Raw genomic sequence first — 70,673 nt, 5'->3', positions numbered from 1 at the left:
TATGCACGCCTACTTTTTATTGATTTTAGTTCAGCTTTTAATACTTTGCAACCGTATTTATTATTGGAGAAACTAAAACAGATGGATGTAAATCCTTGTATTATTAAATGGTATTTTTCTTTTTTAACGAATAGAACCCAACAGGTCAAGGTTAATGGGAAGATCTCCAACTCTCATGACATTAGTACAGGAGCCCCGCAAGGGTGTGTAAGCTCCCCAGTTCTCTTCACATTGTATACAAACAGTTGTGTGAGGAATAATAGTAACAACTATATTGTGAAATTTAGTGATGATACTGCGATTCTGAGCTTATTATATAAAGATCAAGACATTTTGTCTTACGGCTCTGAGATTGATCAGTTTATAGAGTGGTGTGATGCCAACCACCTGATTGTAAATGTGGCGAAAACTGAGGAGATGATATTTGATCCTAAGTCAATCGGAAACCATAGCCCTATACATATTCATGATGTTCCTATTGTACAAGTGTCCTCATATAAATATCTTGGTGTTTACGTTGACTGTTCTCTTACATGGCAGGTTCATATAGATACTTTGTGCACTCGGCTACAACAAAGACTGTATTTTTTGAGAAGGCTTAGACTTTATGGTGTTAGTAGTAAGATTATGATGTTATTTTATCAGGCTGTATTGGAGAATGTGATCAGTTACGGAATACATCTTTGGTACAGTAATTTAACAGTACATCTGAAATCTAGGCTTGGTCGTTTTGTTCACACGGCCATGAGGATCATGGGCAGAACAGAACCTCTTTATCTCCAGACCCTATATGAAAAATCTACATTGAGGGAGGCAAATAAGATTCTGCATGATACAACACATGCCCTGCACTCTGAGTTTGTAATGTTGCCATCGGGGAGAAGATTAAGAATGCCTAGCTGTAGACTAAACCGGTTCAAGAACTCATTCATCCCTTCAGCTGTTAAGTTATTAAATAATATAAAGTAGAATTAATTATTCTAAGGGTTTTTTTTTTTTCTCTCTCTCTCAAGTGTACAGTGTGGCGTGATGCCAATTACTTTCCAGTGTATAGAGTGGATTTTTTTTTTTTTGTGCCTCTCGAGTGTACAGAGTGGCGTGATGCCTATTACTTTACAGTGTGCAGTGTATAGAGTGGGGTGATGCTATTCACTTTCCAGTGTATAGAGCGACGTGATGCCAATTATTTTCCAGTGTATAGAGCGGCGTGACGCCGATTATTTTCCAGTGTATAGAGCGGCGTGATGCCAATTATTTTCCAGTGTATAGAGTGGGGTGATGCAATCACTTTCCAGTGTTTTCAGTGGGTGATGCCAATTACTTTCCAGTGTATAGAGTGGCATGATGCAAATCACTTTCAGTGTATAGAGTGGGGTGATGTCAATCACTTTCCTGTGTATAGAGCGGCGTGATGCCAATTACTTTCCGGTGTAGAGTGGAGTGATTCCTATTATTTTATAGTGTATAGAGTGGGGTGATGCCAACCACTTTCCAGTGTATTGAGTGGCAGGATGTAAATCACTTCAGTGTATACAGTAGCGTGAGGTCAATTACTTGTGTGTAAATGTGTATCTCTCTTCTCTGTTTATGTATTGTGTGTGTTTTATATGTGTGGCGATAAAGTGGTTGTATTTGTGAGCCTAAAACAAATTTCCCATTGGGACAATAAAGTATACCATACCATACCATACCATACCATATTGTAAGAGGTTAGCGACCTCTAACGGCGAACAAAAATTACATATTGTAGCTTTAATGTAGGTTTTTGGTTACTTGAGCCTGCTTCAATGCAGTGGAGAAAATTCCTGTGAGGAGAGATGAGTTGATGTCCAACACATCTCCAATAAAAAACATTGTAAATACATTTGGTAAGTATAAGATTGACCTTTGGTTAGGTGTTAGTGGTATTTTTGGGAGAAACAGTGCATATCAGGCTTTGTGAAGAGTAGCGTTGAGCAGCTGAGGCTCTTATCTGGCTTCAGTAAGGGACAAACACACCATAATGAGAATGAACCCTCTGGAAGCAATCACAGAAAAAAAAAAGAAAGACACTGGGAGAAATTATAGAAAATAAGCAAAACAGTTTAGCAATGAGAGACTTCTCTTCCTCTGCGTCTTCCCTTGAGTCATTTTATCATGTGGGCCATTTCGGCAGTGCCACTGTTTAAAGCACTGACGCGAGCCCATACTTCACCCCCCTCAGGGGCAAACGCATGCATCTCAATCATAACAATCCCCTCCTGGAGGCTTTGTGTGTTTCTTCCTTCCCATGGACACAGGACTAGACTCCTTACGAAAGCCAGACTTCCACTCTTTCCCCAACTACAAAGATTTCATTTTTGGATCAGTTGATTCAAAGATGTCTGATCCTTATAGTGCACAAGAAAACAAAGTGCAGGAAAATAGGAGGGTCTGCCAATTCAGACCATAGGGCTTCCTCTTTCTTTAATGGTCCAAAACAGTGGCTACCAATAGTATTGCACAATTGGCTGAGAAATAATCCTTTTCAAAATAATAATGGTAATTTCCACATGCACACACCCAACCAAAGAAACATTTCCAGTCACTTCACCTTGGTGTACTTCACAATTATACAAAGCATGTTTCATATCATCATAGCTTTGATAGATAAATAAATACACTGTAAAAAAAAAAATTGTTGGGTAACAATGTGTTAATTTCTAAATTAAAGGGTTAATTAATTCACCTCAAAATGAATATTCTAACATTATTTACTCATCCTCATGCTATTTTGAATGCATATGACTGATCTTCTGTGGATCATTAAATGTGAATTTTCAAAGAAAACGATGGTTACTCTTTCAATCTAATGAAAGTGAATGATGATAAAGCATTTTGGAGTATTGTCTTCAATGCCGGTATCTTTAAACTTTAAATCTTCAATTTCTTAAAATGAATAATGTTTACAAAACTCCAAAATAACAGCAAATTTAAGTTTTAAAGCTTGCTCTTATTGTTTAAACATCCAGACACATTAGCTCAACCAATGGCACTGAATGAGTTTAGTGGTGGGACTGTCTATTTGTCTTTACAAGCATTTGCGAGGAAACCTGTAAACTTTTTTTTTTTTTTTTCGTTCTGAGAAGGTTAAAATACCCACCTCAGAATACCCAGAAATGTCAAATGACTCAAAAAATAATTCACTAGATTTGTTGGACTGAAAAGACTTCATATGTGAACTCAAAAACCTCTCCACTATGAAAGAGCTTTTAGTAAGCTCTCTATCTAGTGTAATTGGACCATTACAAATAGTGCAGTCATCTGGAGTGATGTTAGCGGTGTTTGCCAGCATGTTAGGACACTGATAATTATCTTAAGCAAGATGCTGAATTCCCTGAGCTCATTTGTAATGCATCATAATGGGTTTGGATTTATATAGACCGCTGTACCTACTGCACTTGTCCTTAACTTCTGCCCTGTTCTATCAAATGTGGCAGTGAAAGAATTGCTAAAATCACGTATATAATTGTGCAAATAGTTCCTGCACTAAACTCAGCACTCTAAGTAGCTTGGACAAAATGTTTTGTATAGATTTAAACAATCTAAATTGGGCATTTTCTCTGTTGTTGAACCCACGTGTTACATACTGCTCAGAGACTTGGATTGAAGATCCAAATGTAGGTTTATTAGGGCAATCCAGAACAGTCAATAAGTCAAAACACTCAGGCAAACAATTCAAATGAGAAAAAAAATGGCAGAAACAAGAGGGGCGAAAAAAAGGGCAAGACACAGGAAACCAGGATAATGCTCAGAAACGCAGTGTAATAACATAGGCTACAAGACTTCGCAATGAGTGAGTGAAAACACAGAACTTAGGTTATTTACAAGACAACGATATGCTTAAAGGAACACTCCACCGTTTTTTGAAATAGGGCTTATTCACCTTCTTTCCTACATTTAGATAGGTGGGCAAATGCATTTTTGTCTCAGTGCATGCATTGTTTTAGTTTGACAGGGTCGGCGCTAGCTTAGCTTAGCTTAATGAATGGAATCCTTTGTTGCCAGCTAGCATGTCCTGAGTAAAAGAGATAAACAAATAAAAAAAACACCTAATTACTTCTTGTGGCCTGCGTATTCACAATGAGTACAAATAGCGATGCAGATTAACACTAGGCGATTTCCTAGGCAGATATTGACTTGGGACTATATTAGGGAGAAGCACTGCTACTTGGGTGTGGAGTGTTCCTTTAAAACTGAGAAGTTTTTCCTTTGAGAGACTGTATTCTGTATTCTGCTGCCAGGCCATTAGATGGCGATGAAACACTATAGATTGAACACATGTATGTGCATGACGTCATCGTTTTCAGAGATTCACGTTTTTGTTGTTTACACGGAGACCGTTTTCAAAAGTTTGCATTTTCAGGCACCCAAAACGCTGTTGTCGTGTAAATGAACGGCCAAAACGCATAGAAAGTTTTACGTTTTTAGTTGAAAACAGTGTCGTGTAAACAGCCCCTTGTCAGGCAAACACAAACGAGTTAAATCACACTCAGGTGGAATGAAAGAGACCATAATGAGTCATGGCAATGTGTTATGGGAAGTGTAGTGGGAAAATTATGGGAAAGCAGTACAGGAGACGGAAGGAGTACACAATAGTTTCTCTATGATGTCGTGATGGCAAAAATAAACACTAGATTAAACTGGCACTATCTGCTTTGGGGACACTTAAACACCAAAGTGTTATTTTAGCATCATTTATATACTATTATAGTGGGGTACTTTTAATCATTTGAATTTACTTTTATTTTATGTTTTCAGATTTCATTTTATTTTTGTTAAATTTTTGTAATAATTTTGATATATGTTTTTGTCATTTTTGTTAGTATTAGGTTATTTTTAAATATAGGCCTACTTGTTTAGGTTTAACAATTCAACATTTCATCAAGTTTTTCATCAAGAAGTTACGTTTTATTTTATATCAGCTTTGCTTCAATTAATAATTTTAGCTTTAGTAAATGATAATAACCCTGCATGATTTATGCAGAGAACTGATGGTCTATTAGAGCGTTTCCCAACCGGGGTGCTGTGTAAAAACTCCATCAAACATTTTAAAATTGCTAAAATGTATATATATATATATATATATATATATATATATATATATATATATATACTGTGCAAAAGTCTTAGGCATGTTAATATCTTGATTAATATATCCATCTTGTGCAAATATAACAAAATTATCCCAATATAAAACGTACTCGGTTACCTAATGTAACCTCGGTTCTCTCTAGAAGAGGGAACGAGTATTGCGTAAGTAGCTTACGCTTCGGGAAAGTTCTCTTTCTTCGAGATCTGAAGCCAAAAAATTATCCTTAATTTTGCATTTATTGTCAACGCAGTGCAGCAGCAGGCAGACCAAAGCAAGCTGTATAAGCGTGCTCATTGGCTGCCAGGCGGCAACTGCTTAAGCCTATCAGTGAGCCCGGTGTGACGTCACACCCAATGAGGGCGCTTCGCGCCCTCCACACCCTTCTAACCGTCAAGAAGGGTGTGGCCAGTGTGTATATATTGCGGGCTCACAGGCTGAACTCTGGTTTTCATAGTCTGAAGCGCAAAAGCTCGTGGCGCGTCACGGCAGGTTACGCAATACTCTTTCCCTCTTCTAGAGAGAACCGAGGTTACATTAGGTAACCGAGTACGTTCTCTTACGAGAGGTTCTCTCGTATTGCGTAAGTAGCTTACGCTTCGGGAACCCATTGTCAACGCCGTGCGCGCCGAGCATCCAACACATGAATCCCAGGGAGACCGGGGAAAAACATAGCGTTGAAACAGGTGGCCGGTGGCCAACGCCTGTACCAAGCACTTCACTTCACATAAATGACAGAGCAGCATAGCCGGTCTGTATACATCAGTGTAAATGGTGTGGCCGGCAGCGCGGGCCCACACAGTGCATAAACACGCATAGGGAAAGAAAATAGAGCAGAAACACTGGTCTATTTATGGAAAGAATCCTTCCCCTGGTGCCAACCAGAAAATTAACCAGTAAGTGGACATAGTCTGCACTTATACTGATAACAGTGTCGCCTGCAGGGCGGGAACTTCCAGGTTATAAAACCTCATGAATGTAGATGGGGAGGCCCAGCCCGCCGCCATACAAATATCGTGAATCGAAATTCCGCTGGACCAGGCCCACGAAGAGGCCATGCCTCTAGTGGAGTGGGCTCTGACACCCAAAGGACACTGCAGGTGTTTGGAGGCGTAAGCTGTTGCAATCGCGTCCACTATCCACCTGGACAGGCTCTGTTTCGAGGCGGCGAGACCCTTGGTGCGTCCGCCAAAAGAAACAAAGAGCTGCCCGGACCGCCTGAAAGCGGCGGAGCGCGTGATGTAAACTCTCAGCGCCCTAACAGGGCATAGGAGGTTATCACTGTCCCCGTTATCGGATAATGGCAGAGCCGAGAGGGAGATGATTTGTGCCCTAAAAGGGGTACCAATCGCTTTGGGAACATAACCGTGTCTCGGTCTGAGAATGACTTTAGAGTCATTCGGTCCGAACTCGAGACATGCAGGGCTAGTAGATAGCGCGTACAGGTCCCCCACGCGTTTTACTGAAGACAGAGCTATCAGAAAAACGGTTTTGAGCGAAAGGTACTTAAGATCCACAGATTCAAGCGGTTCAAAAGGAAAAGCCTTCAGGGCCTCCAGGACCAAGGACAGATCCCAAATAGGAACCGAGGGGGGCCGCGGGGGATTCATCCGCCTGGCTCCTCTGAGGAAACGGATAATAAGCTCATTCCTACCGATTGCCCGGCTGCGCGTCGTCTCAGCGAACGCTGCAATAGCCGCCACATACACTTTGAGCGTGGAAGGGGACCTACCCTTTTCCAACAGCTCCTGTAGGAAGGAGAGCACTTGCGAAACCCCACATGTGCGTGGATCAAAGCTCTTAGCAGCGCACCATTTAGAGAACACAGACCACTTAGACGCATAGAGCCGCCTCGTGGAGGGAGCTCTAGACTGCGTGATCGTGTTCACAACCCCTTCTGGCAGGTCAACGGATATCCGTTGATTACCCATGCATGCAGAGACCACCGCTCCGGGTGGGGATGCCAAATTGACCCGCCGGCTTGAGAGAGGAGATCCTTCCTCACCGGGATCGGCCATGGGGGTGAGTGCGACAGCCTCACCAGCTCTGGGTACCAAATCTGGTTCTCCCAGCGCGGGGCTATAAGGAGCACTGGGTGCTGTGTTTCCCTGATCCTTGTTAAAACCTGAGGTAACAGGGAGATCGGGGGAAAAGCGTACAGCGGGAGGCTGGGCCAAGTCTGGGACAGCGCGTCCTCGCTTTTCGAGAAAAATATCGGGCAGTGAGCGTTGTCTTTCGACGCAAAGAGGTCGACCTCCGCCCTGCCGAATAGGCGCCAGAGGAGCTGGACTGTCTGAGGATGCAGGGACCAATCTCCCGGGGGAATGATGTCCCTGGACAGTCTGTCTGGTCCCACATTCAAGTGGCCCGGCACGTGCGCGGCTCTCAGCGAGCGCAACGAGCGGTGAGCCCACACGAGAAGGCGTTCTGTCAGTTTGCACAGGCTCTTGGATCTGACACCGCCCTGTCGGTTCACATAGGATACCACTGACATGTTGTCTGAGCGGACTAACACATGGTGATCCCGTATGAATGGGAGGAAGCGCTTGAGAGCGTTCTCGACCGCTATCATCTCCAAACAATTTATGTGGAGGCATTTCTCCTGGTCCGACCACAGGCCAAATGCCGGTTTGCCCTCGAAAAGAGCGCCCCAGCCTGAGGTGGAAGCGTCCGTCGAGATAACTTTGCGGTGCGAGACGGCTCCCATTGTCACTCCCCGCTGGTACCAGTCGGCCACTAACCAGGGCTTCAGTGCTGAAACGCAGCTCTGAGTCACTCTGATTCGAATGCCGCCAGAAGCCCAGGCTCTGTGAGGCACTCGGGCGTTCAACCAGCGTTGAAGCGGGCGCATACGCAGTAGACCCAGCTGAAGCACTGCTGCAGCTGAGGCCATGCAACCCAGCATCCTCTGAAATGTCTTTAGAGGAGCGGTGCTGCCCGACCGAAAGGAAGCGGCCAGGCGTCGAATGCAGCGCGCACGCTGTGTCGACAGACGGGCCGTCATTGCCACAGAGTCCAGTTCCAAACCCAGAAAGGAGGTTGAACGACTGGGCACCAATGAGCTCTTGGTCCAGTTGACCGTAAGCCCCAAGCTTTCCAGGTGGCTGAGGAGCACTGTTCTGTGAGCGATGAGCTCGGCCTCTGACTGTGCTAGAATCAGCCAATCGTCCAAATAATTCAAAATCCGCATTCCCTGACCTCTCAGGTGAGCGAGAGCCGTGTCCATGCACTTCGTGAATGTACGGGGTGCTAGAGACAGGCCGAATGGTAGGACGGTTTATTGATATACCTGACCGTCAAAGGCGAATCTCAAGAATGGCCTGTGACGGGGTATTATCTGGATCTGAAAGTATGCGTCTTTCAGATCGAGAGAGATAAACCAGTCCCTCGGGCGAATTTGCGCGAGGATCTGCCTGGTTGTGAGCATCTTGAACGGTCTTCGCATGAGAGCTTTGTTCAAATATCTCAGATCCAAAATCGGTCTGAGAGCTCCGTCCTTCTTGGGAACGAGGAAATAACGGCTGTAAAAGCCCGACTCGCTCATAGAAGGGGGAACCGGTTCTATAGCCCCTTTGCACAGAAGTGTCGCTATTTCTGCTTGAAGCAGATGTGCTACTTCCCCATTCACTCTCGTCTCGGTACGCGCCTGAAAGCGCGGGGGGCGGCGAGCGAACTGCAGAGTATGGCCCTGTTTTATTGTGTTTAGCACCCATTCTGATGCACCTGGGATAGCCTCCCACGCTTCTGCGTGTGCAGCCAGGGGCAGGATGGCCTCCTGGCTCTGGTCGCCGCATATCGCGGGCTCGAGAGCTCGAAACGGAGGGGCGGGTGTAGCGCGCGCGCTCTCTGTGCTTAGACACGGCGGATCGCACGCAGCGATAACTGGCCGTTTTACACGTGGTGTCCCGGTGGCTTTGGACGGGGAACACACAGCGTGAGGCGCGACGCGCGAGGGCGGCGTCGGGGGCGAAATGTTCGTTAGTATGTGTGAGCGCAGGGGAGCGGGCACAGCATCGAGCGGATTCTACTCGCTTTATGAGAGTGGGCTCTGTGAGAGACACGGGATTTATAGTGCTTGTGTGCAGGGTTGAACACAGAAACGTGGCCACATTCACTGCATTTGAAACACATGCGGCGTGAGCCGTGCAACCAGACATAATGCTCTCTTTGAGATTTCTCTGGGTCGCCGTGAAAACAGCAGTTGGGTGAGATTACCGGCTCGTTGGCTGCGAAATGAGTGTCCGCAGTAACCGTGGCAACGGGGACTGGCAGGACATGAAGCTTTGACGGTGGTCCGGCCGCAGCGGGACACAGCCGTCGCTTCTTTCCTCGGGCTAGGAGGTCTTAGCGGGCTCCGGTTTCACCATAATCCTCTGCCGGGGTCCCCGGGGAGGAGGCGGTCTGTTACGGCTGGAAGAGCGTGATCTAGGGCGGCCGCCCTGTCGTCGCTGCGATGACGGAGGTCGAGCTGGACGCTGAGTGGAACTTTGCGCAGGCTGGTCGCGAGGACGGTGTGCAGCAGAGCTAGAGCGTCGAGGCAGGAAGAGATTCATCGCCTGTGTAGTCTTCTGTACCTCCGAGAAACGGTCAACGATCCCGCTAACCGCTGGGCCGAACAGGCCGGTGGGAGAGAGGGGGGCGTTGAGAAACACCGCGCGCTCAGACTCTCTCATGTCGGCGAGCGTCAACCAGAGATGCCTCTCTGTAACGGTCAGAGAAGCCATGCACCGTCCGATGGCCTGGGCAGCGGATTTCGTAGCGCGAAGGGAAAGGTCCGTCGCGCTTCTTAGATCCGTAATGGAAGCAGATTCCAGACCTTTCTCGTCCATATCACGGAGGAGATTAGCCTGGAGAATCTGCAGCACGGCCATGGAGTGAAGAACAGAAGCAGCTTGACCGGCGGCGGAGAAAGCGCGGCCGACAAGGGCTGATGTGGTCCTGCAGGCCTTAGACGGGAGGGCAGCCTTTGAGCGCCAACGAGAAGGCGGGCAAAGGTGCGCTGCTACCGCCTCTTCCACAGGGGGAATGGCATTATACCCCTTCTCAGCGGCGCCGTCAACCTGTGAGAGCGTCGATGAAGCGTGTGAAGAGACCCTCGCGGAAACCGGTGCATTCCACGACTTAGAGAGCTCACTGTGGAGCTCAGGCAGGAAAGGCGTGGTTCTGGAAGCTGGCGATCGGCGGCGGCGATGGAGAAAGCAGCCGTCGAGCCTGTTTGGTGCTGGCTCCTTAGGAGGAGACCACTCGAGGCCTAACTGCTCAACAGCCCGGGTAAGGAGGCGCAAAAGCTCCGCGTCCTCGCCCGCTCGAGAACGGCCAGAATCCTGGACTGTAGAGGAGGCGGTGGACCAGTCCTCACAGTCAGACGCCAGGATAGAGCAGCTGTCAGCGGCGCGTCCATCAGACTCATCCGCCTCGTCCCCTGAAACAGCGGCGGCGCGGGCGAGAGCCGGCGGTTGAGCGGCCGGGAGGGGGGGCGGAGAGGGCGAGAGAGAAGCTCGAGGGAGAGGTTCCGGCAAGCTTCTGAACGCCGCATCTGTCTCCGGTGGTCGCTGCGAGCGGCGCTTTTTCTTTTTTTTTTCTTTTTTTTTCCCACCTCCACCCCCCCTCTTCGGAGGACAACTTTATTTTATTTTTATTTTATATAGAAGTGATATATTTTTTAAGTACATACACTATTTTACATTCAAATCATAATCAGTGCATTTAACTGTTGTCCTACCATAACCTTTCACCATGTTTTAGTAAGATTTAGTAAGATTTTCCACAGACTGGTAACGGGATTGTGCTGACTGCAGGCCACTGGGCTGGTCCACAGACTGGTAACGGGCTTGTGCTGACTGCAGACTGCTAGGCTGGTCCACAGACTGGTAACGAGCTTGTGCTGACTGCAGGCCGCTGGGCCGGGACACAGACTGGTAACGGGATTGTGCTGACTACGGGCCAATGATCTGGTCCACAAACTGGTAATGGGCTCGTGCTGACTACAGACTGACGGGCCGGGACACAGGCTGGAAATGAGACTGTGCTAACTGCAGAATGCTGGGCTAGTCCACAGACTGGTAACGGGCTTGTGCTTACTGCAAACTACTGGGCTGAAACACAGACTGGTAACGGGCTTGTGTTGACTGTAGACCATTGGGCTGGTCCACAGACTGGTAACGGGCTTGTGCTGACTGCAGACTGCTGGGCTGGGACACAGACTGGTAACGGGATTAAGCTGACTGCAGGCCGCTGAGCTGGGACACAGACTGAAAGCTGGTTTGTGCTGACTGCAGACCATTGGGCTGGTCCACAGACTGGTAACGGGCTTGTGCTGACTGCTGGGCTGGAACACAGACTGGTAACGAGATTAGGCTGACTGCAAGCCACTGAACTGGAACACAGACTGGTAACGAGATTGTACTGACTGCAGGCCGCTGATCTGGCACAAAGAATGAGAACTGGTTTGCGCTGACTGCAGGCCGCTGATCTGGGACACAGACTGAGAGCTGGTTTGTGCTGACTGCAGGCCACTGGGCTGGTCTACAGACTGGTAACAGGCTTGTGCTGACTACAGACTGCGGTGCTGGAACACAGACTGGTAACAGGCTTGTGCTGACTACAGACTGCGGTGCTGGAACACAGACTGGTAACGGACTTGTGCTGACTACAGACTGCGGTGCTGGAACACAGACTGGTAACGGGCTTGTGCTGACTGCAGACTGGTAACAGGCTTGTGCTGACTGCAGGCCACTGATCTGAAACACAGACTGAGAGCTGGTTTATGCTGACTGCAGACCACTGGGCTGGGACACAGACTGGTAACGGGCTTGTGCTGGTTGCAGACTGCTGGGCTGGGACACAGACTGGTAACGAGATTGTGCTGACTGCAGACCACTGGGCTGGTCCAGAAACTAATAACAGGCTTGTGCTGACTGCAGACTGCTGATCTGGGACACCGACTGAGAGCTGGTTTGTGCTGACTACAGACTGCGGTGTTGGAACACAGACTGGTAACGGGCTTGTGCTGACTGCAGACTGCTGGGCTGGGACACAGACTGGTAACGGGATTAAGCTGACTGCAGGCCGCTGAGCTGGGACACAGACTGAGAGCTGGTTTGTGCTGACTGCAGACCATTGGGCTGGTCCACAGACTGGTAACGGGCTTGTGCTGACTGCAGACTGCTGGGCTGGAACACAGACTGGTAACGAGATTAGGCTGACTGCAAGCCACTGAACTGGAACACAGACTGGTAACGAGATTGTACTGACTGCAGGCCGCTGATCTGGCACAAAGAATGAGAACTGGTTTGCGCTGACTGCAGGCCACTGATCTGGGACACAGACTGAAAGCTGGTTTGTGCTGACTGCAGGCCACTGGGCTGGTCTACAGACTGGTAACAGGCTTGTGCTGACTACAAACTGCGGTGCTGGAACACAGACTGGTAACAGGCTTGTGCTGACTACAGACTGCGGTGCTGGAACACAGACTGGTAACGGACTTGTGCTGACTCGAGCGGCGCTTTTTCTTGTGCGGCCCAACATGGACATGCGGAGCGACAGTCTGGTCGAAAACCTCAAGTCGAGCCCGCAGGGTCGACATTGAGAGTTCTTCGCACTCGGGGCAGCCGCCCGTAGAGAGTGCGGCGGCGGCGTGATCGCGGCCCAGGCAGAGAGCGCAGATGAGATGGCGGTCTCCGTTGCTGAGCGGGGCGCGGCACGAACCGCAGGAAAAACGAGGCATTTTGACAAAAACGCCTCGCGCTCTTTTAGAAAAAGTGCGTGTCGCAGGGCGAGCACACACACAACACAGAAAATGCAGAGAAAAAGGATATGTCGCTGGATAGCGTAGCAGGCACGGATGGCTGAAGGCGGCGAAGGTGGCCGGCTTCCTCAGGCGCTGTCCTAGGCTTGCTGGTCGCTGGTTTCAACGGCGGCGGCTTCTCAAGATCCAGCGATGCGAAGAGCTTCGCTGAAGACAAGAAAATCAGAGTTCAGCCTGTGAGCCCGCAATATATACACACTGGCCACACCCTTCTTGACGGTTAGAAGGGTGTGGAGGGCGCGAAGTCACACCGGGCTCACTGATAGGCTTAAGCAGTTGCCGCCTGGCAGCCAATGAGCACGCTTATACAGCTTGCTTTGGTCTGCCTGCTGCTGCACTGCGTTGACAATAAATGCAAAATTAAGGATAATTTTTTGGCTTCAGATCTCGAAGAAAGAGAACTTTCCCGAAGCGTAAGCTACTTACGCAATACGAGAGAACCTCTCATAAGAGAAACACAAATACACTGAGTGAGCAAACATTTAGGTGAGATTTGCAATGGTAATTGAGCAATGTTTACATATGAATAAAAGCCTATGTCATCATGTAAAGTCTCTTCAGAAGAAAAAAATAGACAATGTTAATGACAGTAGGCCTATATACGGCGTTTCTTCCCTTTGGGATTGAAAATCGATACATTTCAAGGTATCGTATCAAAGTAGTATCGTGACAACACTAGCGTAGGGTGCCACAGTTTTTTTTTTACATTTTCAAAGGGTGCCTTGACTGAAAAAAGGTTGGGAAACACTGGTCTATTATTTCTAACCCCAGCATACTTTTGGCTGTATTATGAAGAAATAAACCTCTGTGGTCACTAACAACTATCAGTGATGTCCTCTTTGCATTTCCCAGGTTAAAGGTCATTCACATGAACATGAATATATCCTTGAATGATTTCAAGGGCTGCATCTGAGATCACTTAGTAGCTGAAAAACATGTGAAAAGCGTATGTACAAATCTACAATATTCATAAAAGAGTAGGCGAAAAAGGCCCGGATGACCTACTACTTGCGGCGAGATTCTGAAGTGTGCATACGATGGATTGTTAACATGACAACATGCCGAATGTAGTACGTCCGGATTACATTCATACAACACACATTCATACTATAGAACATTGTGAAATATGCTTATTCCTACTCCGAGAGTAGCCTATGTGATTTGGCATGCATCCATGGTAAACAGTCACTAGTGAAGGACTGCGTGATGTGTTCTTGTGGAGCTATCAGCCAATCAGAACCATCATGAAGTAATTTACATGTGGCTCTAAAGTGAGTCACATGCGTTTTAGCTTTCAAATGATGTGCAGCAACCAGCTGCCACTGAGATGAACGGGATGCTAACGGACAACTTCCTTCAGGTATTATAGATCTCCTTGATGCCCACATACATGCTGCAACGATTTATTGCAAACAAAGTGACAGAGGAGTAAAGTCCAGGTTCAGAAAGTAAAAGTCCTGCTCAGTATTTTGTTTTAATCACTTGGATTTGCTATTTAGCACAGTTTTTCAGCCAGGATTATTAGTGAAATCAGTTGGCTGAGTTCATGGGTGGACTAAACACATGGCAGAACTTTTACTTTCTGACCCCTGGACTATAAACCTCTGCAAAGTGACTTACAGCTAAGAATTTGATACGGTTCATGCTTTTCTGTTTTGATTTACAGGAACCTTGAAAACAGCAATGCATAGGCCTACTTTCCTCAAATAAGTAAACAGTAAAGCTTTGATTCAGCGAAACTGCACGTTTCACTCTGTTCTGTTTGCTCAAGAATAGTGATGGATAGTTGCCCAAATCACATTCAAAAACAACTAAATACTCAAACCTTCACATTTATTCATGTTCCAATGCTATTTCTCTCGTTTAAGCAAACTTGACCTTCTTTTTGTCAACAGAATATGATTAAATCAGCAGGACTTTGACATGTGCAAGAGTGACTCTTGTTACAGTAAACATCTCTCAGCTGTGTGACCACATGCTAACAGCCAATCAGGATCCTCTTCTGTATAAATGCTAATCTTGCATTGCTATATCCTCCCTGATGTGTTTCAGATGGCTTATGGGATTGTCTTATGTCCCCCAGCATCACCTTGTCTCCGCCAAGTCCACACTGTCCCAGACCTGCAGTGCTTAGTGTCCCAGAAAACCCGACAGCCTGTGGGCGGCTCTGTCCTCATCCTCAATGAGAGGCAGTGTATCCTCTGAGAGTTTTCCAGTTTGAAACAAGCGAGGCGTCAGTAATTTAATTGCTACTTCTAATGATGGCGTGGAGGGGTGAAGCACTGACAGATGGAGCATAGGGCTTTTAATTAATGTCTACAATGATGTCACAATTCATTTCCTCTCTATGTTACAGGGGTGCATTACTATCTATCCATCCATCCATCCATCCATCCATCCATCCATCCATCCATCCATCCATCCATCCATCCATCCATCCATCCATCCATCCATCCATCCATCCATCCATCCATCCATCCATCCATCCATCCATCCATCCATAATGCTCACCAAGACTGCATTTATTTAATACAAAAATACAGTAAAAACAGTAATATTCAACCAGATCTCACGGGAAAACGTACAAATTCTACGAGGTGGCTAATTTTTGCAAAATCGTACATATTTTACGAATTGCCCAATTCATAGGAATTCATACGAATAACCTACCCCTGACCCCGCCCCTAAACCTACCCATCACGTGGGTTTAGACAAATCGTACAAATTCGTACGAGTGAGGTCGTACAAATTCGTACGAATTAGCCAACTTTTTATCATTCGTACAAATTCGTACGAATTGGTCGTGAGATAGTGTTGTAATATTGTGATTTTTGTGTTGATGTGATTGTAATTTATTCCAGTAATGATAAAGCTGAATTTCCATGAGCCATTATTGATTTTGGTCTCTTTGAGAAACATTTCCAATTAATGTGGAGGACAGTTGTGCTGTTTTTGTGGGAACCATGATACTTTTTGTGGAATATATTTGTGGAAACTGTAATAAATTGTAAGGTTCTTTGATGAATATAAAGTTCAAAAGTCATTTATTTGAAATATATATATATATATATATATATATATATATATATATATATTTTTAACATTATGGATGTTTTTGCTGTCAATTTTGATCAATTTAATAAATCATTGCTGAATAAAAGTATAATTTTTTTTTTTTAAATCTTACTGACCCCAAATGTTTAAATGGTTGTGCGTGTATTTTATTCTATACATTTTAGTTTAGTTTAGTTAAAAAGTTACAAAAACGTTTCCCATTTATTTGTGTTTTTCTGTATTCTGTGTCAGGTCCAAAGTTTGACAAAATACATTAAATTACATAAGTTCGCCTACACGTCTTTTTTCGCCAATGACCAGGCCTGTGTGTCAGGAAGAGGCCAAATATAAGTGACGAAAGCCAAAAGGTCACACTCTATCAGTATAAAAACAGAGGACCACAGAGAGGGAGGATATCCGCAAGGAAAGAAAATGAAACAGATAGCTCAAGGAGTTGCAAGGAGAAAAGAAAGAACTACATAGATAAAATAAACTACACTATTTGTCTAAATGTATGAGAAAATGGCTCTCTTCCCATTTTGTCTAGTGGTTGTTACATAAGTAGTTGTCCCGTTTAAAGGACAGACACAAGTGGACAGTATCCCCTCTCTGTTACTCTCACTCACCACCCCCTCTTCCTCACACCATCCTCCATCATATTCAGCAGAAAGTTCTGGACCCTCTTAAGTTCACTCTTTTCCATTGGTTCCTCCAGCATGTCTGCAGATAGCCTACCACAGTGTCCTCCATGATGTCCTAGCACCCTGTTTCTTTCACTACACAGAAACAGAAAGAAATTATGTTTAGTATGAAGGAAATGGAAGGAAAAAAAATCCACTGGACATTCCACATACTTTTCTGTTACTTTTCTTCTGACGTACATAAAATCAGCTAAGACTTCCGTTCCAGAATCAGCACTTCCGCAATCTATACTTTTGACCTTGCCTCTCGACCCACTCTCACCGCCTCTGCTATCCTCACTGTTGAGTGGTCATCATTTACAAAGCATTCCCACACAATCCTGACACAAGCTCGCTATCTATTTATTCCTAATCTTACTTTTGACTTATACCCTTGTGAAAGGCAAGTTAAAGAAGTAGATAAAAAGAGTACCTATTGTGGAAATAATGTACTTTAAAAGAAAAGCTCTCAACTAATGTTTCTGGACACTTAATTGCATGTTGCAAAAATTAAATGAAGTGCAAATTAGTGTTAGTTAAGTAAGTGTGCTTTTTTGACTTCCATAAGTAGGACTACACACACACACACACACACACACACACACACATTATTAGTTTGCAACTAAGTACAGTTTTAAAAAATATGGCCTACTTTTAAGATTTGAAGTACACTACAAGTGCACATTCAATACAATCAAGGCAAGCACACGTCTTTTTCACAAGGGAATGCTATCTATAAGGTATACCTTTCACAACCTGACACAAAAGCTAGTGCTTTCTGTTTTAGCTTTTTTGCATGATGATAAATAGCATTTTAAGTAATTAACTCTAAAATCAGAGGGTGGTTATGGAGTGTGGCTACCCACCAACTGAAAGACAACAGTCATCCCAAAAAAAAAAAAAAGTCCTATCCATCACTATCTTAAATCTTTCATAAGTCCATGTACCCAGCCTGGCCACTACAATCAGCTTTCTATGGTCAACTAGCTCCCCCTTCTGTCCACACGAAATCTTAGTCTTGTTTAGAGCCAAAATCGTTCCCTCTCAGCAGAGAAAAGCACTCACAAATCATAATAAAAACATAATCATCCGTACGCTCAGACTGAACATGAATTTATCCTGGTTTCACCTCATCTAGGACACTAATCTTATTTGAAAAAAAGACAGGCAGTACAAGTAAATCTCTAAGATTTCTGCGAAGGATCGCTAAATCTGGAAAACATCTGTTGTGTACAAACATCTGATAAACATCTTAGAAAAAGTATTTTTGCATAAATTCTATCTAGGTCATTACCATCTTAAAGACAATTTCTAAATGTCTCTTTAACATCTGACAAGAAGCGTCTTGGAGACATTTTGCAGATGAGCAAACGCTCTAAAAAATACATCTTGCAGATGTAAATGCAGACATCAAATAGACGTCTCGGTGATGTACGTGTGCTATCAGGGTCAGTCAGTTCCAAAATCCCCACATTTGTGCGATATTCTATATGCATGCCGAGGGTCCCATATCTGCACCTGCTGATATTAATGCGTCCTTATTTTTGGTCTGATATGCCATATAAACTTTAATATACAAAAGCTTTTAGAAGAAAATAGATGGTAAATCTAAATCTCATACTTTTTAAATAAAATACTTCTATATTACTATAACTACAAGCCTTGTGACAGAATCAGGCATGTTAGAAAGCTATTGGTGACACTGACGAAAAGTTAGATCTGTAACCGTGATGAACCATAAACACAGCAAACGATATTCAGACATATACAGTATCATCACTTTTATAGCTGTTAGAATAGTTTTATTATTTATTTTGCACTGAGGTGTTACAGCCTTTATACTTGCTTAGTTGCTGCCTCTGTTTAAACAGACTTTTTTTTTCTTTTGGAATAGGCTATCCCTAAATAAAGAATAGAAAAACACTCTAGAAAAAAAAGAGAAACTTTAATAGGTCTACTTAAATTATACTGCTTAGTTCTGAGGGTCAAGTCAATTAACTATAAATGTCTTAAGAATTCAGAGAACAAACACCCAGAATACTGTGAAATGCTGAATGACTCACAACCTATTCACCGGATTTGTTGGACTGAAAAGAATTAACTCAACAACCTCTTCTCTGTGACAGAGCTTTTAATCTCTCTAAAGCTCTCTATCTCGCGTAATTGGACCATTACAAATAGTGCAGTCATCTGCAGCGCGGTGTTTTCCTTTGCCAGTATGTTGGGACACTGAAAGCTAGCATTTAGGCCTAAGCAAGATACAGAATTCTCTGTTCTCATTTGTAATATGGTAAAATTATTTTAATAGACCACTGAACCCATTGATTGTATTGTATTGATTGATTTTGTCCTTAAGCCCACCGACAACTATAGTTGCCACAGTGTATACAGGTGGTTGTTCATTTTCCTTTTGTAAGTATTTTTCTAGATGTTATCCATGTTTTATGTCTCAATGACATGCAAGCAAACAACCAAATAAAAGAATTCAAAAAAAATAAAATAAATAAATAAATAGGTATTCACTTCCTTCCTGTCACATGAGGCTGTCAACTTCCTACCCCTACTTCCAGGAAGCATGGCGAAGGCAAGCCCTCCCAAAGAAAGGTCATTTTCATGTTACTAATAAGTATTTTTTGTTGACATATATATATGTATCTACATGATCTACATAATCATGTAGGTCTCTAGAATCATCCAAACAAAACAAATCTTACAGTTTTTTTGTATACTCAAGTCTCATAGTCAAAAGTCCAAATGGCAACTATAGCTGCCGGTGGGCAAATGCCTTGTAAGTACATATCTTGCAGGCAACAAAATGTAATTTTGTAACAAAATAATTGTTTTGTTTTTTTAAACAAATGTAATTTTACATTAATAAGTTTATTAATGTTTTTAGTCAACATTTGGACATTTTTACTCCACAAAATATATATAAATAAATATATGTATATATATATAATTTCAAACATCTGTTTTTCATATAATTCTACAAATTTAAAGTGTGCCACTTAATTTCTGTATATGTGTGTTCTGTGTTGTTTCTGATTTAGAGGATGAATTTTGTCCTTTGACAAAATTAATTTGATTCTAATCATAATATAACATTATTGATTGACAAAACTACGGTGACCGGGAGGGGACATGTTCGGTTCACTTATTTTTGTCGTGGCCACAACATTAAAACTCGTGGGAACGTGATATTAAGTCGTGGGAACGTCATAATATCTCGTGGGAACGTCATATTACAGTTTTTCTCGATTGCTTAAACACATTTCTTGAAACTATGCCTCGTATTCTCAAAACTATAAACACAAATCCATAACGTCTCACCCAATTCCCCAAACATCCTATTTTCAGGTCAAAATGAAGCTCTACACTCAAAACCATTCACTCTTGCTGAAAAACCAAACTTTGACCTCAGACTGGACACACAAGCACTCAAAATCACACACACTACAACATAGTCTAAGACACTGGTGCAATAAATTCAGAACAACATTTCCAAAACTGGTAAGTTATGTTGCTTGTGGTTCCCCCCCTCACAAACCTTTTCACATGATGAACACAAAAGACACAACCAGTGGATACATTGGCACATTTTTATTCATACACAGAAAACACACACACACAAATATTTTTTTTTCCTGTTTTACTCTTTTTTTTTTTACTCTTTTTTTTATTCTCTCCTCTAATTTTTTTTTATTTATATTTACTTACAGTAAGATGTGTGTGACCAATATGACAGTAAAAGAGCACACACAAACCATATTCTAATATGAATTTGAATTGTATTGGAATGGTAAAGAGTGTTGGGACGTGACAGGAGGGCCTCCACTCAAGGATACAATATGATGGATACGTCTAAGAATGTTCCACATATGGTTAAAATACCATCATTTGCCTAGAAAGATAACATTCTGGGAGTCAAGACTATAAAGGAGAAAGGATGCCCTCCCTTCACTGTCATACTCTGCAGCCACTCTGTGTGACTGTATGACTGCTGGCCTTTTCTTGCAAGAAAATAAACCTCATCAAAGACTATTGGAAATGTTTGTCTCTTATTCAGTGATAGAATTTTGTTTGCCACCACACCTCCCTGAAGGTTCTCGAGGCGACGGTAAAGCGACTCAAATTTGGCCATACTCGTAGCCCAGCCTCCCTCATAGTCATACCATTGACTAACACATGGGCAACTAGAGTGGCTTGAATTTCATCTGAGACTGCTTGTCTTCTTGTCCTTGCCCTTCCTCCTCCTCATTCTTATCCCTCTTCCTTCATGTCTTTCTGGATCCATTGTTCCAAAACGCAATAAACTGATTTGGGCCCTTTTATATATCTATTGAAGGTTCTGATTGATGTGTGTTAAATTTTGACTCTTAGTGTTTCCACCTGGATAATTGTGTGCTAACTGAGCTGAAGCTGTGCTGACTTGAGTGAACAATATTGAATGCTAGTGCTTTCTAAATGACAACATGGTCTAAGCAATGAGAAATGAAGGGATTTATGTGTAGAGTTTTGCAGTGACAGCTCAACAAATCTGACTCATGTGTCAAAACAGGGAATAGTGTTATAGTTTAATGAAATGGGTGTGCTTTTTGATAAATGGCGTTATGGTTTTGACATTTTATGGTTTTTGACAGTTTTCACATCGCGTGGCCACGACATGATGTCGTTAGCCTACCTCAACAAAATTATCTCGTGGCCACGACTTAATATGACGTTCCCACGAACAAAATTCATTTGTTTATGAATCTGTTGAAAGCAGTTATTTTGAGATAGATGTCAAATGTCCTCCTCCTATTAATATTTGACATTGAGGGGGTGCATACAACATATTTGCCCATCGACAACTATAGTTGCCGCACATTCAAATACGATTTTCAAAAAAAGAAAAAAAACCTGGGGAAAATAAATGCAGAACATGTTCACATAGGACACTATAAACACGACTATATGCATGAAACCATTCATAAAAATTTGGGCACAAATTAGTTAAACATTATCAATCGTGATACACGTAAATTCAACAGCTTAAAGCTATTTTCAGTACTATAGGAAAGGCTATTTTGTAATAAAACAAACACACACACACACACACACACACACACACACACACACACACACGTAATAATAATAATGTTCGCCAAAGAGCTGAAGCTTTTATTTTGTGGCAAACAAGACTTTTATTTTGAAAAATGTAGCATTTTTCCTGTTTAAGCTCTTTGGCTTGCTGCAGGTTTCAATCTGGATTTCCAGATGCATGCATCCTATTCATGTACAGCCAGAGATTCGCGAAACTTCATATTGATGATCAGAATGATTTGTGAGTTGGCTTTCATTGTCACATAATTATTTTCTTTAACTGACTGTAGTCACAATATGTGGTAGCCCTGTAGTATGTAACTGTTACAACTAGTTGTACGTCCTGAACTTATGTCTGACTAACGTCACTGTGTTTCCACACTTAAATGGTCGGTTTATGCTTGTAATCTTTACAAATAAAATGTCAACGGGTAAATATAATTAAGCAAATATATATTTGTGTGTGTGTATGTGTGAAATCAGTATATTTGCTTGTTTACTGAAGCAATTGTTGCTTTTCAGGATACGTGTACTGACGCATGTATGATTGAAAGGAAATAGCAGCTACACTAAAAGGGAGCTGAAATAATGAGTGGAAGGAGGAGTAAACCCAACCGGGGTGGAGGACGGTTCAATAAACCCAGAGGTGGTGGAAGAGGAGGTGGAAGAGGTGGTGGCAGAGGTGGTGGTGGTTGTGTTGGAGGAGGAGGAGGAGGAGGTGGTGGAAGCAGGAAAGCTGCCACTGGAGGCTGGGATGATGGAGATGATTTCAGTCTGGATTTTGGTCCCAGTCAGTCATTCAAGCCTCCCTCATCTAGAGGTTCAAGAGGTGGAGGTGTCCGTGGGGCTCGTGGAGCTCGTGGAGCTCATGGAGCTCATGGAGGAACTAGCAGAGGAAGATCTCAGGGACTGCCCAGAAGACATGATGATGAGGAGGAGAAGAGATCCAGATTTAGACCTGAGCAAGTGCAACTACCCCTGCAGAAGATACACATGACGTCAGAGAACAAACTACAGGTCAAAGAACTGCTGCGGGAACTTCAGAACCAGGACTATCACTCATCAAACAGGTGAACTTGTGTTTGTTTCTATAGAGGCATCCACTTTTTCAGAGGCCTTGTTTCTGTAAGTATCAAGTATGTCTAGTTTTAAAACACAAACCAAACCAGTCCAACCAACTTCAAGATGAATCACAACATTACACAGTAATAATAGCATATCAGATTAATAATAGCAGTACTTTAGATTGTGTATTTACAGTATATTCTCTTATGAGGGAATGAACTACTCATCCCATGAAGCATTGCAAGTGATGTACTTATTGAGGAGTCTTGATGTCATTCTCATTTGTTTTTGTATTGTCAATTTGTACAGACATTTTGGAAAGACTTTCTGCAAAACTGTTTGAAAAAGAACATTGAATGTGAAAGAAATTATCGATATTACAATCAGTTTGTAAACTTTATAAGTCTGAATGACAAATTCTCTGTAACAAACTTGCTCTTTTAAATGCTAAAGGTACCTATTGTATATACTATGAATCTGTAGTTTGCATCTATACATACATCAAAGTATTGACTTTATAAAACCACATCAAAGGTCTTGAAACCTTATATAATTGGAAAATGAATGGGATTTTTACTTCTAAACCCCTCTTTTGCAATCTAAGTAGTAGTTTATATTGGTTTACATTGGTTGTTCAATGTTGAATAATCTATTTTTGTCATATAGCAGCTCTGATTATGAAGGTGGTGAGGAGGAGGAAGAAAAGGAAGAAGAGTATGATGAGTTGGACCATCGTGACGAAGGTCAGTTCTGGGTTACCCATGATGATGGAGTGGAATATGCAGAGAATGAGGACTGGATGGAGGATTCGGTCCAGGAGAAGAAAGCAAAGCCAGACCCGGTGATCTCCCTGTTTGCTCTGGGCACTCTTTGCAGGTACAAACAGACATCACTCATTATATTTCAAGATTATTGTAGTAATGGTACACTACAAAAAATTCTGTTAAATTTACAGTACAAACAGCAGCTTTGGTTGTCAGAAATTCACTGTAAAAAAATACAGAGATATTGTTTGAGGTATTACGGGATGGCATATTGGTGCCTGCCTATCATACAAATTATAACCGTGTATTTCATTATTTGATATAACGTTAATACATCAATCAACTACCTAAATCTGCTTTTTACCTTAAAATGTACTGAAAACCACCATGATAATACAGGTGGTGCAATTGGAAGCCACATGATGAATTAGAGCTCATTGTAAGTGGCCTGTCCATAAAACATGGCCAATACTCATGTATAGACAGTGCACAGTGGCATACAAACAAAGACACCCTAATGTACATTACTGATAAGAAAAATGAGAAGAACCAAAATTATTTAAATAAAACACCATATGGTAATTCATAGTTTTTACTTTCAATAACCATACATTTGACAGTATTTTAATTACATATAAATGTTATAATGTTACGTATAATAGTAAACCATTTACAGACTTTCACTGTATATTGTTTTTATGCAATAAGTGTAAAAAGTAACATAAAATGTAACCCAAAACACCCTAATGTACAATGCTGATAATACAAATGAGAAGAAACTAAATTATTTATATAAAATGTAATCATATGTGATGTCACATGGGGACATCTGGGAATGTCTTTTTATTGTTATTACCATCAATTAATATTATTTATTACCATAAATTATATAATAATTCATAGTTTTAATTGTAATAACTATAAATTGTATGGTATTTCTCAGTTAACCTGCATAAAATGCAATGTTAAACCATTAACAGTTTAAAAGTGATCTTAAAATTACAAAATTGTATGTTTATTCTTATGAAAAATGCACAAAAATACTATTTTCAATTTAATATATTTGTTCAAAAACACGTTTTAAAACTGCAAGAAAATGAAAGCCATTAATCTAAACAAGCTGTGTTCTCTAGAGGAAATTCATCTCCCATTCATTTCCATTGTAGTCAATTTTGACCGCGAGGAACACAAGTGTGACTCTTTTTTTTAGGACTATTTAACCTTAACCTTTGTGTTTGTGCACATAGCAAGTGCCAAAACCTTCATACCATACCGATGAAGTAAAAAAAAAAAAGAAAAAGATTTTCAGTCAAAAATGACTAAAGAGCACCAGAGGGTTAAAGTGTATTATAACATAACTTGCAAATAGATTATGTCTGAATGGTAGTGTACTTTTTTTTTTTTTTTTTTACAGATTACTTTTATAAGTACTGAATCTGATTGTTCACTCAATATATTAGTAACTCAGGATTCCCATGTTTCAGGTATGGGTTTGACCGTGAGCGCAGTAGACAAGCTTTGCAGGCTGGAGAAGAAAGTGGACGTGGTGAGGTTGGAACGACATTAGAGCACCTCCTATCCCAGATGTTCACTGAACGTTTTGGCTCTAGCGCCCTCAGCCCCCAGAGGCCCGACCTCCCTTCACTGGAGGAATGTGTAGCTTTGCGACAGGAAGAGGCCTTCGCTTTGACCGCGATCTACGGAGAGCGGTTCTGTGAGCGCATCAGCAGTCGTGTTTGGACTATTCAGCTTGATTTGCTATGGTTGGATATTAGCCGGATGAAAATTTCAGAATCTGCGAATTGTAAAAAGCAGTCGGGGTCCGGTCAGATTTGCAAGTTTTTCCTAAAGGGGGCTGGTTGTAAGTTTGGCAACCGCTGCAATTTCAAGCACCAAACTCATGAATCGAGCTCTTCCAGAGATTTTTGTAAAGGAACTCAACCAGGGTTTAGCAGCACAGAAGCTCCCGTTTACCAGCTGGAAATTCGTTTCCAACCAGGTAGTTTTTATCCTTTTCAACCTCCTCTCGTGGCCTTCAGTAGCACAGATGAATCGCTCTCAGGGCCGGGCCGCCTCAATGTCACAGAGTACTTGTTCGGTCAGTCACTCAGTGCTGCGCAGGAAGGTGAGCCGGTGGTCTACACGCTCATTTCCTGCCTGGAGGAGGACGGACCTGTCAGAGAACTGCTGTCAGCTGCTCATCACAAGTACAGTTCTCCACCCCCAGTGCTGGCTCCACCCACTGTCACTCCGGCAAGGAATCGGAGCAGTCGGAACATCGTCGACAGCATTACGAATGGTTCAGCAACTAGAGATCATTCAATCAAGACCACCGCGAGCACAAACCACAGACTGAATCAAAAGGAAGGTGAGGGATTGGACGTCTCAAAACTTTGTCATTATTTGTCACTAACTTCATTATTAAAAGTAACCATACTTCTTCCAAAAATGAAAATTCACTCGCTGTGTGTTCAATTAGATGCTTCATTCCTAAGAGCGGATATTGATGAAGAACAAGACGAGGATGATTATGAAGATGTTGAGGAGTGCATTCCAGTGGAAAACGAAAGCTATGTAAACTTGAGGAAGAGGATGGTGAAGAAGGCCGAGATCAAAACTGAGCAAATACAGCAAGAGAACAAGAAACTCTGCAGAGAGTTCATGAGGAAACAGGTAACACACCTGACGACTGGGCAAGACATACCCTGCCCTCATTGGCTTGGATGGGTCTGAATGTTTTTGGTGTAGTAAATTATTAATATTCGCTGTCTTTATTGCAGAAAATAAGCTCTGTGACCAACAAAAGTTTATTATTCTTACACGTTTTGTAGATTGAAGATAATCTTGACTTATTAATACAAATATGGAGCCTAAAACATTTGGCACAAGCAAAAAAGTTTGGCTATAAACAAACTACACCATGGTCGCATGACTTCAGCTTCACAACCACTAAGCTTCACACAATTCTTTCAATCTTTAATCTACAAGTTGGAAAGTTTGAGTTTGAATAGTTTGCAAGAGAGGGTTGATGACATTTAATGTCCCTGACAACCTCTGGAGTCCCATTTAACCACTTAACAAAGCAACCACCTTTTTCAAGACACCTAAAAGGTTTTAAAAATACCACAATTGTGGTATTACTGATGTATTTTATGTAATTTGAATAAAGCGTTTAAATATTTTGAGCTTGTGTTATCCACAGACCAAACACCCACTGACTTCAGGACAAAAATGGCAACTTGTTTCTGGGTTTTAGGACTCAACTTTCTTTCATGGATCATAAAAATTCATACAAATAGTCCTAATGACCAATGGAAAGTCCCAAATGTTTGGAAATCATATGATAGTTTTGCGTATCATACAGACTTAAATTTAAGTTTTATTCACTGAAAATCTTGTGCTCCACTGTAGGCCTGCATCCCAATTCGCCTACTTATACTATACCTACTCTTTTTGTGAAGAAAAAGTGCATACTTTTGAGTGTGTAGCAGAAGTAGGCAAGCTTTGGGACATAATTTTGTCGGAATTGTTCCTTAAAAGGAAAGCTCTGTCTCTTAGTTACATGCATCCTGTCGCCGTTTAAACTGCCCTGTCAATCATCTTGTCACAGTTAAAATCCTCATACATTCAATTTAATTTAATTTCATACCGTTTTGGAGAGAAATGTAGTAGCGCGTTGATCTGCCAGTCGTGGGGTTTTTAACTCTCCTCATGTGTTTTTCAATTTGCATAATGATGCATTTTAACGTTAATGACCAAACGTATTCTTACAAAAGTTCACAATGCTGTTACAGATGAAATATAATGTGGATAACATTGAATAAATATCTATTCATCAGGTTAGATACTGATTATTAATCACTCAAACCCCTTTATCTAAACCTCTCTACTTAACCATTGGACTTCCACACCTGCCTTGTTTGTTGTTTAAAAAAAAAAAAAAAAGTGTAGTTCTTATCGAATTCTTGTCCAACACGCAATGGGTTGAGGGCAATATTAGCTGTTAGAGTGAGCATGGATCTGCACTTCAGATTCTAACCAGAAAAAGGAGACCATCTGGGTATCTTTGGTATACTCATTTCAACATACCATGATTTGGGACACTCTAATTCTACTTTCGAATACTATTTAGGACGGATAGTAAGCAAACTGGGACTCGGCATAGGTTTTAAATCCAATATGCTGCCTCTAACACATTGCTTCTGGTATTATGTAAATTCCAAATTTCATTGGTTCCGGCGTGTCTTGTGACCAAACCTCATTATAAAGTACTTTTGGAGTGAATTTTTTTGTGTCATTTTGGAGCTTGCAACACCCTGTCCCCATTATATAGAAGAGAGCAGCAAGTATTGTTCAAATTATCACATTTTCTGTTACACAAGAAAGTTTGAAATCGATTTTCCAGTATCATCATTTGGGTTAACTGATCCGTGTGTGTTCTCTCCGTCAGTCTTCGAGGCGGTATACATCGATGCAGGAGCAGAGGCAGAAGCTTCCTGCATGGCAGAAGAAAGATGTCATACTGGAGTGTTTGGATAAGAACCAGGTTCTCGTCATCAGTGGGATGACTGGGTAGGACTATGATCTGCGTTATTGATATTCTTTTTCTTTGTTGTTCTTGACATCTCTTCATGTCTGAATTAATGTAACTTTAGGTGTGGGAAAACCACTCAGATTCCTCAGTTTATCCTGGATAATTTCCTCCAGACTGGGCGGCCGGATAGAGTGGCCAACATTATGTGCACTCAGCCACGCCGAATCTCTGCAATCACTGTGGCGACCCGAGTGGCCCAGGAACGAGCAGAGGCCCTGGGTCACTCTACAGGCTACCAGATCCGGCTGGAGACCGTCAGGGTAACACAGTTTTTACATACCAACCACATTTACTGGTTCTACTTGAGACTGAGTGATACAAAAATATTTACAATATATTTTTAAAGATTTTCTTCGTCATTTGATCATCATTTGTTAAATTGCTGCTCCCATAATTGTTTGAAAATGCACATAAATAAGTGATTTAATTTGTTGATTATTACTAGGTGTGTTCACACTTGGCAGGTTTGGTTAAATTAAAAGGAACTCTGGTGCGATTGCTCTGTAGTGCAGTTCATTTGAATAAGTGTGAACGCAGCCTTGGTGCGCACCAAACAAGCCTTTTCATGGGTCTCGGCCCACTTCCAAGCAAACTCTGGTGCGCAGGGGCGTAGAATTTAGTAGGGACGCTAGGGACGTGTCCCTACCAATATCCAGTGACACTGATATATCCTTAGCAATAATTTTGATCAAAACTTAAAATATATTTATATTGATGTCCCCGTCCCCACCAATTTCAAAATCAAACCTACGCCACTGCTGGTGCGGTTCGACTGAAATATGAATGTGACATGGCCTGAATACTGTACATCTAAAATTACCAAAACAGGCCATGATGTCACAAAATGTGACCCTAATAAGGACAGAATGCTCAAGCCTACCTACGGCCTACCTAGAAGCTATGTTGGCCATTACAGTTCGGTACAGGCGTCAGAACCGCCATCTTCTTGCAGCAGATCTTCGTTTGTGTGCAATGGAGGAATTCCTGGTTCAGTTTTGACCCCTTAACACATTTTTAAGCTCTTCACGAGTTCTCGTCTGGTAAAAATATCATCAAATGTACGCACATACAACAAACACATTTAGCCCAGCAAATAGCATTGTTTTGAAAGTTTGGTAAGTTCCGCAGCAAAATATACATCATCAAAAAGTGTTTTTGGTTTGATTTGTATCTTTAGGTTTGGTGTTAAGTGCTAACATGCCAATAATGTATTTTCTACTATATTTTAGATCCTGCATTGAACACTTGCAATTAAATTGGTTGCAATAACATTTGGTCCTCCTCATTATGGTTTCATTCATTGAATAAAATCATTCAAGGCAAATGCATAAATACCAAGATGTATATTGTAGATAGTAAAAAGGCTGAAATCTCAAAATATATACACTACCATTCAAAAGTTTGGGGTCCATAAGATTCTTTAATGTTTTTGAAAGATTTAAAAACTGTAATATTGTTTTTACAATTATTGTAATATGTTATTACAATTTAAAATAACTGTTTTCTATTTTTATATATTTTAAAATGTAATTTACTTAATGTAAATTTACTTTACATAGCAGCCATTACTTTAGTCTTCAGTGTCCCATGATCCTTCAGAAGTCATTCTAATATGCCCAAGAAACATTTCCTATTTATGTTGAAAACAGAAATACAATTTCTTCAGGATTCTCTAATGAACAGAAAGTTCAAAAGATCAGCATTTATTTAAAATAGAAATCCTTTGTAACGTTGCAAATGACTTTACTGTCACTCGTCTCCATACCGGCGTGATGACTACAACTTCCAACCAGATGGAACTGGATAAATATTCTGAATGTTCTGATCCAATCTGACTTCTGACCTGTAATGCTGCTTGGATCATAATCATATGCTGTTCGTTCGTTGGCCAGAGGAGAACTGGCCCTTGACTGAGCCTGGGTTCTCCCAAGGTTTTTTTCTCCATTCTGTCACCTGATGGAGTTTTGGTTCCTTGCCACTGTTGCTTTTGGCTTGCTTAGTTGGGGACATTTAATATTCAACAATATTTTTGATCTGCCTTACTTAAGGTGAACGATGACGCAATTTTCTTCTAGAAACAAACTTTGTTGTATTATTTTCATGTTATCACTGTGAAGCTGCTTTGATACAATCTGTATTGTAAAAAGCGCTATATAAATAAAGGTGACTTGACTTTTGATCAGCTTAATACATCCTTGCTGGATTTTTAATTTCTATAAAAAAATTCCTGGTCTTCCTAATGTTATTGTATGTGTTTTCTTGTATCCAGTCCTCTAGCACACGGCTGATGTTCTGCACCACTGGTGTCCTTTTGCGGAGGCTAGAAGGTGACTCTGAGCTCCGTGGCATCACACATGTGATCGTGGATGAGGTCCATGAACGGACAGAAGAGAGGTCTGTGGAAAGCACACATGCACTTAAAAACACATTCACATGATGTGAGTCTGACAGTAAAATGATTCCTGTCTTGCAGTGACTTCCTGTTGCTGGTTCTGAAGGATCTGATTGTAAAAAGGACTGATCTGAAAATAATTATGATGAGTGCAACCCTAAATGCTGAGCTCTTCTCACAGTACTTCAACAACTGCCCCAGCATCCATATACCAGGTACTCCCATTACACTGGTACTGCTATAAAATATGTAAACTCTGTAGTTTATAAGGATGTAACCTATCACACATTTCTTACTTGCTTTTTCAAATTGACTTTCCTATCTAAAGGACGCACATTCCCAGTGGAGCAGTTCTTCCTTGAAGACGCCATCGCTAAGACCAGGTATTGGCATACAATACATATTGCTTAGTCTATGATTATTCTTCTACATACTTCTTCACACAATAATAAAAATACAGTCTTTACAACACACGTTTCGTTTATTTGTTGTGAAGATATGTAATTGAAGATGGTAGTCCATACCGACGCTCCTCAAAGCAGAATCGTCCCCCCGGTCAGGGTGGCGCCGCTGGGAAGGGCCGGGCTCCTGTTGAAGACTTTGATGATGATGGTTGTGGCTGGTCCTTTACCTCCTTGATGAAAAAGGATTCGATCAAAGACTCTATCCCTGATCAGCAGCTCGGTCAACAGGAGCTCACTGTTCGATATTCCAGTAAGTACACTAGAATTTTTTTTATTTTTTTTTTACCTTTTTTTTTTCAACCCTTGTGCTGTTAAAATTCTTTACCTTATTTAATATTCACATTTGCTGTGGTAATGATTTGTAATCAAAATAAATGTTATATCTGGTGTAATCATTTGACATCGCCCAATGGGTAGACAGCCCTACTCATTTACAGGGCCACACGCTAGACTTGGTTTTAAACAATGTTGGGCACATGACAAGTTAGTTACGTAATCGGATTACTTTTTTCAAGTAATGAATAAAGTAACACATTACTTTTAAATTTACAATGAAATGTCTAAGTTACATTTTCAAGTAAGTAATGCAAATTACTTTGTTTTGCCATTTATTTACAGTCCTGGGGTCTCATTTATAAAACTGTGCGTAGGAACCTTACTAAAAGTGTACGTGCGCCTGAAAGCCAAAAATGACGTACGCAAAAAAATATTCAGACTTATAAAACCGTTCGTACGCCAGAACCTGCACAGAATTCACTTTATAAATCCCAGTCAGCGGAAGATTGTGCGCACATGCGTCTCCACCCCGAAATATCCATATATGGAGCTTACAACGCCTAGTTTTACTATGCATATCCTCATCTGCATATCATTTGCATTGATTATTCATCCACGTGATAACGTTTAACGGTACAAGACACATTACATTAATAAAAATCATGTACTTGCCTATCCTTGTCTTGTTTTTGAATACACATCAAATAGTGTAAAATACATTTAATCTTTTCCACTGGCTGAATTGTATTTTTAATTGATTTATATTTTTAATGGAAACAGATTGGGCATTATTTGCACGAAACTATTTTCTCAGACAATCTTGTATTATCTTGATAAGCAATTATCTCTGTGGTTAAAACATTAAAACACAGCACGCCAGAGGAAAAGTGTTCAAAAGCATTGCATCCACAACAAATATTTCTATTGATTGAATTTGAATAAAAAAATGTTGTAACTTCTCAGTAATGATTTCATGTTTAAGTGTTCTCCATTAATTTGAATGGCATATTTAATCTAAATGTTTATATCAGAAGTAAAACATAGTTTAAATCATTATTTTATTTATTTAAACTGTTATTTGCGTCAGTTTCACTAAACGGCCCAACGCGCTCGCTGGCGCGGACATTTAAGAAGGGGTGGATATTTGCTTCAAGTGACAGGCTTGGTGAGTGAAATTATATTTGTATTATCTTTCTGTATATGTTTAATTTTTGACCAAAAAGACATTTAACTCCAGCTCACCATCGGTGTCGCCAAACTGCTCCATCTCCAAAACGTTCGTACATATGGGTCAGAGTTTGCATGCAGGTGCGCAAATTTTCCCGTCAAGTTTGTTTTTATAAATCACAACTTATGCGTCGGAAGTGGCGTACGCCTCTTTCAGGGCCTGTTTTGTGCGTACGCGACGGTTATAAATGAGGCCCCAGCTCTCTACATAGAATTTAATACCAGAGAACATCAAACTGTGCTAAGTTTTCTCAGATGTATAAAGATATTAGTACCACTGAACTATTAGAGAGCCCTAAATATAGATTTGGATGAACATTTTATTCTTTTTAGTTCTACCTGTCTGTTTTTTTAGATTCTGTTGTACCATTAAAACCTAAATGCCTTAAAGAGAAAAATGAGCCATGGTTAAATAAGACTGTACACTCACTTAGGCGGTCAAATTAAAATCTTTTTTGGTCCTCCCGATGGTAGATTGATGCTTTATCCACAATTACATCACCTCACATCTTCAGTTAAGACTTGTCTCAAGAATCTGGGTGTACTGCTAGACAGTGATTTGAAACTTGATAAGCAAGCTCTGTCTGCTGATCAAAGTAAAGCCTTTCCTTAATTCATGTTTTCATGTGATTCATGTTTCTATCATCTGGTTTAGTCTACTGTAACTCTTTGTATAATGCTATAAACTCCACCTTGGCACAGCTTCAGACTATTTTCAGTCAAAACTCGGCTCAATAATGGAGTTCAAAAAGTAGGCTACTTCAAAAAGGAAAATGAGAAGTCATACAGGTCAGGTGTACTATTAATATAACTAACTAACTAACAATCATAATGTGGTACAAGAAAACGAATGTGGAGACATCGTTTCATTCAACAAAGATTCATTTTGGAATCTCAAAAGACACATCTCTCGAAAACATGAACGTGAGCTACGCGAACACGCTGGAAAGAAAACAAAAGGTTAGCAAATTGAATAAGGTAACTTGTAACAAAGTGTAAATTAAATATAGCGTAATATTCAAACAAATTAGTTTTTTCATTCAAGTAGACCTAATGGTTCGTTTTATTTAGCCGAATTTGTGTCGTCCGTAATAATATTTATATTATTAGGCCCATTTATTCGTTTAATTTTACAGCTATTTGTGTGTATGGAAGCCAATTTAAATTTTAATCGTGCGCGTTGCGCAAAAGTTCACTTATCAAAATTCTGGCCTTATAGTTAATTTACTTTTTAAAAATGTATCATATTTTTGTTTATATAATTTTTATTTATATTATTAGGCCCATTTATTCGTTTAATTTTACAGGACTTTTTGTGTAGGCTATATTCCTTCTTACATAGGCCTGTAATTTGAAATAAAACATTTCTATTTGAAAAATGTTGTTGTTACTTGTTAGTTCTTTAGGAGGTAAGGCTGTGGTCTAAGCTAAAAGTGATATACATGTAGATTTTTTTCCTTTTTTGGAGCGAGCGGGGGGCGATTTGAGTGGAGCGCGAAGCAAACCTCGTTGAGCGCTGAGCGATAATGAGCGGAGCGGCCTGATGTAGCTTTGAGCGGGGGGAGCGGAGGGGTGAACAGTTCCGTGAGCGATGAGCGGAGATTCTCACCGCTCCACTCCGCTCACATGCTCTGCTCCCGATCAACACTATGTCTTTGGCCGGTCCCATCTGGATCAGCGGGGACCGGTGCAGCAGCGAGGTGAAGCTGTGTTCCTGCCGGGAGAAGAGACGCTGCCGCGGGCCACGGAGAGAGAGAGGCCACAGGTTTCATTCTCACCTGTGAAATGTTATCCCTTGCTTTTATTTGTATTTTTTTCCATTTCTTTCGTTCTAACATCCATAAGCAGCACAACAGTCTGGCATATTAGTGCTGAGTGATGATCCTGCGACACTGAACTCTATCTATCGATATCGATCTGTGCTCGATTGCTCTTCCTTCATCCTCCAACTACCCGGATGTCTGTCACAGTAACTTGAAATTGAATTTGGTGATCTGAATCTGAATTGTGAGAACTGAATGTGAGGATATATAGAGAGTTGAATTTTCAGTGAGGATCAAATTGTATTGGACTTAAGTTCCAAACAAATAAATTCAATTTCAAATTATACAATTCAGATTTAGTTTTTCAATGCAATTATTCAAATTAAACAATACAATTTCAGATTATGTGATTCAAATTCAGTTTTCCAATGCAATTATTCAAGTTTAGCATTTCAAATTCAAATATAAATGATTCAAATTCAGTTTCTGGTGGCACATATTTCAGCCCATAGAATCCATTCAGTTTGAATCAATCAAATTAAATCCAGTATTTGGCAATAATATAACAAGATATTTATAAGCTATTTGTTTGTAGGACGGTCATCAAGTGTAACAAGGTGGGAAAAAAACCCTCTACATTTTGGGAAGCTCTCTGTGACCAAAGTCAGTACATTTTAGTCCAATGCAATAACATTAACTAGCATTTTCGGGGAAAAAGAAAATCCTAGTGATTGTGATGGTAAAAAGTTCAACCTGCTTGTTAAATGTATTCTTTATATTAGTTCTCTGTGTAATCTGATATAACACACTGAACCCTAGTGAGTAAAATATCATTGTGCTTCTTTTGTTAAGATTACTCAAAGTCTGTAGTGAAAACGTTGGCTGCTATGGATCTTGACAAAATCAACATGGACCTGGTGGAGAGTCTGTTGGAGTGGATTGTTGATGGAGACCACAGCTACCCACCAGGTAAATAAACCCCTGCACTACATGCCTGCTTAAAATAATTACAGCTTCCTTATCAAGGTTAAAATTCACTTTGATTGACTCTTTTTTTTTGTGTATGTGTGAATGCACAGGGGCTGTTTTGGTCTTCCTACCAGGACTGGCTGAAATAAAGCAATTATATGAACAGCTGCAGTCTAATAGGATGTTCAATAATAGACGAACAAACAGGTATATTTTTCTATTGGGGCCAGGAGTTCAGTTATTGTTCATGTAAATGAGCTTTTTTTTTTTAAGTAGTCTTTATGAGTGAATTTATAAAGAACATGTCCTGGACATGTTTAATCTATTTGCACTGTGACACTCCTCTGACCTTGTCCTCTCATTACTATGATGCAAAAATGTAAAAAAAATATTAAAAATAAATTGTAAAGTTTTTATCCATGATGGTAGTATTTGTACTACTTTATCTGTAATGTATGCTGAGAGTTTACTGAGAATCACCATTGAGAATAATGGGAAACATGAAAAACAAATGATTATTAACATAATTACTATATCATATTATTATTATTATTATTATTATTATTATTATACGCTAATGTTCGGAAGTTTGGAGAAGTTTCGTTTTTTTATTTATTATTATTTAACAAATTCATACTTTTATTCAGCAAGTATGCATTAAATTGGTCACAAGTGACCGTAAAGAAATGTATAATGTTACAAAAGATTTCTATTTCACAGAAATGCTGTTCTTTTGAACTTTCTATGTGTCAAATAATCCTGTAAAAAAAAATTATCAGTTTCCACAAAAATATTAAGTAACTGTTTCCAACTGTTTGTTTTTTTACAACAACAATAATACATGTTTCTTGAGCATCAGATCATGTTATAATAATATTTCACAATATAACTGTTTTTACTGTATTTTTGATAAAATAAATGCCACATAAAATTGAAACCAACCCCAAACTTTTGAACAATAAATAAAACAAATAAAAAATAATAAAACAGTTCTTTTGATTTTTGGACAACTGTTTGCCAGATTCACCTGTAAGAATCAGATGATGATATTTAGTTATGTGTGTGTCTAAAATTTCTAGGTGTGTAGTGTATCCTCTACACTCGTCCCTGTCCAATGAGGAGCAGCAGGCGGTCTTTACCCGGCCACCTGAGGGTGTGACCAAAATCATCATCTCCACCAACATTGCTGAAACTTCTGTCACCATTGATGATGTAGTGTATGTCATAGACTCTGGCCGGATGAAAGAGAAGAGGTTTGACTGCATATTGGTGCCGAAACTTGTATTTGTGAAACCCTGTAAAAAATAACTAGATGTTTATTTTTCCTGGATAACATTGATTGTTCTTTGTGGATTTGGATGCATTCATAAATTTGCGCGTGTGTGTTAGGTACGATGCCAGTCGCAGTATGGAGAGTCTAGAGGACGTTTGGGAGTCTTGTGCCAACGCTCTTCAGAGAAAAGGCCGTGCCGGTCGTGTGGCGTCAGGCGTCTGCTTCCATCTGTTTACTGGCCACCGCTTCACACACCACCTGAGCCAACAGCAGCTGCCTGAGATCCAGAGAGTTCCTCTGGAGCAGCTCTGTCTAAGGTAACCGACTTCACATTGGGTGGTCGTGACCTAATGTTTTGAGAGTCAGACTTGTGACCCGAAGGTTGTGGGGTTCGATTCTCAATGCCGGCAGGAAAATGGTAGGTGATGTAGATGGGGGTGTGAATGAACAGCGCTCTCTTCCACCCTCAACACCCATGTATGAGGTGGCCTTGAGAAAGGCACCTAACCCCTAATTGCTCTCCGGGCACCGCAGCAAAATGGTTGTCCACTGTTCCGTGTGTGTGTGTGTTGTGTGTGTGCATGTTGTGTGTGTGTGTGTGTGTGTGTGTGTGTGTTCACTACTCACTGCTCCTAATGTGTGTGCCCTAACTTGGATGGGTTAAATGCAGAGGACAAGTTCATGCCACGTCACGTCACTTTCATGGTTTTCAACAGCATGGTTTTCCAAGTAAACCTGATTTCAGTTTCAAATTAATTTCAGGAATACATGGCCTTTCGGCCCATAGTTCCACAAAATCACAATAGCATGACAGATGCTCTTTCTTCATTCCATGGTATATATACAATGCCGATCTCCATGCATACTTCGACTCACAGACCTGTGACACATCAATACAAACATCACCAACAAGTGTGAGATCACCCAAATATTTTTTACGCAGATCCACATACAGTGAGGAAAATAAGTATTTGAACACCCTGCTATTTTGCAAGTTCTCCCACTTAGAAATCATGGAGGGGTCTGAAATTGTCATCGTAGGTGCATGTCCACTGTGAGAGACATAATCTAAAAAAAAAAATCCAGAAATCACAATATATGATTTTTTAACTATTTATTTGTATGATACAGCTGCAAATAAGTATTTGAACACCTGAGAAAACGTCATACGTTTCAATCATACGTTTCCTGTAGTTCTTGACCAGGTTTGCACACACTGCAGGAGGGATTTTGGCCCACTCCTCCACACAGATCTTCTCTAGATCAGTCAGGTTTCTGGGCTGTCGCTGAGAAACACGGAGTTTGAGCTCCCTCCAAAGATTCTCTATTGGGTTTAGGTCTGGAGACTGGCTAGGCCACACTAGAACCTTGATATGCTTCTTACAGAACCACTCCTTGCTTATCCTGGCTGTGTGCTTTGGGTCATTGTCATGTTGGAAGACCCAGCCTCGACCCATCTTCAATGCTCTAACTGAGGGAAGGAGGTTGTTCCCCAAAATCTCGCAATACATGGCCCCGGTCATCCTCTCCTTAATACAGTGCAGTCGCCCTGTCCCATGTGCAGAAAAACACCCCCAAAGCATGATGCTACCACCCCCATGCATCACAGTAGGGATGGTGTTCTTGGGATGGTACTCATCATTCTTCTTCCTCCAAACACGTTTAGTGGAATTATAACCAAAAGTTCTATTTTGGTCTCATCTGACCACATGACTTTCTCCCATGACTCCTCTGGATCATCCAAATGGTCATTGGCAAACTTAAGACGGGCCTTGACATGAACCTTCCGTGCCATGCATGATTTCAAACCATGACGTCTTAGTGTATTACCAACAGTAACCTTGGAAATGGTGGTCCCAGCTCTTTTCAGGTCATTGACCAGCTCCTCCCGTGTAGTTCTGGGCTGATTTCTCACCTTTCTTAGGATCATTGAGACCCCACGAGGTGAGATCTTGCATGGAGCCCCAGTCCGAGGGAGATTGACAGTCATGTTTAGCTTCTTCCATTTTCTAATGATTGCTCCAACAGTGGACCTTTTTTCACCAAGCTGCTTGGCAATTTCCCCGTAGCCCTTTTCAGGCTTGTGGAGGTGTACAATTTTGTCTCTAGTGTCTTTGGACAGCTCTTTGGTCTTGGCCATGTTAGTAGTTGGATTCTTACTGATTGTATGGGGTGGACAGGTGTCTTTATGCAGCTAACGACCTCAAACAGGTGCATCTAATTTAGGATAATAAATGGAGTGGAGGTGGACATTTTAAAGGCAGACTAACAGGTCTTTGAGGGTCAGAATTCTAACTGATAGACAGGTGTTCAAATACTTATTTGCAGCTGTATCATACAAATAAATATTTAAAAAATCATATATTGTGATTTCTGGATTTTTTTTTTTAGATTATGTCTCTCACAGTGGACGTGCACCTACGATGACAATTTCAGACCCCTCCATGATTTCCAAGTGGGAGAACTTGCAAAATAGCAGGGTGTTCAAATACTTATTTTCCTCACTGTATAAAGAACAGTCATACAGGAATTGCTTCTTATCTTCAATCACAGAGGTATTCAAGGTTAGCTTACAATAGTTACAGATTCTCTCTGCCATTGGTGTATTACTCCATCTATCTGTTTCTATAGCTAAACGATGACCTGAGCATCTTAACAGGAACTGTAGATTGTACGTTATATGTTATATAGATGCAATGTAGCTCTCCTGTACCTTCAAGGACTTGCATTGTGAATGTATATATATATATATTCAACTTATTATTTGTTTTGTGTAAACCTGATTTGAAACCTAAGTATTATTGGTTTAGATCTTAAAGGGTTAGTTGACCCAAAAATGAAAATTCTGTCATAATTTACCGTCCCACCAAACCCATAAGATTTTTATTTATCTTCAGAACAAAAATCAAGGTATTTTTTTAATGAAATCTGATTTCTGTCCCTCCATTAAAAGTCTATTCACCCAAAACTGATGCTTCAAATGTATAAAGAGATTGTAAAATAAATCCTTATGAATCGAGTAGTTAAATCCAAGTCTTCTAAAGAGACATGATCGCTTTATATGACCAGATTTAATTTATTATTCACATATGAACATTGATCAGCGAATGTACACAGAGCTCTCAAATATGGCAAATGAAAGGTCAAGTGTGCTTGCTGGATCCACGAGAACGAATGAGGTTTATTCGCACGTCACACCTGCACGTTTGAGTTTCCTCAAGAACCAGTGAGTTTTGTTCTTGCGTATCAAGTACGGTGAGCCTCCGTTTACCATATTGAGTGCTCTGTGTGTTCTCTGATCAATGTTTATTAGTGAATAAAATAAAATCTGTTCATCAAATGAAGTGATCATGTCTATTCAGAAGACTTGGATTAAACCGCTTGATTCATAAGGATATACTTTTACGATCTCTTTGATTTGTTTTGAACCATCAGATATATTGGTAAATAGACTTTCAATGGAGGGACAGAAATCACTCGGATTTCGTGCAAAATATTTTCATTTGTGATTGTCGGTACAACATGAGAGTGAGTAACTGATGACAGAATTTTTAATTTAAACTCCCTTTAATAGATTAAACTTGACCCCGTTTCTGCTCTTCTCTCTCAGGGTTAAGGTGCTGGATGTTTTTTCGGAGCGTCCTCTGGACTCAGTCTTCTCCCAGCTGATCGAGCCGCCCACAGAAGGCAGTCTGGAGGCCGCTAAACAGCGCCTGTGTGCTCTGGGCGCCCTGACGGATGAGGAGTCTCTTACTCCACTGGGCTGGCATTTGGCCTGTCTGCCCGTGGACGTCCGCATCGGTAAACTCATGCTTCTGGGAGCCATCTTCCGCTGCCTGGACCCTGCTCTCACCATCGCCGCCAGCCTGGCCTTCAAGAGTCCATTCGTAAGTCACTACACACATGTATTAGATGATGATACTCCAGTGCAGTACCATGTTACCTGAGATCCATGCTCTCTTGATGACCACGCTCACAGGTGTCACCTTGGGATAAACGAGAGGAAGCTAATGAGAAGAAGTTGGGTTTCTCTTTGGCGAACAGTGACCATCTAGCTTTGCTGCAGGCGTACAAGGTCAGTACAGGCTCTGATTAAATGAATGACTACAGATACACAATTCATTATGATATATACACAATACCACTTGCTTGTTTTTTTTTCTTAAAAAAATATTAGATAATTTTATTTTACAGAATCATATGTGGCCTTGTTTAAAGGTGCAATGTGTGATATTTCTGAGGATCTATGGACAGAAATGCAATATAAGATCCATAACTATGTTTTCAGTGGTGTATAAAGACCTTACTTAATGAACCGTTATGTTTTTATTACCTTAGAATGAGTCATTTATATCTACATAACCGCGGGCACCCCCCTTCTATGAAGGTCGACATATCGTGACGTCATGTTTCTACCGTAGCCGACAGCGAACAAACAGCGCTACATAGCGCGTTTCGTCACTAACTTGAATGAGAAGCAGCAGAATACTCAGGTTGTCCCTGACTCTGCAAACGTGGAGAAAAACATGCTGTCTGAACGACGCCTCGGACATCGTAACGTTAGCTATTTCCCCTTACCTAGCTGCTTTGATGCTCTTATCCATAGCTCTTATCTTATACTAACTAGCATGGAAACAGGCTATGGTAAAGTCAGTGAAAAAAAGACTAACACAATGATGAACAAGTAAAAAAGAAATCGCAATAACATGTGGTTTTACTGAATAATTAAGTAAATATAATATAATTTAATATAAAAAATAATATAAAGAAACCTCATTGCTTGACTTGCTACTCTCTGCTGACTCAGACGACGACATCTTCTGATCCTACGTCGGCCACCGCGTTTGCAATTTGAGGGATGGGCCATGAGTGACTGTTTGTTTGCAATTCGCAAATCTCACCACTAGATGCCGCTAAAAATCACACACTGCACCTTTAAATACATCCACAGACTTCTGCAACTGCTGATTCCACCCTCACACACAATCAGTGCATATATTGTGTAATATAAACAAAACCCCCCCAAAAATCTCTCTCTCTCTCTCTCTCTCTCTCTCTCTCTCTCTATATATATATATATATATATATATATATATATATACAGTGAGGAAAATAAGTATTTGAACACCCTGCTATTTTGCAAGTTCTCCCACTTAGAAATCATGGAGGGGTCTGAAATTGTCATCGTAGGTGCATGTTCACTGTGAGAGACATAATCTAAAAAAAAAAAAATCCAGAAATCACAATGTATGATTGTTTAACTATTTATTTGTATGATACAGCTGCAAATAAGTATTTGAACACCTGAGAAAATCAATGTTAATATTTGGTACAGTAGCATTTGTTTGCAATTACAGAGGTCAAACGTTTCCTGTAGTTTTTCATCAGGTTTGCACACACTGCAGGAGGGATTTTGGCCCACTCTTCCACACAGATCTTCTCTAGATCAGTCAGGTTTCTGGGCTGTCGCTGAGAAACACGGAGTTTGAGCTCCCTCCAAAGATTCTCTATTGGGTTTATGTCTGGAGACTGGCTAGGCCACGCCAGAACCTTGATATGCTTCTTACAGAGCCACTCCTTGGTTATCCTGGCTGTGTGCTTCAGGTCATTGTCATGTTGGAAGACCCATCTTCAATGCTCTAACTGAGGGAAGGAGGTTGTTCCCCAAAATCTCGCAATACATGGCCCTGGTCATCCTCTCCTTAATACAGTGCAGTCGCCCTGTCCCATGTGCAGAAAAACACCCCCAAAGCATGATGCTACAACCCCCATGCTTCACAGTAGGGATGGTGTTCTTGGGATGGTACTCATCATTCTTCTTCCTCCAAACACGTTTAGTGGAATTATGACCAAAAAGTTCTATTTTGGTCTCATCTGACCACATGACTTTCTCCCATGACTCCTCTGGATCATCCAAATGGTCATTGGCAAACTTAAGACGGGCCTTGACATGTGCTGGTTTAAGTAGGGGAACCTTCCCTGCCATGCATGATTTCAAACCATGACGTCTTAGTGTATTACCAACAGTAACCTTGGAAACGGTGGTCCCAGCTCTTTTCAGGTCATTGACCAGCTCCTCCCATGTAGTTCTGGGCTGATTTTTTTCACCTTTCTTAGGATCATTGAGACCCCACGAGGTGAGATCTTGCATGGAGCCCCAGTCCGAGGGAGATTGACAGTCATGTTTAGCTTCTTCCATTTTCTAATGATTGCTCCAACAGTGGACCTTTTTTCACCAAGCTGCTTGGCAATTTCCACGTAGCCCTTTCCAGCCTTGTGGAGGTGTACAATTTTGTCTCTAGTGTCTTTGGACAGCTCTTTGGTCTTGGCCATGTTAGTAGTTGGATTCTTACTGATTGTATGGGGTGGACAGGTGTCTTTATGCAGCTAACGACCTCAAACAGGTGCATCTAATTTAGGATAATAAATGGAGTGGAGGTGGACATTTTAAAGGCAGACTAACAGGTCTTTGAGGGTCAGAATTCTAGTTGATAGACAGGTGTTCAAATACTTATTTGCAGCTGTATCATACAAATAAATAGTTAAAAAAATCATATATTGCGATTTCTGGATTTTTTTTTTAGATTATGTCTCTCACAGTGGACATGCACCTACGATGACAATTTCAGACCCCTCCATGATTTCCAAGTGGGAGAACTTGCAAAATAGCAGGGTGTTCAAATACTTATTTTCCTCACTGTATATATATACAGTGCTATGCATAAGTTTAGACACCCATGCTAAAGTTGACTAAAAAGAGGAATAAAAAATCATCTTTTGGAAATTGAACTTAATGCCTTAATTAAAAAAATTAGGAAAAATACTACCTTTAAGGACACCAATTTTCTTTGTGAATGAATAATGTATCGTAAATAAATAAAATACAGGGTGCATAAGTCTGGACACCCCTATGTTAAATCCCCATAGAGGCAGGAAGATTTTTATTTTTAAAGGCCAGTTACTTCATGGATCCAGGATACTATGCATCCTGATAAAGTTCCCTTGGCCTTTGGAATTAAAATAGCCCCACATCATCACATAGCCTTCACCATACCTAGAGATTGGCATGGAGTACTTTCCATAAGATCATCTCTCAATGCAAATCAAACCAGCTATTAGGCTAACTGAAATAAAACCATGCCAGTCTCTAGGTATGGTGAAGGCTATGTGATGATGTGGGGCTATTTTAATTCCAAAGGCCAAGGGAACTTTATCAGGATGCATAGTATCCTGGATCCATGAAGTAACTGGCCTTTAAAAATAAAAATCTTACTGCCTCTATGGGAATTTAACATAGGGGTGTCCAGAGTTATGCACCCTGTATTTTAAGGAAGAACATTTATTTATTTACGATACATTATTCATTCACAAAGAAAATTGGTGTCCTTAAAGGTTGGATTTTTCCAAATTTTTTTATTAAGGCATTAAGTTCAATTTCCAAAAGATGATTTTTTATTCCTCTTTTTAGTCAACTTTAGCATGGGTGTCTAAACTTATGCATAGCACTGTATATATATATACCATTCAAAAGTTTAGGGTCAGCAAGAGTTGTTCAGCAAGGATGCATTAAATTGATCAGATTGATTAAATTGTGTTTTTTTATCGTAAAGACATTTATAATGTTATAAAAAATATTTCGAATAAATGCTGTTCTTTAGAATATTCTTTTCATCAAAGAATAAAAAAAATAATTTAAGCAGCACAACTTTTTTCAAGATTGATAATAAGAAATGTTTCTTGAGCACCAAATCAGCATATTAGAATAATTTCTGAAGGATCATGTGACTGTTAAATTATAGAACATAGCAAACATTTAATTTAAATTGTAATAATATTTCTGGTTATACAGTATTTTTTTACTGTACTAGATTTTAAATGAAATAAATGCTACCCTGGTAAATGTAAGATTCTTCTTTCAAAAACATCTTACTGGCCCCGAACTTTTGAACGGTAGTGTATATAGATTGTAATAATTAATATAGTGCTCTAGCAATATGTTTTTTTTATTCTGATAGATACAATAGCAAATTTAATTGAGGTAAATAAATTAACTGTAATTTTACACATTATTTACTTAAAATTCACTGAAATATTTTTTATATTTTAATATATTGAAATTATATAATATTGTTAATTATATTGTTTATTTTCCATTTACAAGGCTGTCAGAATTTTTTTAATTTGACGCCAGCAAAGCTTCTTCTAATTAGTGCAGCAGACATTTTATCAGCCAATAATTAAAAAATAATCAGTCTTCCAATACCTCTGATTATCATATCAGTCAGAATGTCTTTATTTATTCATTTCTGAGAAAGTACTGATGAAGATCTGTGCCTAGTTGATTATTCAGTACTTGCTGATGAAATGTGCTGTTTGATATAATCATGAAGACTCGTGTTGTGTTCAGGGTTGGTGTAAGGCAGCACAGAGTGGCTCTAGGGCTGGCTACCAATACTGCAGAGAGAACTTCCTCTCCATCCGGGGCTTACAGGTGAGAGACTGATCTCTGATCAGCTCAGCGGAGATGCCAGTCATTTTGGCACGCTTGGATAACTTTTCTGTTTTGTGTGTGTTCTCTCAGGAGATAGCGTGTCTTAAAAGGCAGTTTGCCGAGCTCCTGTCTGACATTGGCTTTGTGAAGGATGGACTGAAAGCCAGGGTCATTGAAAAAATGAGCTCAAAGGGAGGTGATGGGGTGCTGGAGGCCACAGGCTATGAGGTAACAGTGATTTTTGAGTGCTGGGTAAATATGGATATTTATGTTTTCATAAATATCTTGTTGACAAGTAGTAGGGACATAGCTTTGAATTGAACATTTTTTAAATGTAAAATGAATGTAAAATATTTTTATATTTTTCTTAAATGAAATATTTATTTAATTATTTATACATTTTTTTACTGGTCTGAGACAGCTGGTATTAGATGTAGTTAGTGATAAATTAGTATTATATATTTGTTCAAATAAAAGACAAAATTAAATTAAATGGTGCATTTGCGTTAAGAACATTCTTGTGATTGTCTCTGATTAATATCAGTTTGGAAATGATGCTATTTTCAAAAATAAAGGCAGGTAAAATATTTAAGATGTTGTATCCTATATTTCATCTGGATAGTGTGTGTTGTTTTTTTTACATCAGTGATATGCGAGATTGTTGAGCGCCGTTTTTTAGACTGTTCGAAAGGTGGTGTAACGTGTAAACCTAAAGATCTTAAATGTTTTACTTTTTTTCTATTTTTATACTGTTGTGCAACTTGTGCAAATCTACGTAAATGTTTTTATTAAGAAATATTCAGAATAATAATATGTTTAAATTATTACACTCCTGGAGGCAGTATTCAGTATCAGCAAGGACACATTAAATTGATCAAAACAAAATAAAATACATTTATAATGTTAAAAAGATTTCTATTTCAAATAAATGCTGTTCTTCAAACTGTTCATCAAAGAATCCTTTCCACTTCAGTCTATGCCCATTTTAGGTGCACTTGGACGAAAACCGAAACCGAAAATAAACATTAAATTAATAATCAATGAATTAAACAAACTTATTTATAAATCAACAAATAGCTGAAAAGGAGTTATAAAAACATTTAAATTACACATAAGGCAGTTTTTATATCAACTTTTTGTTTCTACTCCAGTTTGTTGGTGAAATATAAATGTAAAATATAAATTATTATAATTATTATATAAATAAGTCAAACATACGTTAAATAATGAAGAGATCAGGTTAAGTACAAATATAATGAATTTATAGCCTAATACAGTGCATTTATTTAGTGCTCTTCTGTAGAGGTTGTTTTTTTTTTGTAGACATTGAATAGCTTTCTTGAGATACATGTAACGTTAAGTGATTATATAGCCTACAAGCTGTTTTATCAACGTTTTTACCTGGTTGAAACACTGATTGAGCGATTAGTACATGAAACAGGATTAATTTCGGTAAGTTGTAATGTATTTTTCGACATACCTTCTGATGTTCACCCATGTTTATTTTTTGCTGTAACTAGTAGCCTAGTAAAGAGGAGATGGGATGATCAGTTCATGTGCGCCAAAATTACATTTATTGTTTAAATTTTAAAGTTGAGACTTTGCTTCATATTAAAGGTAACAAAGCACAAAGCTTTTTGCGATTATTGGATGGCATACGCGCTACAAATGTTGGCATGTGAGTGAGTGTCTTGGAATATTTTGCTGTTTCATCTGATATTTACCTCTCATAATGAGCACCAGTGGCTACACATGAGCTTACACCCCATAGCACATCCAGTTGTCTTGTTTTTGATAAAAAAACATGTTAAGTAGCAGAAATTATTTATGAACTCAATAGTAAAGTACCCACAGCATGTGACCTGTTCCTTTAACCTTTTAACTGGTTTTCTGTCCCTAACAGGCCAACCTGAACTCTGATAACACAAAGTTGATGTCTGCCATGTTGTGTGCAGCCCTCTACCCTAATGTTGTCCAGGTCAGTGTCGCAAAATGAGTCTAGACTGGTATATATGATGTTGAACGTGAACGTGTGTAAAGTGTGCCGTGTTGTGTTTAGGTGAGATCTCCTCAGGGGAAGTATAAGCTCACTAGTAAAGGGGCTGTGAAGATGCAGCCCAAAGCAGAAGAACTGCGCTTTATGACCAAGAGTGACGGAGCCGTCCACATCCACCCTTCATCTGTCAACTTCTCCGTAACTATCACACATCACACATCTACATTCGCATCTAAAATTATGTATTTACTAGGGAAAACTAATATTCAGGGCAGGATTTTGTCCATCAGGACTTGATTGAATTGTGAAAAGTAAGCACTGTTAGGCTGCAACATTATTAGTAATATTATTTATAAATAATATGCAATATTGTACACTACACAATATATGTTTGTGTGTGTGTGTATACACTGCCGTTCAAGAGTTTGGGACGTTTTTAAAAATGTTTTAAAAAGAAGACTCTTATGCTGCATTAAGGCTGCATTTATTTGATTAAAAATACAAAACAAACAGTAATGTTTTGAAATATTATTACAATTTAATATAACTGTTTTTTTATTTGAATATATTTTAAAATGTAATTTATTCATGTGATGGCAAAGCTGAATTTTCAGCATCATTACTTCAGTCTTCAGTCACATGATCCTTCAGAAATCATTCCAATATACTGATTTGCTGCTCATTTTTTTCAGGGTTCTTTGATGAATAGAAAGTTCAAAATAATAGCATTTATTTGAAATAGAATCTTTTGTAACATTATAAATGTCTTTACTGTCACTATTGATCAATATAATGCATCCTTGCTGAATTAAAGTATTAAGTTCTTGATGAATTACAAAATATTCTATTTCAGATAAATGCTGTTCCCTTTCGTTCAGTCACTCTGACCTATCACCTTCGAAGGCCTATCACCTTTGAGTTCTTACAAAACGAACGATTTCTGGGTGCGGTAGACAGATTGGAATGGAACAACCCGACGAATTCTCCTCGGGCCACACCCCCCTCTTCCACATTGCAACCCGTGAGGTTTCCGGATGAGGTCGCTGACCAGTCTCAACCGGAGGTCGCCGGCGGGCCCAGCGTTTCATTCGGCACCCCGGCAGATGAAATCATGTCTATCGCCGCATCACAAGGTGGGCTTGAGTCATCTGGAGATGAAGACTCGGCTGTGCTGCATCCTTCGGGGGTGCCAGCATTGCCCGAGTCTGATCCAGAACTGACTGCCATGCTTTCCCGGGCAGCCGCGAGCATCAGGCTTGTGTGGAACCCTCCGCCATGTCCCGCTCAAGGCTTGATGATTGGTTTTTGGGGGCGGCGCGTGCTGACACCCGTTGGCACCCGCCCTCAATTCCTTTCTTCCCGGAAGTGCATGAAGAGGTCATGAGATCGTGGAAGTCTCCTTTGTCTTTTCGTGACTGCTCACCGGCCTCTTCCGCCTTCTCTGCCCTTGTTGAGGCCGCGGCCAAAGGGTACACTGGGGTTCACCCCGTGGAGTGTTCTGTGGCAACACAACTGTGTCCCCACAGCGCCTCCACCTGGCGTGGTGACCCTAAGCACCCCTCCAAAACCTGTAGGTTTTTGTCTACTCTGGTGGCAGAGACCTATAGAGCTGTGGGGCAGGCTGCCGCCTCACTGCATGCTATGGCCATCCTTCAGGTCTACCAGGCCAGGGTGCTCACTCACATGCACAAGGGTAGGGCTGATCAATGGCTCATGGAAGAGCTGCGTAGACCTCGCACTACGGGTGACGAAGGTGACTGCACGCTCCCTGGGTCAGGTGATGTCCACATGCGTGGTCCAGGAAAGACACCTCTCGAGACCAGGTTTGCGAACACAGGCATCTGGTGCTCTGGCACCTCGCCCGTTTGGGCCTTCGGTTCATGAAAAGAGCAAACTCTCCCCCGTGCAGAGGATCTCTTTTCTCGGTATGGTAGACTCGGTTGCCATGTGCACACAGCTTACGAGCGAGCGCGCGCGTGCAGTCACTGCTGACTTGCCTGAGTCAATTCCAGAGCAAGAGTGCGGTTCTACTGAAGTTTTTTTCAGAGGCTCCTGGGGCATATGACATCCACAGCGGCAGCCCCGCTCGGACTGCTTCATATGAGACCGCTTCAGCACTGGCTTCGCGATCGAGTCCCGAGATGGGCATGGCAACCAGGCACGCTCCGAGTACCAGTTACTCGGGCCTGCAATCAGACCTTCACCCCTTGGTCGAACCTCTCCTTTCTACGGGCCCGAGTACCCTTAGAATGAGTTTCCAGGCATGTTGTTGTCTCAACAGATGCCTCCACCACGGGCTGGGGTGCCATATGCAAGCAACATGCTGCCACGGGCTCCTGGACAGGACCCCAGCGCCTTTGGCATGTCAATTGCCTCGAGTTGCTGGCAGTACGCTTGGCTCTGCACCGCCTCCGGGCATTGCTCGAGGACCAACACGTACTAGTCCGTTCAGACAACACGGCCACAGTAGCGTAAACCAACCGATAAGGTGGTCTACGTTCCCGCCGTATGTCGCAACTCGCCTGCCATCTCCTCTTATGGAGTCAGAAGCATCTGAGGTCCCTTCAAGCCATTCACCAAATATATCCTGAACCGTGAAGCCGGCAAGCTCTCACGGTTTCAGCCACTTCCGGGAGAATGGAGACTCAATCCCCAGTCGGTTCAGCTGATTTGGGAACAGACACACAGGTAGATCTGTTTGCCTCCCACAACTCTTCCCATTGCCACCTGTTTTACTCCCTGACCGAGGGTACGCTCGGCACGAATGCACTGGCGTACAGCTGGCCGCGGGGCCTCCGCAAGTATGCGTTTCCCCCAGTGAGCCTTACTGTGCAAGATCAGGGAGGATGAGGAGCAGGTCATTTTGGTTGTGCCTCTCTGGCCCACCCGGACCTGGTTCTCTGAACTAGTACTACCTATATGTGTGGCTTCTGGATGGGACAAGGCAGGTTTTAGTACCCTACCACTTCAGGTGGTGGCTACCATCACTTCTGCTAGGGCCTTGTCAACTCGACACGGCTATGAGTTGAAGTGGAACCTCTTCGTCCTCCTCGCTCTCCTCTTGTACCCTCTTGGGACCTCGCAGTGGTTTTATCTGCCTTGCAGAGAGCTGCCTTTGAGCCTTTGCAATCAGTTGAGCTTAAGTTCCTGTCTATGAAGACAGCGCTCCTGGTTGCATTGGCCTCCATTAAGAGTGTTGGGGACCTGCAGGCATTTTCGGTTAACGAAGCGTGCCTAGAATTCGGGCCAGCTAATTCTCACATGATCCTGAGACCCCGGCCTGGATACGTGCCCAAGGTTCCCACCACTGCCTTTCGAGACCAGGTGGTGAACCTGCAAGCGCTGTCCTTGGAGGAGACAGACCCAGCCTTGCCACTTCTCTATCCAGTACGTGCTTACGTAGACAGAACGCAGTGTTTCAGGACCTCAGACCAGCTCTTTGTCTGTTATGTTGGCAAGCCATCTTGCCACCCCTGGGGTTGAAAGATTCCACCCTGCGGGCTGGATACCCCAGTGTTCTCCATATGCAGCCCGCCCGCGGGTCATATGTGTATTCTGTAAGTCCTCCCTTCGGGCAGGCATTGTGTTGCATATTTCCACTGAGATATGCTTCCCAGTGTACCTTGGTATTCCTGTATTAAGTAGGAGTCCTTCGTCCGTGCTAGTCTCACGACAGGGATCTCAGACTTACGCAGAGTACTGGAAGACAGTCGAGGTGGCGTGATTAGACGGGGAACCCCATTCGTCAGTCACTGACGTAACTCGGAGTGACTGAACGAAAGGGAACATCTCGGTTACGTATGTATGTTCCCTGAGGAGTCTCCCATTATGTCTCCCTGCCACTTCCGCTGTACCGCTGGAACCGCCTGAGTTCAGTCTCGGCTCCTCAGCAGGAAAACATAATGCAAGATTGCCAGCGTCCCTCCTTTTATACCCACGCGGTGGGGCGGAGCTGCGCTATGCAAATTCCGCAGACTCATGGCATTTCCTGTCTGTTGAGACAACAACATGCCTGGAAACTCATTTTTACACAGCTATTTTCATCATTGATAATAATAAATGTTTACTTGAGCAGCAAATCAGCATATTAGAATGATTTCTAAAGAATCATGTGACACTAAAGACTGGATTAATGATGCCGAAAATTCAGCTTTGCCATTACAGGAACAAATTATACGTAACGGTTTTCTCTTTGAATACATTTTCATTTTAAATTGTAATATTTCACAATATTGCTGTTTTTTCTTCTATTTTTAATTAAATAAATGCATCCTTGATAAGCACAAGAGACTTATTTTAATAACATAAAAAATCTTACCAATCCCAAACTTTTGAATGGCAGTATATATATATGTATGTATGTATGTATATATGTATGTGTATATATATATTAGGGATGCAACAATACAGTTAGCCCACGGTTCAATACATACCTCGGTTTTTTAACCAGGGTTTTCGGTTCGGTTCTGATGGCTTGACACATAAGAGTGTTTTTTTGTTATTCTGTGCTTAGGCAATAGGAACAGTAAGAGGTTAAGAAGAAAAAAATAAAAACGATTTATTGCAATACTCCTTTATTTTACTTAAAAGCTAAGCAAAGTCCACTAGTTCCTAGTGTATTGTATAATATACAATTAACACTGACATCTCACAGCTGCTGGTAGCCCATGTACAAACTGGGGAACACATAAATTCCTAAATTTTGAAAGTAAACATAGGCCTACATGTTAGTAAACATAAAGGGAGTCAGTCTAGGACAACTCGAGGTATCGCACACCGGACGCGCACTTTCTCAGTTTATGGCCAGCAATATTGTTATGTTTAAGGACATTATGAAATTAAGATAATGCCTGTACTATGTTATGATTGTACTGTACAATTAAATACAATCGTTGCTAAGTCTGCAGTCTGAACACTTTACCTCAGAGCGTCCGTTAACTTAATGAATTGACAATATCACCTGAAAATCCGATAACATCAGCAATTTTCATTCAAGCAGCTGATTTCCGTGAATGAATGTAAAACTAAATGTAGCCTATACTGCAGCACAGAGTGAAGTCAGTATATACATTAATGACGATTTGAGACAAATAAATGTACATTTAATGTAAAACTATGTAGATGGCGCTCTGTGGCGCGGCAGGATTTTGAACACGGTCCTGAGCCGTTGCTGGGCGCCGCAGACAGACGCCTAACGGTGCTGATCCACTTGTCCAACACGACTTTTGCGTGGTGTCGCGACCCCTCCCCACATTGGTACGTTGATGGGCGTTTACCGCTATGGGCGTGGTTTTGACCGAGCGGGAAATGTAGCGTATTAGAACAGAGGACCTGCGAAAGACTTCCCTCCGTCTCCATATGCTCTACTTTTATTGGATAGACGCGTCGCGTTTAACGGACTTCATTTGCATAAAGATGGGCATCGGCCAGCTTTTTGACGCGCAGCATTTTTTCAAATGAAGCGCTGCCTTCCCGGAATGCTTTGCGGGTGCGACAAGGTCGCTTGACGTCACCCATAGGAATATAGTGGAGCGCGGCGCGACAGAAGTGTCGCACGGACAAGTGGATCAGCACCGTAAAGGCGCTGACGGTGTGTGTAGCGCTACGTACACTCATAGAGAATAATGTGTTCGAATTTAAAAGACGTGGCGCTGCGCGTCCGGTGTGCGACCCCTTTAAATTGACCATTTCAAATAAACGTGTGCCTTCAGACAGTGATATTGCTGGGTGATGGCGCCGCAGATGTGCAGTCATGTTGGAAGTGTTTCTGTTTGAGTAGGCTACACGTGTAAAACAATGCTTGCACACAGTTATTTTTATTGTTTACCATTTTTTCTTCCTCGGCACTATATTCAACGGCAAAACCGAAATGTCCCCAGACCACGGATTTGAAAGACGCCAGCGCTTCCTCGTACTGTAGCCTCACTTCACCGCCGCTCGCCATGTTAAAGTGTGGAATGATGGTTAAGCGCCCCCTAAATTTAGAGCATAGTGATTGAATATTTACTCGCGGGGAATTTCCTTATCAGCTTGTAGACTTACAGGCACACACAAACAGTCAATTCGGAGAGAAATAAAACGCACATAAATTATTTAAACCGAAAACCGGAAAAACCGCAATTCACAAGCGCGTATTGAACCGTGGATGTCGTACCGAACGGTTCAATATTATATTGAAAATTGTGGCATCCCTAATATATATATATGTGTATATGTTTATGTGTGTGTGTGTGTGTGTGTATGTATGTATGTATATATATATATATATATATATATATATATATATATATATATATATATATATATATATGTGTGTGTGTGTGTGTGTGTGCATGTATATATGTATATCGGTGCGCATGTTTTAACATAATATATTTATACATTTACATACATTCAATATATTTTTTGATAATATTTCATAATTATATATAATTGATTTTATTATTAAATATGATCTTTAATTAAATATAAAACAATTCAGTTGTCTTAAATCAAGTGTAAGTTCCCTCATGTGCTGTCAGATCTGAGAAGTTTCACTCTTTGTAGGTGCGTCACTATGACAGCCCATACCTGGTGTACCACGAGAAAGTGAAGACCAGTCGCGTGTTTATCCGTGACTGTAGCATGGTGTGTGTATATCCCATGGTGCTGTTCGGTGGGGGGCGAGTGAGCGTGGACCTGCAGCGTGGAGAGTTCATTATCTCACTTGATGATGGATGGATCAAATTTGCTGCTGCGTCTCATGAGGTAAAACAGACTTACTCTAGTATGTTATGCTATGCTAGTAGTATACAACTCTAGTATTTCATCAGAAACTCTTTATGTAGGTTGCTGAGTTGGTGAAAGAGCTGCGCTGGGAGCTGGATCAGCTCTTAGAGGAGAAGATCAAAAATCCCAGCATTGATTTGATCAGCTGTCCTCGAGGATCTCGCATCATACACACGATAGTGTCACTCATCTCGACACAGTAACACACATTCATCCAATACACAGATTGTCTGTTTACACATCCACATACTGTTCACAATTTGATGAAAGTGGGATGTTCACCTAACAAACGCCTTATGCCATTTTGTTGAACTGTGTGGAGGCACTTAATACGAAAATGAAATCATTCTTTCATCTTTCATCTTTCATTAAATAAATGAATGTACTTTGACATTGTGTGATTTCACACAAACAGCCCATGAATGCCGGAGTCCATATTGGACTGCTTTAATGCAATATTACTGACATAAGCACTAACAGCAGGCCTGTGCATGAATTTTAAATGTATGGCATGAGGTATATGTGAGTATGTATTGTCAAATTAAAAGACATAATGGTGTTTTGAATGATCAACTTTGATGTGATGATGAAATCTGTCATATTTTGCCAAAAGATGCATTATCAAATGTATTTAAAAATAAAACGTCATATTAGATCTGTGGATAAACAGTTTTTTTCCTCAATTATTTGTGGAACTTGTTAAATAACATTTGTTTCATTATATTGTATTGATATAATTTGTGCAAATGTACACGTCTACGTTTTTGGGTAACTATTATTCACTCAGATACCTCAAAAAAAAGTGTTATGATCAAATTAAATATTTTCTATTATTTCTATATCTTTTTCTATTACATGACATTCATATTTTAAGGTTTGGTTGTAATTTAAAAAAAAGTATTTTGAAAATTTCAAACAATCATTTTACAGAAATTATATTTTGTGAGATTAATATAATTTATATAGGACAATTTAGAGTATGCTGGGGGAATCTCCTCTATTAAAACATTAATTATTGAAATACAATGTCATGGTCTTAGTAGTAATATGTGTAACGTTCTCTCGGGGAAAAATGCAGCTGTATAATGTAAAAGTAAAATTCACCTGCTCATGTAGTTTCACACCAATGAGAATGTGAAGCATGTTGTACAGTATGTGTGTATGTCTCTCCTGGTACCAGCAGAGCATCAGGAAAATGAGACTGAGGAGACGCAGAGAACAGGCAGAACATCTCATTCATTGAGGACCATTATTCTTTACTATTGGACTAAAGCAAACAGTTTACATAAGTATAAACAAGTACACAATAAATGGGGTCTGTATATGATATATAGCATAATGTGCACTACTGTTCAAAGTTTGAGATTGGTAAGATTTTTTTATTGTGTTGAAAGAAGTTTTATGTTTACCAAGGCTGCATTTGGTGTTACAACATGGCCACCATTGACAAAAGCTTGGCCATCCCGCTCACAACTGCCATTTCTGTCTTTTTTATCTTGACCAGAATTGAGTTTATTTACACATAGAACTGTCTCTTTACAACCACAACACACAGAATTTTATATATATGCTTTTACTCTAAGGTTAATAAGTATGTCAATATCACCTGCTGGGTCATTATTTAGTAGTAGAGAGAAATAACTCCACATGATGTTTCTCTGTCATTCACACTAATAGTAATAAGCAGTTTAAATGCAGCGATGCAAACTCATACAGGGGTAATATATACAGTGGGTACGGAAAGTATTCAGACCCCCTTCAATTTTTCACTCTTTGTTATATTGCAGCCATTTGCTAAAATCATTTAAGTTAATTTTTTTTCCTCATTGTACACACAGCACCCCATATTGACAGAAAAACAGAATTGTTGACATTTTTGCACATTTATTAAAAAAGAAAAACTGAAATATCACATGGTCTTCAGACCCTTTGCTCAATATTTAGTAGAAGCACCCTTTTGATCTAATACAGCCATGAGTCTTTTCGGGAAAGATGCAACAAGTTTTTCACACCTGGATTTGGGTATCCTCTGTCATTCCTCCTTGCAGATCCTCTCCACTTCTGTCAGGTTGGATGGTAAACGTTGGTGGACAGCCATTTTCAGGTCTCTCCAGAGATGCTCAATTGGGTTTAAGTCAGGGCTCTGGCTGGGCCATTCAAGAACAGTCACGGAGTTGTTGTGAAGCCACTCCTTCGTTATTTTAGCTGTGTGCTTAGGGTCATTGTCTTGTTGGAAGGTGAACCTTCGGCCCAGTCTGAGGTCCAGAGCACTCTGGAGAAGGTTTTCGTCCAGGATATCCCTGTACTTGGCCGCATTCATCTTTCCCTCGATTGCAACCAGTCGTCCTGTCCCTGCAGCTGAAAAACACCCCCACAGCATGATGCTGCCACCACCATGCTTCACTGTTGAGACTGTACTGGACAGGTGATGAGCAGTGCCTGGTTTTCTCCACACATACCGCTTAGAATTAAGGCCAAAAGTTCTATCTTGGTCTCATCAGACCAGAGAATCTTATTTATCACCATCTTGGAGTCCTTCAGGTGTTTTTTAGCAAACTCCATGCGGGCTTTTGTGTGTCTTGCACTGAGGAGAGGCTTCCGTCGGGCCACTCTGCCATAAAGCCCCGACTGGTGGATGGCTGCAGTGATGGTTGACTTGCTACAACTTTCTCCCATCTCCCGACTGCATCTCTGGAGCTCAGCCACAGTGATCTTTAGGTTCTTCTTTACCTCTCTCACCAAGGCTCTTCTCCCCCGATAGCTGGAAATTACCTATTAATTGTCATTTAAGTGAAATTACTGAACTTAAATATACGAGCTTGATAAAAATGATCATTCTAGAAGAAAATTTCAGATGGCACTTAGAGGCTTTTGCATCTGAACTCTTCATATATATATATATATATATATATATATATATATATATATATATATATATATATATATATATAATCAATAACTTTTTTTAACATGTAATATTTTAAACTATTATTATTTAACTCTAGAGTTGTGCAGTAAAATTAACGTTAAAGAAGATTTATTATACAATACTTTTTAATGAATGTATATAACATGGAAAATGTGCTTTAGTTGATGATTTCAGTCTCCTGGTGGAAAACAAATGCTAATGACATGAAATTACCAGTATAACCCAAAGGGGGCTGCAGTGGACCACTCATTAGCCATTTCCACTCCCTTTCATAGTTATTTCACATGTTTTGCTTTTGGATCTACAGTGCTGGTCAGAATTATTTGCCCCCTTGGTAAATATGATCAAAGATGGCTATAAAAAATAAATCTGCATTGTTAATCCTTTTGATATTTTATTTTTTTAAAAATAGCAAAAATCTAACCTTTCATTGAAGTAAAAGAATTGAAAGTGGGGGAAAAATCACATTATGAAATAAATGTTTTTCTCCAAAACACGTTGGGAACAATTATTTGCCCCCTTTTATTAAATACTTTTTGCAACCTCCTTTTTCCAAGATAACAGCTCTGAGTCTTCTCCTATAATGCCTGATGAGTTTGGAGAACACCTGACAAGAGATCAGAGACCATTCCTCCATACAGAATCTCTCCAGATCCTTCAGATTCCCAGATCAATGTTGGCGCTTCTCTTCAGTTCAGCCCACTCATTTTCTATAGGGTTCAGGTCTGGGACTGGGATGGCCATTGCAGATGCTTAGTTTTGTGCTCAGTTACACATTTTTGTTTTGATTTTGATGTTTGTTTTTGGATCACTGTCCTGTTGGAAGATCCAAACATGGCCCGTTATATGATTTCTAGCAGAGGTTGTCAGGTTTTGATTTTTTATCTGTTGGAATTTGATCGAATCCATGATGCCATGTATCTGAACAAGATGTCCAGGACCTCTGGCATATAAAATGACTATTATAACCAATGTTAGCATGCATGCCGTAGCCTCACTTTATCCTCCTCCTGCACAGACGTGTTTTTTCCATTTTTTTTATTTTAATTAATCAAGTAGAGTGAGATTTTCAGTCTTATGCCTTTTCCTTAACCGCTCATACACATTATAAACATCTACATTGCCTCTATACCTCTTGTTGGGTTCATACGGATTACATAAACAGAGAATATTTGTTTTCAATTTGAATTGGTTCATTTAAATTTCACATTTAATTTATGTTATTAATTATACTTTTGTATTAACAAGGATTAATACAAAAGTAACTGGAATCTTTAACTGGATTATTTCCTTTTTCCCCTGTGATCATTTTAATCAAAAACTTCCCTCAGCAGTCATAGTAGGCTAGTTTAGAACACTAGCTTTTAATTAACACTGATTTAATTTGTTAATGTGCTTTTTTATTTTCATGTTCATGCTTTCATTAGCACAGTTATAAGTTACACTGACTAGCATGTGTATAAATGGGCACAGAACAGGGGGCAAAGAGCAACGACACACAACCACAAGAAGAATCCCAACGCAGACATACATTACAGCTAACACCGTGTCCTAATTACACGCGACGCGATAAAATTCCAGCGACAGGCAGTGTGTCTGTCCACACTAGACGCGACGCGATGCGACTGGGAGACGCCACACATCAATCAAAAATCACAGCCAATCAGCGTGTGGGCGGAGTCTATCTGTGAAATTGATTAGTAGACATAGGCCTGGGCATTTGATGCTGCTCCTCCTCCCAGTTGACAATGAGTGACATTAATTTGACTTTTAATTGCCCTTTATTTACCGTTATTTTCCTCATCTCGGGTGCCAAAAAAGTTCATCAGGATCTTCATGAGGCATTGGCTGCTGAAGAAATTTGTACAGCTCTGAGGTGTCCAGCTGACCTCCTCTTCTTTATCTGACCTCCTCTTCTAGGTCTCGATGTTGCATTTTCTTGCTCGTCTCATGTCATGGTGTACTCTCTCTCACTTCCTCTTTCTCCTTCATCTGTTGAATGTTTTCTGTCTTTATTTTCTCCATCATCATCTTGTTCTTCACATGCAAATTCATTGGTGTGACTGTAGTCATCCAAGTTGCTCCTTGTCCTGAGGAAAACAAATAATAAAATACCCTAAATTAAATTATAAAAATGCAATGTTTGAACTAATATATGACAGAATGTTGTAGTTTGATAACAAAGAATCCTACATTCTTGGCTGAATATATGGCAAAAGGAATGTCATACAGTGATAGTATTTCCATTCCTTTTGTGTAGTTGCCTCTGAACCACTCGGTGGGCGTGGTCTGCTTGTGATTCTCACAAATGTGTCTCGTAGATTTTTCCACTTGGACTTTAGTGTTTCATAATCTGTAAAACAAACACAGATGCATTATTCACAAACTCTAACAATGTGTTTTTTTATTTACAGGTATTTGGCAACAGGAGACTCGATGCACAGTCTGGCGTACTGCTACCGTCTCGGAGTCCAGACAGTTTCCGACTGTATCAAGGAGACATGTAGGGCCATTGAAGAACAAATGTTGCCAGTCTATCTCCCAAAGCCCACAAAGGGAATGTGGGAGGGCATAGCTTTGTCCTTTGAAGATCGGTGGAATTTTCCCAACTGCATTGGGGCACTAGATGGGAAACACATCTACATCACTGCTCCGCCAAAATCTGGAAGCCTTTTTTACAATTCTAAAGGCTCTTTCTCAATAGTTCTCCTTGCCCTTGTTGACGCCAACTATACATTCATCGCAATCCAGGTTGGTGATTTTGGAAAAAGCAAGGGGTCTACAGCAACTCCACACTAGGCAGAGGAATGAAGGAGAAGACACTGAGTGTTCCTGAGGAGAAGTGTTTGCCTGGTGCTGAGGACCTGGGAAGACTTCCCTACGTGATGGTTGGAGATATCGCATTCCCTCTCAAGCCCTACTTAATGAGACCCTACCCAGGGAAGAATCTAGAGAGAAGAAAGGCAAATTTCAATTACCGCCTCAGCAGAGCCCGAATGACAGTGGAAAAGTCATTCGGCATTCTATCCTCACGCTGGCGAATTTTCCACAGAGACATTAACTTGATGCCCGAGACCACAGACACCATGATTGTTGTGACATGCATTCTGCACAACATGCTGACACACCCAGGTGAAGCAGAACACTGGCTCAGAGAGGCATCTGAAGTTGTGTCCTTGAGGGGGCTGACTGAACGCCCCAACAGAGGAAGCCTGGAAGCATCAAATGTGCGAGAGAAGTTTGCGGATTACTTCAGCTCTCAGGCAGGAATGCATGTTTCTGATCAATAAATTTGAAAACATCCAAATGTAATTCTTGGAGCCGCTCTAAAAATGTGTTGTATCAAACACTTGGAATTGATGCAAATCTGATTGCTGTAAACTTCCATGATTTACTCTTGTGGTATCTTTATTTAATTTCTCCAGTTCAGAATAAAATGGTTTAATTTCTGCTGAACTGTTTTGTACTGTCTTTTATCCATGCACATTTTGGATATATTTCTACCACTAGCTTATGATTTGAATCAGCATGGGAAAACATAATATGCTATGCATTACACAGAACATAATAAAAAAAAATATTGACCTACACGCCATGGTAAACTACCATATGTTTGTTCAAATCATTAATAACTATTAACATTGCATTACATATATAAATATAAAATATAGGTCAGTACAGAGAGATGTTAAAAATGTGGGCTGTTGGTTCTCTTACGAGAGGTCTCTCGTACTGCGTTGAAAACGCTAAGGGAAAAACTCTTTTTCATGAAATACTGAAGCAAAAAATTATCCTTTAATTTTTGAAATAATGTAAAGCGCATTGCAGCAGCACGCAGCCATGGGCGAGACGGCTCGCTCGCTCATTGGCTGCTCTGCGGCAACTGCATAAGCCTATCGAGCGAGGCCTATGGTGACGTCAGGCCAATGAGGGCGCTTCGCGCCCTCCTTGCCACTTCCCGCCGAAACGGGCGTGGCTTAGTCCTATAAAAGGAGCTCGAAAAGGCTGATTCACTGATTTTTCATCTCTTCAGCGAAGCTCACGCATCGTTGGATCACGAGAAGAAGCAACGCGTCGTCTGAGAAGCACTTCAGCGGGACGAGTCACTTACGGAAGCTGCTGGCCCACGCCGCCTTCGACTGCCGTTCCTGCTGCGCTTTCCGGCGCCCATATCCTTTTTCTGTATATTCTCTGTGTGTGTGTGTGTTCGCCCTGCGACACACACTCGTAAAAGAGCTCGCGTCTTTCTCAAGATGCCTTCTAAATGCGGCTCGTGCCGAGCCCCACTCAGCGAGGGAGACCGTCATGTCATCTGTGTCTCCTGCCTGGGTGAAGACCATGCAGCGCTCGCGCTCGCTGACGGCGGCTGCCCTCACTGCGAGCTTATGCCTATGGTGACTCTGAGGACTCGCCTGGCAGTATTCTCCGAGCCTGCATCTCCCGCTGCACTGCCGCGCCGTAAGAAGCGCCGCTCTCAGCGGGTCCCGGAGCCTTCTCCAGCCCGACTAAGCTCGCCGGTTCGCCCGCCTGCTTCACCGGTTTCGCCTGGATCACTTCCTGATGCTCAGCGACCGCTGTCTGCCGCCGCCTCAGCAGAGGAAGCTGATTCTAAAGCCATGTCGGGGGATGATGACTCGTGCTCTCTGTTAGCCTCGGGCAGTGAAGACTGGGCGAGCTCTGTGGATCTCGTGCTTCCTGCCCGTACACCTAACAGAAGAGCTAACATCGAGAGGGAGCTGATGCGCGTACTCTCGCTGGCCGCGGCGAGCCTCGGCCTTGAGTGTTCCGCTCCGGAGCCCCCTTCTCGGACTCGACTGGATGGTAGCTTTCTCCCTGGTGAGCGCACTTCTCCGGAATCCAAGCCTGCCCCCTTTCTTCCTGAGCTTCATGAAGAAGTTGCGAAGGCTTGGAGCGCTCCCTTTTCAGCCCGAACACGTTCGTCTGTCTCACCAGCATTCGCTACACTAGACGATGCTAAAAACAGAGGCTACCATTCGCTTCCGCCGGTGGAACAGGCGATAGCGACCAATCTTTGCCCGCCCTCTGCTGGACGGCGGACGAAACTGGTGTTGCCATCCAAAGCCTGCCGCATGACGTCGACGCTGTCGCGCGAATCTTTTCCGCCACCGGGCAGGCTGCGTCTGCGCTACACACCATGGCTACACTGCAGATCTTTCAGGGAGATCTCCTCCGTAAGCTGGACGAGATGGGACCTGATGCGATCTGCCTCTTGGACTTAAGAAGCGCTTCGGATCTCTCTCTCCGCGCTACTAAGTCCGCTGCACAGGCCATGGGACGGTGTATGGCTTCCGCCACTGTAGCTGAGAGACACCTGTGGCTAACGCTCTCGGATATGGCTGAGTCTGAGCGCACCGCGTTCCTCGACGCCCCACTATCTTCTGCTGGCCTCTTCGGATCCTCTGTCAACGAGTTCGTAGAGAGATTCGCCGAGGTCCAGAAAGCGTCTCAAGCCTTTAAGCACTTCCTTCCGAAGCGCTCTAGCTCTTCAGCGAGTCGTGCTAAACCGGCCCAACGGAGCTCTCAGCCACAGCCTCCCCCTCCTGCTGCTTCATCGCAACACCGACAGCAACGCAGCTCTAGGCCCCGCTCTCGCTCTGCCAACCGTCGCCCCGCTCCGCGTGGGCCGCGGCCGAGGATTGCAGTGAAACCGGAAGCCCCGAAAACATCCTAGCATGCCTAGGAAAGCGCCGGTGTGTGAGTCCCGCTGCGGCCGGACTCTCACCCAAGCGCGCCGCTGTTTCAGTTCCAGGAATTGCGACTGTCTCAGCGTCTTCTGCAACGCGCAAGCCCGTACAGTTGCCCGCTTGCCTGCACACAAAAGCCGTTTTTACGGCTACCCAGATAAATCCTGTAAAGAGTGTATTTTCTGGTATCCCGGCCACGGCCGATGGTGCAATAAATGTAGTGCTGATGCCCACTGCTCTGTGCCCATCCCTACACACAAGCACAGCCCTTCACACAGGGCGCGCGCCCATAAAATCGACTCAGGTCGATCGCGCAAACAACATAGTAAACGTGCCCACTTCCCAGTGCCCACAAACACTATGTCACACATGTCACAGATTTTCTGTAAAAATGAAACCTGTGCGCGCTCGCTCTGCCCAGGCAGACAGCGCGTCCAAAGCAGTAAATGTGCCCGCTTCCCCGCGCCCACACTTACTCACAGACACCATGAGTCCTTTGGGACCCGCTCAGCCCTCCCTCACGCGGTTAAGCACCGTAGTCGGGTTGAGGACGAGCGTTCTGCCCGCTGTGATCAGCGCGCCCCCTGCCTCGAATGTCACAGGCATCCCGCCTATGTTGCAGCACACCGAAGCACCTCTGTCGCCCGACGAACAGAGCGCGCTTCGCATCCAGCCCTTAGCCATCCATGCGGACGCATGGGCAGCGCTTCCAGGGGTTTCGGAATGGGTGCTAGGCATTATAAAGAGAGGCTACTCGCTACAGTTTTCTTCACAGCGCGCGTCGAGACTACGGTGAATTCAGAAGTAGCACACCTACTTCGCGCCGAAATATCAAAACTGATGAGCAAAGGGGCTATAGAGCCTGTGTCTCAAGCTCAAAGCGAAGAGGGGCTGTACAGCAGATATTTTCTGGTTCCCAAGAAAGACGGGGGTTTCAGACCCATACTGGATCTAAGACAGCTGAACAAAGCATTAATGAAACGCAGTTTCAGAATGCTCACGACCAGGAAAATCCTCGCATAAATTCGCAGAGGAGACTGGTTCATGTCGATAGATCTGAAGGACGCGTATTTTCAAATACAGATAGCGTCACGTCACAGGCGATACTTGAGGTTCGCCTTCGAGGGCCAGGCATACCAGTATACAGTCCTGCCGTTCGGCTTATCCCTGGCACCTCGTACATTTACGAAGTGCATGGACGCAGCGCTCGCACCTCTCAGACTCAGAGGCATGCGAGTGCTGAACTATTTGGACGACTGGCTGATTCTAGCTCAATCGCGATCAGAGCTCGTGGAGCACAGGGCCATTTTACTCGATCACCTCGAGAATCTTGGTCTCAGAGTCAACTGGACGAAGAGTTCGCTGAAGCGAATGGTCTCTACACCCGCAAACAGTCCAGCTGTTGTGGGAGAGATTCGGCAGAGCGGAGGTGGACCTGTTCGCGTCCCACGAAAACGCTCACTGCCCCGCGTTCTTTTCCAAGAGCGAGAGCGCGCTGTCCCGAACGTGGCCGCGCTGTCCGCTCTACGCTTTTCCCCCCGTCTCCCTCCTGCCTCAGGTGTTAGAACGGATCAGGGAAACGAAATGCTCAGTGCTGCTCGTAGCGCCGCTCTGGATGAACCAGCCGTGGTTCCCAGTCCTGATGCAGCTAGCAGACACTGCCCCGTGGCCAGTGCCATTGAGGAGGGACCTCCTCTCGCAGGCCAGGGGTTCAATTTGGCATCCTCACCCGGAATTGTGGTCCCTCCACGTGTGGGCGCTCAACGGGTACCCGCTGATCTCTCAGTAGGGGTGCTAAACACTATCACTCAGGCTAGAGCACCGTCAACTAGACGGCTTTACGTCTCAAAGTGGTCAGTATTCTCCAGCTGGGGCACAGCTCGGGGTCTTTCACCCCTCGATTGTGAGGTGACGGAGGTTCTCTCCTTCCTACAGGAGCTGTTGGATAAGGGCAGAGCCCCTTCCATGCTCAAAGTCTATGTGGCGGCTATCACAGCGTTTTCTGAAACAACGCTCGGTCAGTCATTAGGGAGGAACGATCTAGTCATCCGCTTCCTCAGGGGAGCTAGGAGGCTGAATCCTCCCAGACCTCCTTCAGTCCCTATGTGGGACCTCTCTACAGTTTTGGAGGCCATGAAAGGTCCCCCTTTCGAGCCCATCCAAACGGCTAGCCTCAAACATCTGTCATTAAAAACAGTGTTTCTGTTGGTCTCTTGCTTCAGTTAAGCGCGTAGGTGACCTGCACGCGCTCTCGGTGAGCGCAGCGTGCTTAGAGTTTTGGCCAGGTGACTCGAGATTCATACTCAAACCTAGGCATGGTTATGTGCCAAAATCCCTCAACACACCGTTTCGGGCTCAGGTTATCTCCCTGTCTGCCCTGCCGGTGTCAGACGAGGAAGGGGACTCAAGTTTTCTCTGCCCTGTAAGGACCCTGAGAGCTTATGTGTCTCGCTCTTCTGTCTTTAGACAGACTGAGCAGCTATTTGTCTCGTTCAGTGGACGTTCCAAGGGAATGGCTGTTTCGAAACAAAGCCTGTCCAGATGGATAGTCGATGCTATAGCGCTAGCTTACACTGCCAAGGGTCTTCAGTGCCCGTTGGGTGTCAGAGCGCATTCCACGAGAGGCGTTGCCTCATCGTGGGCTTGGTCTAGTGGGATTTCCTTACAAGACATATGTATGGCGGCAGGCTGGGCCTCGCCGTCTACATTTATTAGGTTTTATAACCTAGAGGTTCCCGCTCTACAGGCTAAGATATTGTCGGTATAATCAAATCAGTGGTATGATTAGGACTCTGAGGACGCGAGCGCAGTGCGCTGCCGGCTATCATATGGGCAGTATTGCGTAAGACCCACAAATTCCCACATTAGTTCAGGCTCCCCGCCTTGTCTATGTGATGTCATGTTACTGCGTTAGTGGATGTCACCATATAGGGGCAGAAGGGTTCCCTTCCTGTTCCAGGACTCTCTGTGAGTCCCTCTAGTGATTTATGCTTGATAAATCCTGGGTTTCCAGGTTTATGGGTGATTAATCACAGTACGCACGGCGTTTTGCACTGGTTCCCCTAGCGTTTTCAACGCAGTACGAGAGACCTCTCGTAAGAGAACGTACTCGGTTACTAACGTAACCTCGGTTCTCTCTAGAAGAGGGAACGAGTACTGCGTTTTCTGGCCGTGCGTACGGTTCACTCTGGTTCGCTTCGGCGATGAATAAAATCAGTGAATCAGCCTTTTCGAGCTCCTTTTATAGGACTAAGCCACGCCCGTTTCGGCGGGAAGTGGCAAGGAGGGCGCGAAGCTTATGCGATAGGCTTATGCAGTTGCCGCAGAGCAGCCAATGAGCGAGCGAGCCGTCTCGCCCATGTGTCACATGCCTGTCCTGTCTTGTTATGCACATGGGTGTTTTGTTATTTTGGGCCATGTGCTCGTGTCTATTGTCTAGCCCCTCCCATCTTGTTATCTGATTATTGGTTAAATTGTCCCACCTGTTTGTCTCGTTACCCTCCTTTGTTTGTTCCCCTATTTAGCCTCCTTGTGTTTGTAGTCTTGTGCTGGTTCGTTGTCCGTGTTTCTTGTTTCCTGGAGTTCCTGAGTTTTTGTGTTTGTACCGTACCTGCATGTCACTAATAAATTCCTCTGCATTTGAATCCTCGTCTCACATTCATCCAATCCGTGACAGAACGAACCAGCCTAATATGTGGATTCAGCGGAGTGAAATTTTTGCTGGCGAGGATAAGGGATCTTCAATTTCCTCGTTTGAATATTTCGCCAGATGCGCTCAAAGGACTATGGAGGAGGAGAGGACCATGGCAGATGACGGTCAGCAGAGAGGCAAGCCTTCACCGCTGGTCCCGAAACGGAGGAGAGGAAGGAGGAACCCCTCCGTGACTGTTCCGGTGGTCCCAGTTCCGGTGATCCCGAGTCCGGTGGTTCCAGTTCCGGTGGTCCCGAGTCCGGTGGTCCCGAAACGGAGGAGGAGAAGGAAGACTTCCTCCATGCCAGTTCCGGTGGTCCCAGTTCCGGTGGTCCCAGTTCCGGTGGTCCCAGTTCCGGTGATCCCAGTTCCAGTGGTCCCAGTCTCGGAGATCCCTGTGCAGTCTGAGATAGACAGAGCAGCTGAGACTCTGTTGGATTACTTCGAAAAACTATACAAGATCCTAGAGTTTCCCAGAACTGTTCACGTCACATCTGCCCAGCCGGAGACTGTTCACGTCACGTCTGCCCAGCCGGAGACTGTTCACGTCACGTCTGCCCAGCCGGAGACTGTTCACGTCACGTCTGCCCAGCCGGAGACTGTTCACGTCACGTCTGCCCAGCCAGAGACTGTTCACGTCACGTCTGCCCAGCCAGAGACTGTTCACGTCACGTCTGCCCAGACAGAGACTGTTCACGTCACGTCTGCCCAGACAGAGACTGTTCCTGAGCCTATGTCTTCGGACAAGATAGCCGCCGCCGAGCCTGTTCACGTCACGCCTGCCGAGCCTGTGTCTTCGGACAAGATGGCCGCCGCCGAGCCTGTTCACGTCACGCCTGCCGAGCCTGTGTCTTCGGACAAGATGGCCGCCGCCGAGCCTGTTCACGTCACGCCTGCCGAGCCTGTGTCTTCGGACAAGATGGCCGCCGCCGAGCCTGTTCACGTCACGCCTGCCGAGCCTGTGTCCCGTGACAAGATGGCCGCCGTCAAGCCTGTTCCTGAGCCTGAGCCGGTGGTGTCTGTTCCTGAGCCTGAGCCGGTGGTGTCTGTTCCTGAGCCTGAGCCGGTGGTGTCTGTTCCTGAGCCTGAGCCGGTGGTGTCTGTTCCAGTTCCGGCGCCGTTGGTGCCAGTTCCAGTGCCTGAGCCGGTGGTGCCAGTTCCAGTGCCAGTTCCGGTGGTGCCAGTTCCAGTGCCTGAGTCGGTGGTGCCAGTTCCAGTGCCTGAGCCGGTGGTGCCAGTTCCAGTTTCTGAGCCGTTGGTGCCAGTTCCAGTGCCTGAGCCGGTGGTGCCAGTTCCAGTGCCTGAGCCGGTGGTGCCAGTTCCAGTTCCTGAGCCGGTGGTGTCTGTTCCTGAGCCGGTGGTGTCTGAACCGGTGGTATCTGTTCCTGAGCCGGTGGTGTCTGTTCCTGAGCCGGTGGTGTCTGTTCCTGAGCCGGTGGTGTCTGAACCGGTGGTATCTGTTCCTGAACCGGTGGTGTCTGAGCCGGTGGTTTCTGAACCGGTGGTATCTGTTCCTGAACCGGTGGTGTCTGAGCCGGTGCCTGTTCCCTGGCCGCCCGAGGGGTCGTCTCCGCCCTGGCCGCCCGAGGGGTCGTCTCCACCCTGGCCGCCCGAGGGAGAGTCTCCGCCCTGGCCGCCCGAGGGAGAGTCTCCGCCCTGGCCGCCCGAGGGAGAGTCTCCACCCTGGCCGCCCGAGGGAAAGTCTCCGCCCTGGCCGCCCGAGGGACTGTCGTCTCCGCCCTGGCCGCCAGATGGACTGTCTGCTCTGCCCTGGACTCCCGAACATTGTGTGTCTCCCTGGCCTTCTGAACTGTCCATTCCCCTTGTCCCACCCTGGTCTGTCCCTCCCTTCCCGCCCTGGTCTGTCCCTCCCGGCCCGCCCTGGTCTGTCTCTCCCGGCCCGCCCTGGTCTTATGGAGCGTCTGGTAGCCGCTCCGTAGGGAGGGGGTAATGTCACATGCCTGTCCTGTCTTGTTATGCACATGGGTGTTTTGTTATTTTGGGCCATGTGCTCGTGTCTATTGTCTAGCCCCTCCCATCTTGTTATCTGATTATTGGTTAAATTGTCCCACCTGTTTGTCTCGTTACCCTCCTTTGTTTGTTCCCCTATTTAGCCTCCTTGTGTTTGTAGTCTTGTGCTGGTTCGTTGTCCGTGTTTCTTGTTTCCTGGAGTTCCTGAGTTTTTGTGTTTGTACCGTACCTGCATGTCACTAATAAATTCCTCTGCATTTGAATCCTCGTCTCACATTCATCCAATCCGTGACACCATGGCTGCGTGCTGCTGCAATGCGCTTTACATTATTTCAAAAATTAAAGGATAATTTTTTGCTTCAGTATTTCGTGAAAAAGAGTTTTTCCCCTAGCGTTTTCAACGCAGTACTCGTTCCCTCTTCTAGAGAGAACCGAGGTTACGTTAGTAACCGAGTACGTTTGCTTCTCCACGAATAGGGTTGCTAACTAGAGAAGCTGCACTGAGGACAGTGTATGCTATGTGCCACAGGTGAGTATTTCAGTAGATTGTCTGGAGTGACACCCCTGGATACAGGGACACAAATCGTCATGCCTATTCACTCTACTTTACATTGAAAATAAAGCGGAATTTGTTTTACACAGGTTGATGCTTCATTAGTACTATATAGCTAAATGCTACATTCATTCATTCATTCATTCATTAGCTGTAGATGAAAGTCTAAACTTAACTTACCATGTGTATTCAATGCTTCAGCTATGCTTCTCCAGACGGAATCCTTTTTCCTGATGTCTTTGTGGAATTTGTGGGATTTATCGTAGAGAACTGAATGCCTTTGAACTTCGACAATCAGTTTCTCGTCGTCCATGTTTGATGATTAAATATTCATGACAAGCAGAACTTCCATCCAATGAGATCTCTGTGTGGGCGGATCTGTCAGCCGCGACGTCGCAGAAATAGGAACCGTTTCTAAATTAGAAATGTCGCATGTCGCCGTCGCTCCTGGTTAGGACAAAAACTCTGATTAACATGGAAAAGATACCTTTTATCACGTGACGCAGCGTCGCGTGTAGTTAGGACACGGTGTTACGGTATGTCTCATTATGCCTACCTAATCACATTGCGACACACTTAATTTGCGTTAGCTAACTAGTAGCAAATGGCCTCTATTAGCTGGTCTTCTGTGTAGCAAACTGCACATTATGTAGTTAACAACCATGTAACAACAACCAGTTATAATATGTCGGTCATTTAGTCTCTGTCCAATGAAAGTGATACAGGGCACTTCAAACTGTGCAAACAAACACAACGACAACTTATTGACATAATTCGGTCATCTTTTATATGTAAACGTGCTAAATTCAGGTAATCATGTAGTACTTACGTTTGGAGTTGAGAAGCGCAATGGCCCTTGGGATCGTCGCATACTTATTTATACAGTCAATAGTCGCATAAAGTGATGGCATCAGCGTCACATTAAGTAACGGCATCACCGTTGATGGACAGTTGATTTCCTTTCGTCTATATCCGACGATGAGGGATTAACATGAATGTCTATCTGACGGACCCCTGTGTCGAAAAACAACGTCAAGGGTACATCTCTTTAGTTGAAACTTGACACCAGGGTTCCTTGACCATGCGTCAGACATTTGACGAGAAGGGAGTGAGACTGTGTTGGTATAGCATAGCCTTCTCTGTCAGCACAGGATTTACATGTGATAAATGCAGGGAGATAGTCAGGCTGACGGAGAAGATTAGAAGATCAGAACTAGAAACACGCATCCAAACTTTAGTTGAGGATAGTAAGAGGCATTGGGATTGGGATTTAAAGACATTCTGAACTCTATTGGAGTTAGACAACACATGTCAGGACCCACTCATTGTCGTAATCATACTCTAGATCTAATATTATCACATGGAATCAGTGTTGATGCCATAGAAATTCTGCAGCAGAGCGATGACATTTCAGATCATTATCTTGTGTATACTTAATTTAGCCAAGGCTGCAAAGCTGACTCTGTGTTACAAATATGTTAGACCTATCACTTCTGCCACTAAAGATTGCTTTATTAATAATCTTCCTGATCAGTTTCATCACATCCCAGATAGCTTAGAAGGACTCAATATTGCGACAGAAATTTAGACACAGTTGGTCTGTTGCGCTAGCCTGGGTTTCCCCATGCTGCCTTGAGCGCAGCGCGATTTTATTAATGCTGCTAGGCAGCCTGGACACCATGGACCAGATTTTCCCCTCAAAAAGGGAACCAATGACGACGTCTATGCGACACACCGAAGCAGTTTGTTTATATCTATGGATCCAACATGGCAGCAGACGCGAAGTTCGATGCAGCACAAACGGCAATAGTCGCTGAACGCCATCATGTACACTAGAGTCAGGCACGGGTTCGGGTACCGCAAATTTTGCTCAAACGGGTGAAAAATATCCAACTGTGTCAGATGCGGGTGCGGGTCGGGTCGGACACGGGGGAAACACGGGTCTAAACACGGGTTTAAAACAATCACATGCAAACGTATAAATATATGCATATTTTTAGGAACACATCTACAAAAATATGCCTGTATTTCATGTTGATAAAATAATTT

General features: G+C 42.5%; 2 protein-coding genes and 1 long non-coding RNA gene across 4 annotated transcripts; 2 read left to right on the top strand and 1 right to left on the bottom strand.

Annotated features, from left to right (window-relative positions):
- Positions 1–14,222: 14,222 nt before the first annotated feature.
- LOC311070273 lies at positions 14,223–15,940 on the top strand. Its single transcript, XR_014603642.1, has 3 exons — positions 14,223–14,277; positions 14,970–15,150; positions 15,274–15,940. It is a non-coding gene; the product is annotated as an uncharacterized lncRNA (long non-coding RNA).
- A 5,929-nt stretch (positions 15,941–21,869) lies between these two features.
- On the top strand, positions 21,870–54,430 carry dhx57 (DEAH (Asp-Glu-Ala-Asp/His) box polypeptide 57). Of its 2 annotated transcripts, none has more exons than XM_084092825.1 (23): positions 21,870–21,974; positions 22,256–22,803; positions 23,468–23,674; positions 25,047–25,930; positions 26,042–26,235; positions 28,013–28,134; positions 28,218–28,416; positions 30,426–30,550; positions 30,630–30,763; positions 30,877–30,931; positions 31,045–31,262; positions 35,131–35,247; positions 35,358–35,454; positions 36,327–36,500; positions 36,637–36,837; positions 40,131–40,407; positions 40,500–40,595; positions 44,928–45,011; positions 45,102–45,239; positions 46,915–46,989; positions 47,071–47,205; positions 53,554–53,754; positions 53,835–54,430. In XM_084092825.1, exons 2-23 carry the CDS (start codon positions 22,322–22,324, stop codon positions 53,976–53,978), a joined length of 4,359 nt encoding a protein of 1,452 aa, XP_083948951.1. In that variant the 5' UTR covers positions 21,870–21,974; positions 22,256–22,321; the 3' UTR covers positions 53,979–54,430. The 2 variants fall into 2 exon arrangements, with proteins under 2 accessions (XP_083948951.1, XP_083948950.1); XM_084092824.1 differs by having other exon boundaries at positions 23,465–23,674.
- Positions 54,431–58,652: 4,222 nt separating this feature from the next.
- Positions 58,653–69,104, bottom strand: LOC311069484 (transcription factor Adf-1-like; the record flags this gene model as incomplete). Its single annotated transcript, XM_084092663.1, has 3 exons — positions 68,805–69,104; positions 58,898–59,057; positions 58,653–58,794 (listed from the first exon to the last, which is right to left on the bottom strand). Exons 1-3 carry the CDS (start codon positions 68,935–68,937, stop codon positions 58,653–58,655), a joined length of 435 nt encoding a protein of 144 aa, XP_083948789.1. The 5' UTR covers positions 68,938–69,104.
- Positions 69,105–70,673: the final 1,569 nt, after the last annotated feature.

Source organism: Abramis brama (genome assembly GCF_963993115.1).
Source record: "Abramis brama genome assembly, chromosome: 19".
Taxonomy (NCBI): Eukaryota; Metazoa; Chordata; class Actinopteri; order Cypriniformes; family Leuciscidae; genus Abramis; species Abramis brama.
The sequence above is the reverse complement of the archived record's forward strand: the minus strand, read 5'-3'. Positions and strand labels throughout refer to the sequence as shown.

What these genes read in the sequence shown, in the direction of transcription:
- dhx57 (XM_084092824.1), top strand. Translation starts at nt 22,322, where the DNA reads ATGAGTGGAAGGAGGAGTAAACCCAACCGGGGTGGAGGACGGTTCAAT. An exon ending in GAGAGTTCATGAGGAAACAG is followed by an intron (nt 26,236 to 28,012) that starts GTAACACACCTG and finishes TCTCTCCGTCAG; the next exon opens with TCTTCGAGGCGGTATACATC. An exon ending in GGCCGGATGAAAGAGAAGAG is followed by an intron (nt 36,501 to 36,636) that starts GTTTGACTGCAT and finishes CGTGTGTGTTAG; the next exon opens with GTACGATGCCAGTCGCAGTA.